This window comes from Xyrauchen texanus, chromosome 29, assembly GCF_025860055.1.
Source record: "Xyrauchen texanus isolate HMW12.3.18 chromosome 29, RBS_HiC_50CHRs, whole genome shotgun sequence".
Taxonomy (NCBI): domain Eukaryota; kingdom Metazoa; phylum Chordata; class Actinopteri; order Cypriniformes; family Catostomidae; genus Xyrauchen; species Xyrauchen texanus.
The window spans coordinates 4,733,790-4,800,704 of NC_068304.1; the positions used below are offsets into that span (position 1 = coordinate 4,733,790).

The 66,915-nt window shown below is 43.7% G+C and overlaps 42 non-coding genes across 42 annotated transcripts; 20 read left to right on the forward strand and 22 right to left on the reverse strand.

Annotated features, from left to right (window-relative positions):
* The first annotated feature begins 821 nt into the window (after nt 1-821).
* trnae-uuc (transfer RNA glutamic acid (anticodon UUC)) lies at nt 822-893 on the forward strand. Its single transcript has one exon. It is a non-coding gene; the product is annotated as a tRNA-Glu (tRNA).
* A 1,832-nt stretch (nt 894-2,725) lies between these two features.
* Nucleotides 2,726-2,797, forward strand: trnae-cuc (transfer RNA glutamic acid (anticodon CUC)). The gene has a single exon. It is a non-coding gene; the product is annotated as a tRNA-Glu (tRNA).
* Nucleotides 2,798-4,195: 1,398 nt separating this feature from the next.
* Nucleotides 4,196-4,267, forward strand: trnae-cuc (transfer RNA glutamic acid (anticodon CUC)). The gene has a single exon. It is a non-coding gene; the product is annotated as a tRNA-Glu (tRNA).
* A 1,766-nt stretch (nt 4,268-6,033) lies between these two features.
* On the forward strand, nt 6,034-6,105 carry trnae-cuc (transfer RNA glutamic acid (anticodon CUC)). Its single transcript has one exon. It is a non-coding gene; the product is annotated as a tRNA-Glu (tRNA).
* A 2,974-nt stretch (nt 6,106-9,079) lies between these two features.
* Nucleotides 9,080-9,151, forward strand: trnae-uuc (transfer RNA glutamic acid (anticodon UUC)). The gene has a single exon. It is a non-coding gene; the product is annotated as a tRNA-Glu (tRNA).
* Nucleotides 9,152-12,116: 2,965 nt separating this feature from the next.
* Nucleotides 12,117-12,188, forward strand: trnae-cuc (transfer RNA glutamic acid (anticodon CUC)). The gene has a single exon. It is a non-coding gene; the product is annotated as a tRNA-Glu (tRNA).
* A 1,748-nt stretch (nt 12,189-13,936) lies between these two features.
* On the forward strand, nt 13,937-14,008 carry trnae-cuc (transfer RNA glutamic acid (anticodon CUC)). Its single transcript has one exon. It is a non-coding gene; the product is annotated as a tRNA-Glu (tRNA).
* A 1,223-nt stretch (nt 14,009-15,231) lies between these two features.
* trnae-cuc (transfer RNA glutamic acid (anticodon CUC)) lies at nt 15,232-15,303 on the forward strand. The gene has a single exon. It is a non-coding gene; the product is annotated as a tRNA-Glu (tRNA).
* Nucleotides 15,304-17,048: 1,745 nt separating this feature from the next.
* On the forward strand, nt 17,049-17,120 carry trnae-cuc (transfer RNA glutamic acid (anticodon CUC)). The gene has a single exon. It is a non-coding gene; the product is annotated as a tRNA-Glu (tRNA).
* A 1,004-nt stretch (nt 17,121-18,124) lies between these two features.
* Nucleotides 18,125-18,211, reverse strand: trnay-gua (transfer RNA tyrosine (anticodon GUA)). Its single transcript is given in 2 exon segments — nt 18,125-18,160; nt 18,175-18,211. It is a non-coding gene; the product is annotated as a tRNA-Tyr (tRNA).
* Nucleotides 18,212-18,875: 664 nt separating this feature from the next.
* Nucleotides 18,876-18,947, forward strand: trnae-uuc (transfer RNA glutamic acid (anticodon UUC)). Its single transcript has one exon. It is a non-coding gene; the product is annotated as a tRNA-Glu (tRNA).
* A 1,919-nt stretch (nt 18,948-20,866) lies between these two features.
* trnay-gua (transfer RNA tyrosine (anticodon GUA)) lies at nt 20,867-20,953 on the reverse strand. Its single transcript is given in 2 exon segments — nt 20,867-20,902; nt 20,917-20,953. It is a non-coding gene; the product is annotated as a tRNA-Tyr (tRNA).
* A 1,741-nt stretch (nt 20,954-22,694) lies between these two features.
* Nucleotides 22,695-22,781, reverse strand: trnay-gua (transfer RNA tyrosine (anticodon GUA)). Its single transcript is given in 2 exon segments — nt 22,695-22,730; nt 22,745-22,781. It is a non-coding gene; the product is annotated as a tRNA-Tyr (tRNA).
* A 663-nt stretch (nt 22,782-23,444) lies between these two features.
* Nucleotides 23,445-23,516, forward strand: trnae-uuc (transfer RNA glutamic acid (anticodon UUC)). Its single transcript has one exon. It is a non-coding gene; the product is annotated as a tRNA-Glu (tRNA).
* A 1,007-nt stretch (nt 23,517-24,523) lies between these two features.
* On the reverse strand, nt 24,524-24,610 carry trnay-gua (transfer RNA tyrosine (anticodon GUA)). Its single transcript is given in 2 exon segments — nt 24,524-24,559; nt 24,574-24,610. It is a non-coding gene; the product is annotated as a tRNA-Tyr (tRNA).
* A 1,739-nt stretch (nt 24,611-26,349) lies between these two features.
* On the reverse strand, nt 26,350-26,436 carry trnay-gua (transfer RNA tyrosine (anticodon GUA)). Its single transcript is given in 2 exon segments — nt 26,350-26,385; nt 26,400-26,436. It is a non-coding gene; the product is annotated as a tRNA-Tyr (tRNA).
* A 1,739-nt stretch (nt 26,437-28,175) lies between these two features.
* Nucleotides 28,176-28,262, reverse strand: trnay-gua (transfer RNA tyrosine (anticodon GUA)). The gene is given in 2 exon segments: nt 28,176-28,211; nt 28,226-28,262. It is a non-coding gene; the product is annotated as a tRNA-Tyr (tRNA).
* Nucleotides 28,263-29,086: 824 nt separating this feature from the next.
* On the reverse strand, nt 29,087-29,173 carry trnay-gua (transfer RNA tyrosine (anticodon GUA)). The gene is given in 2 exon segments: nt 29,087-29,122; nt 29,137-29,173. It is a non-coding gene; the product is annotated as a tRNA-Tyr (tRNA).
* An 830-nt stretch (nt 29,174-30,003) lies between these two features.
* trnay-gua (transfer RNA tyrosine (anticodon GUA)) lies at nt 30,004-30,090 on the reverse strand. Its single transcript is given in 2 exon segments — nt 30,004-30,039; nt 30,054-30,090. It is a non-coding gene; the product is annotated as a tRNA-Tyr (tRNA).
* An 826-nt stretch (nt 30,091-30,916) lies between these two features.
* trnay-gua (transfer RNA tyrosine (anticodon GUA)) lies at nt 30,917-31,003 on the reverse strand. Its single transcript is given in 2 exon segments — nt 30,917-30,952; nt 30,967-31,003. It is a non-coding gene; the product is annotated as a tRNA-Tyr (tRNA).
* Nucleotides 31,004-31,667: 664 nt separating this feature from the next.
* trnae-uuc (transfer RNA glutamic acid (anticodon UUC)) lies at nt 31,668-31,739 on the forward strand. The gene has a single exon. It is a non-coding gene; the product is annotated as a tRNA-Glu (tRNA).
* A 95-nt stretch (nt 31,740-31,834) lies between these two features.
* On the reverse strand, nt 31,835-31,921 carry trnay-gua (transfer RNA tyrosine (anticodon GUA)). Its single transcript is given in 2 exon segments — nt 31,835-31,870; nt 31,885-31,921. It is a non-coding gene; the product is annotated as a tRNA-Tyr (tRNA).
* Nucleotides 31,922-32,584: 663 nt separating this feature from the next.
* trnae-uuc (transfer RNA glutamic acid (anticodon UUC)) lies at nt 32,585-32,656 on the forward strand. Its single transcript has one exon. It is a non-coding gene; the product is annotated as a tRNA-Glu (tRNA).
* A 1,006-nt stretch (nt 32,657-33,662) lies between these two features.
* On the reverse strand, nt 33,663-33,749 carry trnay-gua (transfer RNA tyrosine (anticodon GUA)). Its single transcript is given in 2 exon segments — nt 33,663-33,698; nt 33,713-33,749. It is a non-coding gene; the product is annotated as a tRNA-Tyr (tRNA).
* A 664-nt stretch (nt 33,750-34,413) lies between these two features.
* On the forward strand, nt 34,414-34,485 carry trnae-uuc (transfer RNA glutamic acid (anticodon UUC)). Its single transcript has one exon. It is a non-coding gene; the product is annotated as a tRNA-Glu (tRNA).
* An 846-nt stretch (nt 34,486-35,331) lies between these two features.
* trnae-uuc (transfer RNA glutamic acid (anticodon UUC)) lies at nt 35,332-35,402 on the forward strand. Its single transcript has one exon. It is a non-coding gene; the product is annotated as a tRNA-Glu (tRNA).
* Nucleotides 35,403-36,408: 1,006 nt separating this feature from the next.
* trnay-gua (transfer RNA tyrosine (anticodon GUA)) lies at nt 36,409-36,495 on the reverse strand. The gene is given in 2 exon segments: nt 36,409-36,444; nt 36,459-36,495. It is a non-coding gene; the product is annotated as a tRNA-Tyr (tRNA).
* Nucleotides 36,496-37,158: 663 nt separating this feature from the next.
* On the forward strand, nt 37,159-37,229 carry trnae-uuc (transfer RNA glutamic acid (anticodon UUC)). Its single transcript has one exon. It is a non-coding gene; the product is annotated as a tRNA-Glu (tRNA).
* A 1,006-nt stretch (nt 37,230-38,235) lies between these two features.
* On the reverse strand, nt 38,236-38,322 carry trnay-gua (transfer RNA tyrosine (anticodon GUA)). Its single transcript is given in 2 exon segments — nt 38,236-38,271; nt 38,286-38,322. It is a non-coding gene; the product is annotated as a tRNA-Tyr (tRNA).
* Nucleotides 38,323-38,986: 664 nt separating this feature from the next.
* On the forward strand, nt 38,987-39,057 carry trnae-uuc (transfer RNA glutamic acid (anticodon UUC)). Its single transcript has one exon. It is a non-coding gene; the product is annotated as a tRNA-Glu (tRNA).
* A 1,005-nt stretch (nt 39,058-40,062) lies between these two features.
* On the reverse strand, nt 40,063-40,149 carry trnay-gua (transfer RNA tyrosine (anticodon GUA)). The gene is given in 2 exon segments: nt 40,063-40,098; nt 40,113-40,149. It is a non-coding gene; the product is annotated as a tRNA-Tyr (tRNA).
* Nucleotides 40,150-41,888: 1,739 nt separating this feature from the next.
* trnay-gua (transfer RNA tyrosine (anticodon GUA)) lies at nt 41,889-41,975 on the reverse strand. The gene is given in 2 exon segments: nt 41,889-41,924; nt 41,939-41,975. It is a non-coding gene; the product is annotated as a tRNA-Tyr (tRNA).
* Nucleotides 41,976-42,800: 825 nt separating this feature from the next.
* trnay-gua (transfer RNA tyrosine (anticodon GUA)) lies at nt 42,801-42,887 on the reverse strand. The gene is given in 2 exon segments: nt 42,801-42,836; nt 42,851-42,887. It is a non-coding gene; the product is annotated as a tRNA-Tyr (tRNA).
* A 663-nt stretch (nt 42,888-43,550) lies between these two features.
* Nucleotides 43,551-43,621, forward strand: trnae-uuc (transfer RNA glutamic acid (anticodon UUC)). The gene has a single exon. It is a non-coding gene; the product is annotated as a tRNA-Glu (tRNA).
* Nucleotides 43,622-44,629: 1,008 nt separating this feature from the next.
* Nucleotides 44,630-44,717, reverse strand: trnay-gua (transfer RNA tyrosine (anticodon GUA)). The gene is given in 2 exon segments: nt 44,630-44,666; nt 44,681-44,717. It is a non-coding gene; the product is annotated as a tRNA-Tyr (tRNA).
* Nucleotides 44,718-45,541: 824 nt separating this feature from the next.
* On the reverse strand, nt 45,542-45,629 carry trnay-gua (transfer RNA tyrosine (anticodon GUA)). Its single transcript is given in 2 exon segments — nt 45,542-45,578; nt 45,593-45,629. It is a non-coding gene; the product is annotated as a tRNA-Tyr (tRNA).
* Nucleotides 45,630-46,292: 663 nt separating this feature from the next.
* Nucleotides 46,293-46,362, forward strand: trnae-uuc (transfer RNA glutamic acid (anticodon UUC)). Its single transcript has one exon. It is a non-coding gene; the product is annotated as a tRNA-Glu (tRNA).
* A 1,006-nt stretch (nt 46,363-47,368) lies between these two features.
* Nucleotides 47,369-47,455, reverse strand: trnay-gua (transfer RNA tyrosine (anticodon GUA)). Its single transcript is given in 2 exon segments — nt 47,369-47,404; nt 47,419-47,455. It is a non-coding gene; the product is annotated as a tRNA-Tyr (tRNA).
* Nucleotides 47,456-48,119: 664 nt separating this feature from the next.
* trnae-uuc (transfer RNA glutamic acid (anticodon UUC)) lies at nt 48,120-48,190 on the forward strand. The gene has a single exon. It is a non-coding gene; the product is annotated as a tRNA-Glu (tRNA).
* A 1,006-nt stretch (nt 48,191-49,196) lies between these two features.
* trnay-gua (transfer RNA tyrosine (anticodon GUA)) lies at nt 49,197-49,283 on the reverse strand. Its single transcript is given in 2 exon segments — nt 49,197-49,232; nt 49,247-49,283. It is a non-coding gene; the product is annotated as a tRNA-Tyr (tRNA).
* Nucleotides 49,284-50,111: 828 nt separating this feature from the next.
* Nucleotides 50,112-50,198, reverse strand: trnay-gua (transfer RNA tyrosine (anticodon GUA)). The gene is given in 2 exon segments: nt 50,112-50,147; nt 50,162-50,198. It is a non-coding gene; the product is annotated as a tRNA-Tyr (tRNA).
* Nucleotides 50,199-52,859: 2,661 nt separating this feature from the next.
* trnay-gua (transfer RNA tyrosine (anticodon GUA)) lies at nt 52,860-52,946 on the reverse strand. Its single transcript is given in 2 exon segments — nt 52,860-52,895; nt 52,910-52,946. It is a non-coding gene; the product is annotated as a tRNA-Tyr (tRNA).
* Nucleotides 52,947-66,915: the final 13,969 nt, after the last annotated feature.

Sequence of the window (66,915 nt, forward strand, 5' to 3'; positions counted from 1 at the left end):
TCCAGTATGATTGTAGTGGAAAAACTTGTCAGAAGTGCGATTCGAACGGACGCCTTAGACCGCTTGGCAGTCTTGAAATTTGACAAAATAAAACTGACCTTGTACGCACAGTTAGATAGAACATCAGTCTTTTAATCTGTAGGTTGTGAGTTTGACCCTTAAATGGGGCTGGGCACAGCATGTTTTTAGGACAAATGAAAAACAAACTTGCGCTTCAACATATTTTACATCAGTCACGGAGAACAAAAAAAGACAGTCTATTCGAGACAACCAGGAGCCAAACCTAGAATCTTATGATCCATAGTCAGAAGCGTTAACAATTGCGTCACAGTTCCACTGCCCATTTGGCCCAGTTGACTTCATTTTGCTGATTCAAGAGTGGCACTGAGCTCATTGATGTAGTGTGCTTGAAACGTGCTAGTTACCTAGTTATCCTTGAAAACAAACATACACACACACAAACCAAAGCTTGGAAACAACCATAAACACTTCCATTTTCAGAGCTCAGTGGCTCAAGCAAAGGTTCCAGTATGATTGTAGTGGAAAAACTTGTCAGAAGTGCGATTCGAACGGACGCCTTAGACCGCTTGGCAGTCTTGAAATTTGACAAAATAAAACTGACCTTGTACGCACAGTTAGATAGAACATCAGTCTTTTAATCTGTATGTTGTGAGTTTGACCCTTAAATGGGGCTGGGCACAGCATGTTTTTAGGACAAATGAAAGACCTTCTTTTCTGAAGGCAGAAAACACAATCTTGCGCTTCAACATATTTTACATGGCATCCACGGATGCTCTCATGGGCAGGTCAACACAAGCCCTTCCCTGGTGGTCTAGTGGCTAGGATTCGGCGCTTTCACCGCCACAGCCCGGGTTCGATTCCCGGTCAGGGAATGTGTTTTTGTCGATCCAAAGCAGGCATCCCTTACACAAGGTAAAGAATAAGCGAGATAGAGGGCAAGGCAAGTACTGCCTAAAAGAAAACACGCTCCTTCGAGCAGAAATTGAACCAGCGACCTAAGGATGGCCAAAGTATCATCTACAGTCCTTCGCTCTACCAGCTGAGCTATCGAAGGCACAGTACTTCCTTTGCATGATCCTAATACACAGAGCTGATGGATCCAAGGGAAAGAAGGTTTGTAACGCCGTGAGAGTCAGGGAGAACAAAAAAAGACAATCTAACCGAGACAACCAGGAGCCAAACCTAGAATCTTATGATCCATAGTCAGAAGCGTTAACAATTGTGTCACAGTTCCGCTGCCCATTTGGCCCAGTTGACTTCATTTTGCTGATTCAAGAGTGGCATTGAGCTCAATGATGTAGTGTGCTTGAAAAGTGCTAGTTACCTAGTTTTCCTTAAAAAAAAACATGAACACACACACACACAAACTTGGAAACAACCATAAACAGTTCCATTTTCAGAGCTCAGTGGCTCAAGCAAAGGTTCCAGTATGATTGTAGTGGAAAAACTTGTCAGAAGTGCGATTCGATAGGACGCCTTAGACCGCTTGGCAGTCTTGAAATTTGGATCCAAGGGAAAGAAGGTTTGTAACGCCGTGAGAGTCAGGGAGAACAAAAAAAGACAATCTAACCGAGACAACCAGGAGCCAAACCTAGAATCTTATGATCCATAGTCAGAAGCGTTAACAATTGCGTCACAGTTCCGCTGCCCATTTGGCCCAGTTGACTTCATTTTGCTGATTTAAGAGTGGCATTGAGCTCATTGATGTAGTGTGCTTGAAAAGTGCTAGATACCTTGATTTCCTTAAAAAAAACATACACACACAAACCAAAGCTTGGAAACAACCATAAACACTTCCATTTTCAGTGCTCAGTGGCTCAAGCAAAGGTTCCAGTATGATTGTAGTGGAAAACTTGTCAGAAATGCGATTCGATCAGACGCCTTAGACCGCTTGGCAGTCTTGAAATTTGACAAAATAAAACTGACCTTGTACACACAGTTAGATAGAACATCAGTCTTTTAATCTGTAGGTTGTGAGTTTGACCCTTAAATGGGGCTTGGCACAGCATGTTTTTAGGACAAATGAAAAACAAACTTGCGCTTCAACATATTTTACATCAGTCAGGGAGAACAAAAAAAGACAGTCTAACCGAGACAACCAGGAGCCAAACCTAGAATCTTATGATCCATAGTCAGAAGCGTTAACAATTGCGTCACAGTTCTGCTGCCCGTTTGGCCCAGTTGACTTCATTTTGCTGATTCAAGAGTGGCATTGAGCTCATTGATGTAGTGTGCTTGAAAAGTGCTAGTTAGCTAGTTATCCTTAAACACACACACACACACACACACACACACACACACACACACACACACACACACACACACACACACACACACACACAAACCAAAGCTTGGAAACAACCATAAACACTTCCATTTTCAGAGCTCAGTGGCTCAAGCAAAGGTTCCAGTATGATTGTAGTGGAAAAACTTGTCAGAAGTGCGATTCGATCGGACGCCTTAGACCGCTTAGCAGTCTTGAAATTTGACAAAATAAAACTGACCTTGTACACACAGTTATATAGAACATCAGTCTTTTAATCTGTAGGTTGTGAGTTTGACCCTTAAATGGGGCTGGGCACAGCATGTTTTTAGGACAAATGAAAGACCTTCTCTTTCTGAAGGCAGAAAACACAATCTTGCGCTTCAACATATTTTACATGGCATCCACGGATACTCTCATGGGCAGGTCAACACAAGCCCTTCCCTGGTGGTCTAGTGGCTAGGATTTGGCACTCTCACCGCCGCGGCCCGGGTTCGATTCCCGGTCAGGGAATGTGTTTTTGTCGATCCAAAGCAGGCATCTCTTACCCAAGGTAAAGAATAAGCGAGATAGAGGGCAAGGCAAGTAGTGCCTAAAACAAAACACACTCCTTCAAGCCGCAACTGAACCAGCAACCTCAGGATGGCAAATGTATCATCTACAGTCCTCCACTCTACCAGCTGAGCTATCGAAGGCACAGTACTTAGATTGCATGATCCTAATACACAGAGCTGATGGATCCAAGGGAAAGTAGGTTTGTAACGTGTGAGAGTCAGGGAGAACAAAAAAGACAGTCTAACCGAGACAACCAGGAGCCAAAACTAGAATCTTATGATCCATAGTCAGAAGCGTTAACAATTACATCACAGTTCCACTGCCCATTTGGCCCAGATGACATCATTTTGCTGATTCAAGAGTGGCATTGAGCTCATTGATGTAGTGTGCTTGAAAAGTGCTAGTTACCTAGTTATCCTTGAAAACAAACATACACACACACAAACCAAAGCTTGGAAACAACCATAAACACTTCCATTTTCAGAGCTCAGTGGTTCAAGCAAAGGTTCCAGTATGATTGTAGTGGAAAAACTTGTCAGAAGTGCGATTCGAACGGACGCCTTAGACTGCTTGGCAGTCTTGAAATTTGACAAAATAAAACTGAACTTGTACGCACAGTTAGATAGAACATCAGTCTTTTAATCTGTAGGTTGTGAGTTTGACCCTTAAATGGGGATTGGCACAGCATGTTTTTAGGACAAATGAAAAACAAACTTGCGCTTCAACATAATTTACATCAGTCAGGGAGAACAAAAAAAGACAGTCTAACCGAGACAACCAGGAGCCAAACCTAGAATCTTATGATCCATAGTCAGAAGCGTTAACAATTGCGTCACAGTTCTGCTGCCCGTTTGGCCCAGTTGACTTCATTTTGCTGATTCAAGAGTGGCATTGAGCTCATTGATGTAGTGTGCTTGAAAAGTGCTAGTTAGCTAGTTATCCTTAAACACACACACACACACACACACACACACACACACACACACACACACACAAACCAAAGCTTGGAAACAACCATAAACACTTCCATTTTCAGAGCTCAGTGGCTCAAGCAAAGGTTCCAGTATGATTGTAGTGGAAAAACTTGTCAGAAGTGCGATTCGATCGGACGCCTTAGACCGCTTGGCAGTCTTGAAATTTGACAAAATAAAACTGACCTTGTACACACAGTTATATAGAACATCAGTCTTTTAATCTGTAGGTTGTGAGTTTGACCCTTAAATGGGGCTGGGCACAGCATGTTTTTAGGACAAATGAAAGACCTTCTTTTCTGAAGGCAGAAAACACAATCTTGCGCTTCAACATATTTTACATGGCATCCACGGATACTCTCATGGGCAGGTCAACACAAGCCCTTCCCTGGTGGTCTAGTGGCTAGGATTTGGCGCTCTCACCGCCACGGCTCGGGTTCGAATCCCGGTCAGGGAATGTGTTTTTGTCGATCCAAAGCAGGCATCTCTTACACAAGGTAAAGAATAAGCGAGATAGAGGGCAAGGCAAGTAGTGCCTAAAACAAAACACACTCCTTCAAGCCGCAACTGAACCAGCAACCTCAGGATGGCAAATGTATCATCTACAGTCCTCCACTCTACCAGCTGAGCTATCGAAGGCACAGTACTTAGATTGCATGATCCTAATACACAGAGCTGATGGATCCAAGGGAAAGTAGGTTTGTAACGTGTGAGAGTCAGGGAGAACAAAAAAAGACAGTCTAACCGAGACAACCAGGAGCCAAAACTAGAATCTTATGATCCATAGTCAGAAGCGTTAACAATTACATCACAGTTCCACTGCCCATTTGGCCCAGATGACATCATTTTGCTGATTCAAGAGTGGCATTGAGCTCATTGATGTAGTGTGCTTGAAAAGTGCTAGTTACCTAGTTATCCTTGAAAACAAACATACACACACACAAACCAAAGCTTGGAAACAACCATAAACACTTCCATTTTCAGAGCTCAGTGGTTCAAGCAAAGGTTCCAGTATGATTGTAGTGGAAAAACTTGTCAGAAGTGCGATTCGAACGGACGCCTTAGACTGCTTGGCAGTCTTGAAATTTGACAAAATAAAACTGAACTTGTACGCACAGTTAGATAGAACATCAGTCTTTTAATCTGTAGGTTGTGAGTTTGACCCTTAAATGGGGCTTGGCACAGCATGTTTTTAGGACAAAGGAAAGACCTTCTCTTTCTGAAGGCAGAAAACACAATCTTGCGCTTCAACATATTTTACATGGCATCCACGGATACTCTCATGGGCAGGTCAACACAAGCCCTTCCCTGGTGGTCTAGTGGCTAGGATTTGGCGCTCTCACCGCCGCGGCCTGGGTTCAGTTCCCGGTCAGGGAATGTGTTTTTGTCGATCCAAAGCAGGCATCTCTTACACAAGGTAAAGAATAAGCGAGATAGAGGGCAAGGCAAGTAGTGCCTAAAACAAAACACACTCCTTCAAGCCGCAACTGAACCAGAAACCTCAGGATGGCAAATGTATCATCTACAGTCCTCCACTCTACCAGCTGAGCTATCGAAGGCACTGTACTTAGATTGCATGATCCTAATACACAGAGCTGATGGATCCAAGGGAAAGTAGGTTTGTAACGTGTGAGAGTCAGGGAGAACAAAAAAAGACAGTGTAACCGAGACAACCAGGAGCCAAACCTAGAATCTTATGATCCATAGTCAGAAGCGTTAACAATTGCGTCACAGTTCCGCTGCCCATTTGGCCCAGTTGACTTCATTTTGCTGATTCAAGAGTGGCATTGAGCTCATTGATGTAGTGTGCTTGAAAAGTGCTAGTTACCTAGTTTTCCTTAAAAAAACATACACACACACACACACACAAACTTGGAAACAACCATAAACACTTCCATTTTCAGAGCTCAGTGGCTCAAGCAAAGGTTCCAGTATGATTGTAGTGGAAAACTTGTCAGAAATGCGATTGATCGGACGCCTTAGACCGCTTGGCAGTCTTGAAATTTGACAAAATAAAACTGACCTTGTACACATAGTTATATAGAACATCAGTCTTTTAATCTGTAGGTTGTGAGTTTGACCCTTAAATGGGGCTGGGCACAGCATGTTTTTAGGACAAAGGAAAGACCTTCTCTTTCTGAAGGCAGAAAACACAATCTTGCGCTTCAACATATTTTACATGGCATCCACGGATGCTCTCATGGGCAGGTCAACACAAGCCCTTCCCTGGTGGTCTAGTGGCTAGGATTTGGCACTCTCACCGCCGCGGCCCGGGTTCGATTCCCGGTCAGGGAATGTGTTTTTGTCGATCCAAAGCAGGCATCTCTTACCCAAGGTAAAGAATAAGCGAGATAGAGGGCAAGGCAAGTAGTGCCTAAAACAAAACACACTCCTTCAAGCCGCAACTGAACCAGCAACCTCAGGATGGCAAATGTATCATCTACAGTCCTCCACTCTACCAGCTGAGCTATCGAAGGCACAGTACTTAGATTGCATGATCCTAATACACAGAGCTGATGGATCCAAGGGAAAGTAGGTTTGTAACGTGTGAGAGTCAGGGAGAACAAAAAAGACAGTCTAACCGAGACAACCAGGAGCCAAAACTAGAATCTTATGATCCATAGTCAGAAGCGTTAACAATTACATCACAGTTCCACTGCCCATTTGGCCCAGATGACATCATTTTGCTGATTCAAGAGTGGCATTGAGCTCATTGATGTAGTGTGCTTGAAAAGTGCTAGTTACCTAGTTATCCTTGAAAACAAACATACACACACACAAACCAAAGCTTGGAAACAACCATAAACACTTCCATTTTCAGAGCTCAGTGGCTCAAGCAAAGGTTCCAGTATGATTGTAGTGGAAAAACTTGTCAGAAGTACGATTCGAACGGACGCCTTAGACCGCATTGCAGTCTTGAAATTTGACAAAATAAAACTGACCTTGTACGCACAGTTAGATAGAACATCAGTCTTTTAATCTGTAGGTTGTGAGTTTGACCCTTAAATGGGGCTGGGCACAGCATGTTTTTAGGACAAATGAAAAACAAACTTGCGCTTCAACATATTTTACATCAGTCAGGGAGAACAAAAAAAGACAGTCTAACCGAGACAACCAGGAGCCAAACCTAGAATCTTATGATCCATAGTCAGAAGCGTTAACAATTGCGTCACAGTACCACTGCCCATTTGGCCCAGTTGACTTCATTTTGCTGATTCAAGAGTGGCATTGAGCTCATTGATGTAGTGTGCTTGAAAAGTGCTTGTTACCTAGTTATCCTTAAAAACAAACATACACACACACACACAAACCAAAGCTTGGAAACAACCATAAACACTTCCATTTTCAGAGCTCAGTGGCTCAAGCAAAGGTTCCAGTATGATTGTAGAGGAAAAACTTGTCAGACGTGCAATTCGATCGGACGCCTTAGACCGCTTGGCAGTCTTGAAATTTGACAAAATAAAACTGACCTTGTACGCACAGTTAGATAGAACATCAGTCTTTTAATCTGTAGGTTGTGAGTTTGACCCTTAAATGGGGCTTGGCACAGCATGTTTTTAGGACAAATGAAAAACAAACTTGCGCTTCAACATATTTTACATCAGTCAGGGAGAACAAAAAAAGACAGTCTAACCGAGACAACCAGGAGCCAAACCTAGAATCTTATGATCCATAGTCAGAAGCGTTAACAATTGCGTCACAGTACCACTGCCCATTTGGCCCAGTTGACTTCATTTTGCTGATTCAAGAGTGGCATTGAGCTCATTGATGTAGTGTGCTTGAAAAGTGCTTGTTACCTAGTTATCCTTAAAAACAAACATACACACACACACACAAACCAAAGCTTGGAAACAACCATAAACACTTCCATTTTCAGAGCTCAGTGGCTCAAGCAAAGGTTCCAGTATGATTGTAGAGGAAAAACTTGTCAGACGTGCAATTCGATCGGACGCCTTAGACCGCTTGGCAGTCTTGAAATTTGACAAAATAAAACTGACCTTGTACGCACAGTTAGATAGAACATCAGTCTTTTAATCTGTAGGTTGTGAGTTTGACCCTTAAATGGGGCTTGGCACAGCATGTTTTTAGGACAAATGAAAAACAAACTTGCGCTTCAACATATTTTACATCAGTCAGGGAGAACAAAAAAAGACAGTCTAACCGAGACAACCAGGAGCCAAACCTAGAATCTTATGATCCATAGTCAGAAGCGTTAACAATTGCATCACAGTTCCGCTGCCCATTTGGCCCAGTTGACTTCATTTTGCTGATTCAAGAGTGGCATTGAGCTCATTGATGTAGTGTGCTTGAAAAGTGCTAGTTACCTAGTTTTCCTTAAAAAAAACATACACACACACAAACCAAAGCTTGGAAACAACCATAAACACTTCCATTTTCAGAGCTCAGTGGCTCAAGCAAAGTTTCCAGTATGATTGTAGTGGAAAAACTTGTCAGAAGTGCGATTCGAATGGACGCCTTAGACCGCTTGGCAGTATTGAAATTTGACAAAAAAAAACTGACCTTGTACGCACAGTTAGATAGAACATCAGTCTTTTAATCTGTAGGTTGTGAGTTTGACCCTTAAATGGGGCTGGGCACAGCATGTTTTTAGGACAAATGAAAAACAAACTTGCGCTTCAACATATTTTACATCAGTCAGGAGAACAAAAAAAGACAGTCTAACCGAGACAACCAGGAGCCAAACCTAGAATCTTATGATCCATAGTCAGAAGCGTTAACAATTGCGTCACAGTTCCACTGCCCATTTGTCCCAGTTGACTTCATTTTGCTGATTCAAGAGTGGCATTGAGCTCATTGATGTAGTGTGCTTGAAAAATGCTAGTTAGCTAGTTATCCTTAAAAAAAAACACACACACACACACACACACACACACACACACACACACAAACCAAAGCTTGGAAACAACCATAAACACTTCCATTTTCAGAGCTCAGTGGCTCAAGCAAAGGTTCCAGTATGATTGTAGTGGAAAAACTTGTCAGAAGTGCGATTCGAACGGACGCCTTAGACCGCTTGGCAGTATTGAAATTTGACAAAAAAAAACTGACCTTGTACGCACAGTTAGATAGAACATCAGTCTTTTAATCTGTAGGTTGTGAGTTTGACCCTTAAATGGGGCTGGGCACAGCATGTTTTTAGGACAAATGAAAGACCTTCTTTTCTGAAGGCAGAAAACACAATCTTGCCCATCAACATATTTTACATGGCATCCATGGATGCTCTCATGGGCAGGTCAACTTAAGCCCTTCCCTGGTGGTCTAGTGGCTAGGATTCGGCGCTTTCACCGCCGCAGCCTGGGTTCGATTCCCGGTCAGGGAATGTGTTTTTGTCGATTCAAAGCAGGCATCTCTTACACAAGGTAAAGAATAAGCGAGGTAGAGGGCAAGGCAAGTAGTGCCTAAAAGAAAACACACTCCTTCGAGCCGGAAATGAACCAGCGACCTAAGGATGACCAACGTATCATCTACAGTATGGTCATCTGTGACCCTCTACCAGCTGAGCTATCGAAGGCACAGTACTTCATTTGCATGATCCTAATACACAGAGCTGATGGATCCAAGGGAAAGAAGGTTTGTAACGTCGTGAGAGTCAGGGAGAACAAAAAAAAACAATCTAACCGAGACAACCAGGAGCCAAACCTAGAATCTTATGATCCATAGTCAGAAGCGTTAACAATTGCATCACAGTTCCGCTGCCCATTTGGCCCAGTTGACTTCATTTTGCTGATTCATGAGTGGCATTGAGCTCATTGATGTAGTGTGCTTGAAAAGTGCTAGTTACCTAGTTTTCCTTAAAAAAAACATACACACACACAATCCAAAGCTTGGAAACAACCATAAACTCTTTCATTTTCAGAGCTCAGTGGCTCAAGCAAAGGTTCCAGTATGATTGTAGAGGAAAAACTTGTCAGACTTGCAATTCGATCGGACGCCTTAGACCGCTTGGCAGTCTTGAAATTTGACAAAATAAAACTGACCTTGTACGCACAGTTAGATAGAACATCAGTCTTTTAATCTGTAGGTTGTGAGTTTGAACCTTAAATGGGGCTGGGCACAGCATGTTTTTAGGACAAATGAAAGACCTTCTTTTCTGAAGGCAGAAAACACAATCTTGAGCATCAACATATTTTACATGGCATCCATGGATGCTCTCATGGGCAGGTCAACTTAAGCCCTTCCCTGGTGGTCTAGAGGCTAGGATTCGGCGCTTTCACCGCTGCAGCCCGGGTTCGATTCCCGGTCAGGGAATGTGTTTTTGTCGATTCAAAGCAGGCATCTCTTACACAAGGTAAAGAATAAGCGAGGTAGAGGGCAAGGCAAGTAGTGCCTAAAAGAAAACACACTCCTTCGAGCCGGAAGTGAACCAGCGACCTAAGGATGACCAACGTATCATCTACAGTATGGTCATCTGTGACCCTCTACCAGCTGAGCTATCGAAGGCACAGTACTTCATTTGCATGATCCTAATACACAGAGCTGATGGATCCAAGGGAAAGAAGGTTTGTAACGTCGTGAGAGTCAGGGAGAACAAAAAAAAACAATCTAACCGAGACAACCAGGAGCCAAACCTAGAATCTTATGATCCATAGTCAGAAGCGTTAACAATTGCATCACAGTTCCGCTGCCCATTTGGCCCAGTTGACTTCATTTTGCTGATTCATGAGTGGCATTGAGCTCATTGATGTAGTGTGCTTGAAAAGTGCTAGTTACCTAGTTTTCCTTAAAAAAAACATACACACACACAAACCAAAGCTTGGAAACAACCATAAACACTTCCATTTTCAGAGCTCAGTGGCTCAAGCAAAGTTTCCAGTATGATTGTAGTGGAAAAACTTGTCAGAAGTGCGATTCGAACGGATGCCTTAGACCGCTTGGCAGTCTTGAAATTTGACAAAAAAAACTGACCTTGTACGCACAGTTAGATAGAACATCAGTCTTTTAATCTGTAGGTTGTGAGTTTGACCCTTAAATGGGGCTGGGCACAGCATGTTTTTAGGACAAATGAAAAACAAACTTGCGCTTCAACATATTTTACATCAGTCAGGGAGAACAAAAAAAGACAGTCTAACCGAGACAACCAGGAGCCAAACCTAGAATCTTATGATCCATAGTCAGAAGCGTTAACAATTGCGTCACAGTTCCACTGCCCATTTGTCCCAGTTGACTTCATTTTGCTGATTCAAGAGTGGCATTGAGCTCATTGATGTAGTGTGCTTGAAAAATGCTAGTTAGCTAGTTATCCTTAAAAAAACACACACACACACACACACACACACACACGCACACACACACACACAAACCAAAGCTTGGAAACAACCATAAACACTTCCATTTTCAGAGCTCAGTGGCTCAAGCAAAGGTTCCAGTATGATTGTAGTGGAAAAACTTGTCAGAAGTGCGATTCGAACGGACGCCTTAGACCGCTTGGCAGTCTTGAAATTTGACAAAATAAAACTGACCTTGTACGCACAGTTAGATAGAACATCAGTCTTTTAATCTGTAGGTTGTGAGTTTGACCATTAAATGGGGCTGGGCACAGCATGTTTTTAGGACAAATGACCTAAGGATGGCCAATGTGTCATCTACAGTCCTCCGCTCTACCAGCTGAGCTATCGAAGGCACAGTACTTCATTTGCATGATCCTAATACACAGAGCTGATGGATCCAAGGGAAATAAGGTTTGTAACGCCGTGAGAATCATGGAGAACATAAAAAGACAATCTAACCGAGACAACCAGGAGCCAAACCTAGAATCTTATGATCCATAGTCAGAAGCGTTAACAATTGCATCACAGTTCCGCTGCCCATTTGGCCCAGTTGACTTCATTTTGCTGATTCAAGAATGGCATTGAGCTCATTGATGTAGTGTGCTTGAAAAGTGCTAGTTACCTAGTTTTCCTTAAAAAAAACATACACACACACAATCCAAAGCTTGGAAACAACCATAAACTCTTTCATTTTCAGAGCTCAGTGGCTCAAGCAAAGGTTCCAGTATGATTGTAGTGGAAAAACTTGTCAGAAGTGCGATTCGATCGGACGCCTTAGACCGCTTGGCAGTCTTGAAATTTGACAAAATAAAACTGACCTTGTACACACAGTTATATAGAACATCAGTCTTTTAATCTGTAGGTTGTGAGTTTGACCCTTAAATGGGGCTGGGCACAGCATGTTTTTAGGACAAATGAAAGACCTTCTTTTCTGAAGGCAGAAAACACAATCTTGCGCTTCAACATATTTTACATGGCATCCACGGATGTTCTCATGGGCAGGTCAACACAAGCCCTTCCCTGGTGGTCTAGTGGCTAGGATTCGGCGCTCTCACCGCCGCGGCCCGGGTTCGATTCCCGGTCAGGGAATGTGTTTTTTTCGATCCAAAGCAGGCATCTCTTACACAAGGTAAATAATAAGCGAGATAGAGGGCAGGGCAAGTAGTGCCTAAAACAAAACACACTCCTTCAAGCCGCAATTGAACCAGCGACCTCAGGATGGCAAATGTATCATCTACAGTCCTCCGCTCTACCAGCTGAGCTATCAAAGGCACAGTACTTAGATTGCATGATCCTAATACACAGAGCTGATGGATCCAAGGGAAAGTAGGTTTGTAACGTGTGAGAGTCAGGGAGAACAAAAAAAGACAGTCTAACCGAGACAACCAGGAGCCAAACCTAGAATCTTATGATCCATAGTCAGAAGCGTTAACAATTGCGTCACAGTTCCACTGCCCATTTGGCCCAGATGACATCATTTTGCTGATTCAAGAGTGGCATTGAGCTCATTGATGTAGTGTGCTTGAAAAGTGCTAGTTACCTAGTTATCCTTAAAAACAAACATACACACACACAAACCAAAGCTTGGAAACAACCATAAACACTTCCAATTTCAGAGCTCAGTGGCTCAAGCAAAGGTTCCAGTATGATTGTAGTGGAAAAACTTGTCAGAAGTGCGATTCGAACGGATGCCTTAGACCGCTTGGCAGTCTTGAAATTTGACAAAATAAAACTGACCTTGTACGCACAGTTAGATAGAACATCAGTCTTTTAATCTGTAGGTTGTGAGTTTGACCCTTAAATGGGGCTGGGCACAGCATGTTTTTATGACAAATGAAAAACAAACTTGCGCTTCAACATATTTTACATCAGTCAGGGAGAACAAAAAAAGACAGTCTAACCAAGACAACCAGGAGCCAAACCTAGAATCTTATGATCCACATTCAGAAGCGTTAACAATTGCGTCAAAGTTCCGCTGCCCATTTGGCCCAGTTGACTTAATTTTGCTGATTCAAGAATGGCATTGAGCTCATTGATGTAGTGTGCTTGAAAAGTGCTAGTTACCTAGTTTTCCTTAAAAAAACATACACACACAAACTTGGAAACAACCATAAACACTTCCATTTTCAGAGTTCAGTGGCTCAAGCAAAGGTTCCAGTATGATTGTAGTGGAAAAACCAGCTGAGCTATCGAAGGCACAGTAATTCCTTTGCATGATCCTAATACACAGAGCTGATGGATCCAAGGGAAAGAAGGTTTGTAACGCCGTGAGAGTCAGGGAGAACAAAAAAAGACAATCTAACCGAGACAACCAGGAGCCAAACCTAGAATCTTATGATCCATAGTCAGAAGCGTTAACAATTGTGTCACAGCTCTGCTGCCCAGTTGACTTCATTTTGCTGATTCAAGAGTGGCATTGATGTAGTGTGCTTGAAAAGTGCTAGTTACCTAGTTTTCCTTAAAAAAAACATACACACACACAAACTTGGAAACAACCATAAACGCTTCCATTTTCAGAGCTCAGTAGCTCAAGCAAAGGTTCCAGAATGATTGTAGTGGAAAAACTTGTCAGAAGTGCGATTCGATCGGACGCCTTAGACCGCTTGGCAGTCTTGAAATTTGACAAAATAAAACTGACCTTGTACACACAGTTATATAGAACATCAGTCTTTTAATCTGTAGGTTGTGAGTTTGACCCTTAAATGGGGCTGGGCACAGCATGTTTTTAGGACAAATGAAAGACCTTCTTTTCTGAAGGCAGAAAACACAATCTTGCGCTTCAACATATTTTACATGGCATCCACGGATGCTCTCATGGGCAGGTCAACACAAGCCCTTCCCTGGTGGTCTAGTGACTAGGATTCGGCGCTCTCACCGCCGCGGCCCGGGTTCGATTCCCGGTCAGGGAATGTGTTTTTGTCGATCCAAAGCAGGCATCTCTTACACAAGGTAAATAATAAGCGAGATAGAGGGCAGGGCAAGTAGTGCCTAAAACAAAACACACTCCTTCAAGCCGCAATTGAACCAGCGACCTCAGGATGGCAAATGTATCATCTACAGTCCTCCGCTCTACCAGCTGAGCTATCGAAGGCACAGTACTTAGATTGCATGATCCTAATACACAGAGCTGATGGATCCAAGGGAAAGTAGGTTTGTAACGTGTGAGAGTCAGGGAGAACAAAAAAAGACAGTCTAACCGAGACAACCAGGAGCCAAACCTAGAATCTTATGATCCATAGTCAGAAGCGTTAACAATTGCGTCAAAGTTCCGCTGCCCATTTGGCCCAGTTGACTTAATTTTGCTGATTCAAGAATGGCATTGAGCTCATTGATGTAGTGTGCTTGAAAAGTGCTAGTTACCTAGTTTTCCTTAAAAAAAACATACACACACAAACTTGGAAACAACCATAAACACTTCCATTTTCAGAGTTCAGTGGCTCAAGCAAAGGTTCCAGTATGATTGTAGTGGAAAAACCAGCTGAGCTATCGAAGGCACAGTAATTCCTTTGCATGATCCTAATACACAGAGCTGATGGATCCAAGGGAAAGAAGGTTTGTAACGCCGTGAGAGTCAGGGAGAACAAAAAAGACAATCTAACCGAGACAACCAGGAGCCAAACCTAGAATCTTATGATCCATAGTCAGAAGCGTTAACAATTGTGTCACAGCTCTGCTGCCCAGTTGACTTCATTTTGCTGATTCAAGAGTGGCATTGATGTAGTGTGCTTGAAAAGTGCTAGTTACCTAGTTTTCCTTAAAAAAACATACACACACACAAACTTGGAAACAACCATAAACGCTTCCATTTTCAGAGCTCAGTAGCTCAAGCAAAGGTTCCAGTATGATTGTAGTGGAAAAACTTGTCAGAAGTGCGATTCGATCGGACGCCTTAGACCGCTTGGCAGTCTTGAAATTTGACAAAATAAAACTGACCTTGTACACACAGTTATATAGAACATCAGTCTTTTAATCTGTAGGTTGTGAGTTTGACCCTTAAATGGGGCTGGGCACAGCATGTTTTTAGGACAAATGAAAGACCTTCTTTTCTGAAGGCAGAAAACACAATCTTGCGCTTCAACATATTTTACATGGCATCCACGGATGCTCTCATGGGCAGGTCAACACAAGCCCTTCCCTGGTGGTCTAGTGGCTAGGATTCGGCGCTCTCACCGCCGCGGCCCGGGTTCGATTCCCGGTCAGGGAATGTGTTTTTGTCGATCCAAAGCAGGCATCTCTTACACAAGGTAAATAATAAGCGAGATAGAGGGCAGGGCAAGTAGTGCCTAAAACAAAACACACTCCTTCAAGCCGCAATTGAACCAGCGACCTCAGGATGGCAAATGTATCATCTACAGTCCTCCGCTCTACCAGCTGAGCTATCGAAGGCACAGTACTTAGATTGCATGATCCTAATACACAGAGCTGATGGATCCAAGGGAAAGTAGGTTTGTAACGTGTGAGAGTCAGGGAGAACAAAAAAAGACAGTCTAACCGAGACAACCAGGAGCCAAACCTAGAATCTTATGATCCATAGTCAGAAGCGTTAACAATTGCGTCACAGTTCCACTGCCCATTTGGCCCAGATGACATCATTTTGCTGATTCAAGAGTGGCATTGAGCTCATTGATGTAGTGTGCTTGAAAAGTGCTAGTTACCTAGTTATCCTTAAAAACAAGCATACACACACACAAACCAAAGCTTGGAAACAACCATAAACACTTCCATTTTCAGAGCTCAGTGGCTCAAGCAAAGGTTCCAGTATGATTGTAGTGGAAAAACTTGTCAGAAGTGCGATTCGAACGGATGCCTTAGACCGCTTGGCAGTCTTGAAATTTGACAAAATAAAACTGACCTTGTACGCACAGTTAGATAGAACATCAGTCTTTTAATCTGTAGGTTGTGAGTTTGACCCTTAAATGGGGCTGGGCACAGCATGTTTTTAGGACAAATGAAAAACAAACTTGCGCTTCAACATATTTTACATCAGTCAGGGAGAACAAAAAAGACAGTCTAACCAAGACAACCAGGAGCCAAACCTAGAATCTTATGATACACATTCAGAAGCGTTAACAATTGCGTCAAAGTTCCGCTGCCCATTTGGCCCAGTTGACTTAATTTTGCTGATTCAAGAATGGCATTGAGCTCATTGATGTAGTGTGCTTGAAAAGTGCTAGTTACCTAGTTTTCCTTAAAAAAACATACACACACAAACTTGGAAACAACCATAAACACTTCCATTTTCAGAGTTCAGTGGCTCAAGCAAAGGTTCCAGTATGATTGTAGTGGAAAAACCAGCTGAGCTATCGAAGGCACAGTAATTCCTTTGCATGATCCTAATACACAGAGCTGATGGATCCAAGGGAAAGAAGGTTTGTAACGCCGTGAGAGTCAGGGAGAACAAAAAAGACAATCTAACCGAGACAACCAGGAGCCAAACCTAGAATCTTATGATCCATAGTCAGAAGCGTTAACAATTGTGTCACAGCTCTGCTGCCCAGTTGACTTCATTTTGCTGATTCAAGAGTGGCATTGATGTAGTGTGCTTGAAAAGTGCTAGTTACCTAGTTTTCCTTAAAAAAACATACACACACACAAACTTGGAAACAACCATAAACGCTTCCATTTTCAGAGCTCAGTAGCTCAAGCAAAGGTTCCAGTATGATTGTAGTGGAAAAACTTGTCAGAAGTGCGATTCGATCGGACGCCTTAGACCGCTTGGCAGTCTTGAAATTTGACAAAATAAAACTGACCTTGTACACACAGTTATATAGAACATCAGTCTTTTAATCTGTAGGTTGTGAGTTTGACCCTTAAATGGGGCTGGGCACAGCATGTTTTTAGGACAAATGAAAGACCTTCTTTTCTGAAGGCAGAAAACACAATCTTGCGCTTCAACATATTTTACATGGCATCCACGGATGCTCTCATGGGCAGGTCAACACAAGCCCTTCCCTGGTGGTCTAGTGGCTAGGATTCGGCGCTCTCACCGCCGCGGCCTGGGTTCGATTCCCGGTCAGGGAATGTGTTTTTGTCGATCCAAAGCAGGCATCTCTTACACAAGGTAAATAATAAGCGAGATAGAGGGCAGGGCAAGTAGTGCCTAAAACAAAACACACTCCTTCAAGCCGCAATTGAACCAGCGACCTCAGGATGGCCAATGTATCATCTACAGTCCTCCGCTCTACCAGCTGAGCTATCGAAGGCACAGTACTCCATTTGCATGATCCTAATACACAGAGCTGATGGATCCAAGGGAAAGAAGGTTTGTAACGCCGTGAGAGTCAGGGAGAACAAAAAAAGACAATCTAACCGAGACAACCAGGAGCCAAACCTAGAATCTTATGATCCATAGTCAGAAGCGTTAACAATTGTGTCACAGTTCCTGCCCATTGGCCCAGTTGACTTCATTTTGCTGATTCAAGAGTGGCATTGAGCTCATTGATGTAGTGTGCTTGAAAAGTGCTAGTTACCTAGTTTTCCTTAAAAAAACATACACACACACAAACCAAAGCTTGGAAACAACCATAAACTCTTTCATTTTCAGAGCTCAGTGGCTCAAGCAAAGGTTCCAGTATGATTGTAGTGGAAAAACTTGTCAGAAGTGCGATTCGATCGGACGCTTTAGACCGCTTGGCAGTCTTGAAATTTGACAAAATAAAACTGACCTTGTACACACAGTTATATAGAACATCAGTCTTTTAATCTGTAGGTTGTGAGTTTGACCCTTAAATGGGGCTGGGCACAGCATGTTTTTAGGACAAATGAAAGACCTTCTTTTCTGAAGGCAGAAAACACAATCTTGCGCTTCAACATATTTTACATGGCATCCACGGATGCTCTCATGGGCAGGTCAACACCAGCCCTTCCCTGGTGGTCTAGTGGCTAGGATTCGGCACTTTCACCGCCCGGGTTCGATTCCCGGTCAAGGAATGTGTTTTTGTCGATCCAAAGCAGGCATCTCTTGCACAAGTTAAAGAATAAGCGAGATAGAGAGCATGGCAAGTAGTGCCTAAAAGAAAACACACTCCTTCGAGCCAGAATTGAACCAGCGACCTAAGGATTGCCAACGCATCATCTACAGTCCTCCGCTCTACCAGCTGAGCTATCGAAGGCACAGTTCTTCAGTTGCATGATCCTAATACACAGAGCTGATGGATCCAAGGGAAAGAAGGTTTGCAACGCCGTGAGAGTAAGGGAGAACAAAAAAAGACAATCTAACCGAGACAACCAGGAGCCAAACCTAGAATCTTATGATCCATAGTCAGAAGCGTTAACAATTGCGTCACAGTTCCGCTGCCCATTTGGCCCAGTTGACTTCATTTTGCTGATTCAAGAGTGGCATTGAGCTCATTGATGTAGTGTGCTTGAAAAGTGCTAGTTACCTAGTTTTCCTTAAAAAAACATACACACACACAAACCAAAGCTTGGAAACAACCATAAACACTTCCATTTTCAGAGCTCAGTGGCTCAAGCAAAGGTTCCAGTATGATTGTAGTGGAAAAACTTGTCAGAAGTGCGATTCGATCGGACGCCTTAGACCGCTTGGCAGTCTTGAAATTTGACAAAATAAAACTGACCTTGTACACACAGTTATATAGAACATCAGTCTTTTAATCTGTAGGTTGTGAGTTTGACCCTTAAATGGGGCTGGGCACAGCATGTTTTTAGGACAAATGAAAGACCTTCTTTTCTGAAGGCAGAAAACACAATCTTGCGCTTCAACATATTTTACATGGCATCCACGGATGCTCTCATGGGCAGGTCACCACAAGCCCTTCCCTGGTGGTCTAGTGGCTAGGATTCGGTGCTTTCACCGCCGCGGCCCGGGTTCGATTCCCGGTCAGGGAATGTGTTTTAGTCGATCCAAAGCAGGCATCCCTTACACAAGGTAAAGAATAAGCGAGATAGAGGGCAAGGCAAGTAGTGCCTAAAAGAAAACACACTCCTTCGAGCAGGAATTGAACCAGTGACCTAAGGATGGCCAATGTATCATCTACAGTCCTCCGCTCTACCAGCTGAGCTATCGAAGGCACAGTTCTTCAGTTGCATGATCCTAATACACAGAGCTGATGGATCCAAGGGAAAGAAGGTTTGTAACGCCGTGAGAGTCAGGGAGAACAAAAAAAGACAATCTAACCGAGACAACCAGGAGCCAAACCTAGAATCTTATGATCCATAGTCAGAAGCGTTAACAATTGCGTCACAGTTCCGCTGCCCATTTGGCCCAGTTGACTTCATTTTGCTGATTCAAGAGTGGCATTGAGCTCATTGATGTAGTGTGCTTGAAAAGTGCTAGTTACCTAGTTTTCCTTAAAAAAAACATACACACACACAAACCAAAGCTTGGAAACAACCATAAACACTTCCATTTTCAGAGCTCAGTGGCTCAAGCAAAGGTTCCAGTATGATTGTAGTGGAAAAACTTGTCAGAAGTGCGATTCGATCGGACGCCTTAGACCGCTTGGCAGTCTTGAAATTTGACAAAATAAAACTGACCTTGTACACACAGTTATATAGAACATCAGTCTTTTAATCTGTAGGTTGTGAGTTTGACCCTTAAATGGGGCTGGGCACAGCATGTTTTTAGGACAAATGAAAGACCTTCTTTTCTGAAGGCAGAAAACACAATCTTGCGCTTCAACATATTTTACATGGCATCCACGGATGCTCTCATGGGCAGGTCACCACAAGCCCTTCCCTGGTGGTCTAGTGGCTAGGATTCGGCACTTTCACCGCCCGGGTTCGATTCCCGGTCAGGGAATGTGTTTTTGTCGATCCAAAGCAGGCATCCCTTACACAAGGTAAAGAATAAGCGAGATAGAGGGCAAGGCAAGTAGTGCCTAAAAGAAAACACACTCCTTCGAGCAGGAATTGAACCAGTGACCTAAGGATGGCCAATGTATCATCTACAGTCCTCCGCTCTACCAGCTGAGCTATCGAAGGCACAGTACTCCATTTGCATGATCCTAATACACAGAGCTGATGGATCCAAGGGAAAGAAGGTTTGTAACGCCGTGAGAGTCAGGGAGAACAAAAAAGACAATCTAACCGAGACAACCAGGAGCCAAACCTAGAATCTTATGATCCATAGTCAGAAGCGTTAACAATTGCGTCACAGTTCCGCTACCCATTTGGCCCAGTTGACTTCATTTTGCTGATTCAAGAATGGCATTGAGCTCATTGATGTAGTGTGCTTGAAAAGTGCTAGTTACCTAGTTTTCCTTAAAAAAACATACACACACACAAACCAAAGCTTGGAAACAACCATAAACTCTTTCATTTTCAGAGCTCAGTGGCTCAAGCAAAGGTTCCAGTATGATTGTAGTGGAAAAACTTGTCAGAAGTGCGATTCGATCGGACGCCTTAGACCGCTTGGCAGTCTTGAAATTTGACAAAATAAAACTGACCTTGTACACACAGTTATATAGAACATCAGTCTTTTAATCTGTAGGTTGTGAGTTTGACCCTTAAATGGGGCTGGGCACAGCATGTTTTTAGGACAAATGAAAGACCTTCTTTTCTGAAGGCAGAAAACACAATCTTGCGCTTCAACATATTTTACATGGCATCCACGGATGCTCTCATGGGCAGGTCAACACCAGCCCTTCCCTGGTGGTCTAGTGGCTAGGATTCGGCACTTTCACCGCCCGGGTTCGATTCCCGGTCAAGGAATGTGTTTTTGTCGATCCAAAGCAGGCATCTCTTGCACAAGTTAAAGAATAAGCGAGATAGAGAGCATGGCAAGTAGTGCCTAAAAGAAAACACACTCCTTCGAGCCAGAATTGAACCAGCGACCTAAGGATTGCCAACGCATCATCTACAGTCCTCCGCTCTACCAGCTGAGCTATCGAAGGCACAGTTCTTCAGTTGCATGATCCTAATACACAGAGCTGATGGATCCAAGGGAAAGAAGGTTTGTAACGCCGTGAGAGTCAGGGAGAACAAAAAAGACAATCTAACCGAGACAACCAGGAGCCAAACCTAGAATCTTATGATCAATAGTCAGAAGCGTTAACAATTGCGTCACAGTTCCGCTGCCCATTTGGCCCAGTTGACTTCATTTTGCTGATTCAAGAGTGGCATTGAGCTCATTGATGTAGTGTGCTTGAAAAGTGCTAGTTACCTAGTTTTCCTTAAAAAAAACATACACACACACAAACCAAAGCTTGGAAACAACCATAAACACTTCCATTTTCAGAGCTCAGTGGCTCAAGCAAAGGTTCCAGTATGATTGTAGTGGAAAAACTTGTCAGAAGTGCGATTCGATCGGACGCCTTAGACCGCTTGGCAGTCTTGAAATTTGACAAAATAAAACTGACCTTGTACACACAGTTATATAGAACATCAGTCTTTTAATCTGTAGGTTGTGAGTTTGACCCTTAAATGGGGCTGGGCACAGCATGTTTTTAGGACAAATGAAAGACCTTCTTTTCTGAAGGCAGAAAACACAATCTTGCGCTTCAACATATTTTACATGGCATCCACGGATGCTCTCATGGGCAGGTCACCACAAGCCCTTCCCTGGTGGTCTAGTGGCTAGGATTCGGCACTTTCACCGCCACGGCCGGGTTCGATTCCCGGTCAGGGAATGTGTTTTAGTCGATCCAAAGCAGGCATCCCTTACACAAGGTAAAGAATAAGCGAGATAGAGGGCAAGGCAAGTAGTGCCTAAAAGAAAACACACTCCTTCGAGCAGGAATTGAACCAGTGACCTAAGGATGGCCAATGTATCATCTACAGTCCTCCGCTCTACCAGCTGAGCTATCGAAGGCACAGTACTCCATTTGCATGATCCTAATACACAGAGCTGATGGATCCAAGGGAAAGAAGGTTTGTAACGCCGTGAGAGTCAGGGAGAACAAAAAAGACAATCTAACCGAGACAACCAGGAGCCAAACCTAGAATCTTATGATCCATAGTCAGAAGCGTTAACAATTGCGTCACAGTTCCGCTACCCATTTGGCCCAGTTGACTTCATTTTGCTGATTCAAGAATGGCATTGAGCTCATTGATGTAGTGTGCTTGAAAAGTGCTAGTTACCTAGTTTTCCTTAAAAAAACATACACACACACAAACCAAAGCTTGGAAACAACCATAAACTCTTTCATTTTCAGAGCTCAGTGGCTCAAGCAAAGGTTCCAGTATGATTGTAGTGGAAAAACTTGTCAGAAGTGCGATTCGATCGGACGCCTTAGACCGCTTGGCAGTCTTGAAATTTGACAAAATAAAACTGACCTTGTACACACAGTTATATAGAACATCAGTCTTTTAATCTGTAGGTTGTGAGTTTGACCCTTAAATGGGGCTGGGCACAGCATGTTTTTAGGACAAATGAAAGACCTTCTTTTCTGAAGGCAGAAAACACAATCTTGCGCTTCAACATATTTTACATGGCATCCACGGATGCTCTCATGGGCAGGTCAACACCAGCCCTTCCCTGGTGGTCTAGTGGCTAGGATTCGGCACTTTCACCGCCCGGGTTCGATTCCCGGTCAAGGAATGTGTTTTTGTCGATCCAAAGCAGGCATCTCTTGCACAAGTTAAAGAATAAGCGAGATAGAGAGCATGGCAAGTAGTGCCTAAAAGAAAACACACTCCTTCGAGCCAGAATTGAACCAGCGACCTAAGGATTGCCAACGCATCATCTACAGTCCTCCGCTCTACCAGCTGAGCTATCGAAGGCACAGTTCTTCAGTTGCATGATCCTAATACACAGAGCTGATGGATCCAAGGGAAAGAAGGTTTGTAACGCCGTGAGAGTCAGGGAGAACAAAAAAGACAATCTAACCGAGACAACCAGGAGCCAAACCTAGAATCTTATGATCAATAGTCAGAAGCGTTAACAATTGCGTCACAGTTCCGCTGCCCATTTGGCCCAGTTGACTTCATTTTGCTGATTCAAGAGTGGCATTGAGCTCATTGATGTAGTGTGCTTGAAAAGTGCTAGTTACCTAGTTTTCCTTAAAAAAACATACACACACACAAACCAAAGCTTGGAAACAACCATAAACACTTCCATTTTCAGAGCTCAGTGGCTCAAGCAAAGGTTCCAGTATGATTGTAGTGGAAAAACTTGTCAGAAGTGCGATTCGATCGGACGCCTTAGACCGCTTGGCAGTCTTGAAATTTGACAAAATAAAACTGACCTTGTACACACAGTTATATAGAACATCAGTCTTTTAATCTGTAGGTTGTGAGTTTGACCCTTAAATGGGGCTGGGCACAGCATGTTTTTAGGACAAATGAAAGACCTTCTTTTCTGAAGGCAGAAAACACAATCTTGCGCTTCAACATATTTTACATGGCATCCACGGATGCTCTCATGGGCAGGTCACCACAAGCCCTTCCCTGGTGGTCTAGTGGCTAGGATTCGGCGCTTTCACCGCCGCGGCCCGGGTTCGATTCCCGGTCAGGGAATGTGTTTTAGTCGATCCAAAGCAGGCATCCCTTACACAAGGTAAAGAATAAGCGAGATAGAGGGCAAGGCAAGTAGTGCCTAAAAGAAAACACACTCCTTCGAGCAGGAATTGAACCAGTGACCTCAGGATGGCCAATGTATCATCTACAGTCCTCCGCTCTACCAGCTGAGCTATCGAAGGCACAGTACTCCATTTGCATGATCCTAATACACAGAGCTGATGGATCCAAGGGAAAGAAGGTTTGTAACGCCGTGAGAGTCAGGGAGAACAAAAAAGACAATCTAACCGAGACAACCAGGAGCCAAACCTAGAATCTTATGATCCATAGTCAGAAGCGTTAACAATTAGCGTCACAGTTCCGCTACCCATTTGGCCCAGTTGACTTCATTTTGCTGATTCAAGAATGGCATTGAGCTCATTGATGTAGTGTGCTTGAAAAGTGCTAGTTACCTAGTTTTCCTTAAAAAAACATACACACACACAAACCAAAGCTTGGAAACAACCATAAACTCTTTCATTTTCAGAGCTCAGTGGCTCAAGCAAAGGTTCCAGTATGATTGTAGTGGAAAAACTTGTCAGAAGTGCGATTCGATCGGACGCCTTAGACCGCTTGGCAGTCTTGAAATTTGACAAAATAAAACTGACCTTGTACACACAGTTATATAGAACATCAGTCTTTTAATCTGTAGGTTGTGAGTTTGACCCTTAAATGGGGCTGGGCACAGCATGTTTTTAGGACAAATGAAAGACCTTCTTTTCTGAAGGCAGAAAACACAATCTTGCGCTTCAACATATTTTACATGGCATCCACGGATGCTCTCATGGGCAGGTCAACACCAGCCCTTCCCTGGTGGTCTAGTGGCTAGGATTCGGCACTTTCACCGCCCGGGTTCGATTCCCGGTCAAGGAATGTGTTTTTGTCGATCCAAAGCAGGCATCTCTTGCACAAGTTAAAGAATAAGCGAGATAGAGAGCATGGCAAGTAGTGCCTAAAAGAAAACACACTCCTTCGAGCCAGAATTGAACCAGCGACCTAAGGATTGCCAACGCATCATCTACAGTCCTCCGCTCTACCAGCTGAGCTATCGAAGGCACAGTTCTTCAGTTGCATGATCCTAATACACAGAGCTGATGGATCCAAGGGAAAGAAGGTTTGTAACGCCGTGAGAGTCAGGGAGAACAAAAAAGACAATCTAACCGAGACAACCAGGAGCCAAACCTAGAATCTTATGATCAATAGTCAGAAGCGTTAACAATTGCGTCACAGTTCCGCTGCCCATTTGGCCCAGTTGACTTCATTTTGCTGATTCAAGAGTGGCATTGAGCTCATTGATGTAGTGTGCTTGAAAAGTGCTAGTTACCTAGTTTTCCTTAAAAAAACATACACACACACAAACCAAAGCTTGGAAACAACCATAAACACTTCCATTTTCAGAGCTCAGTGGCTCAAGCAAAGGTTCCAGTATGATTGTAGTGGAAAAACTTGTCAGAAGTGCGATTCGATCGGACGCTTTAGACCGCTTGGCAGTCTTGAAATTTGACAAAATAAAACTGACCTTGTACACACAGTTATATAGAACATCAGTCTTTTAATCTGTAGGTTGTGAGTTTGACCCTTAAATGGGGCTGGGCACAGCATGTTTTTAGGACAAATGAAAGACCTTCTTTTCTGAAGGCAGAAAACACAATCTTGCGCTTCAACATATTTTACATGGCATCCACGGATGCTCTCATGGGCAGGTCACCACAAGCCCTTCCCTGGTGGTCTAGTGGCTAGGATTCGGCGCTTTCACCGCCTGGCCGGGTTCGATTCCCGGTCAGGGAATGTGTTTTAGTCGATCCAAAGCAGGCATCCCTTACACAAGGTAAAGAATAAGCGAGATAGAGGGCAAGGCAAGTAGTGCCTAAAAGAAAACACACTCCTTCGAGCAGGAATTGAACCAGTGACCTAAGGATGGCCAATGTATCATCTACAGTCCTCCGCTCTACCAGCTGAGCTATCGAAGGCACAGTACTCCATTTGCATGATCCTAATACACAGAGCTGATGGATCCAAGGGAAAGAAGGTTTGTAACGCCGTGAGAGTCAGGGAGAACAAAAAAGACAATCTAACCGAGACAACCAGGAGCCAAACCTAGAATCTTATGATCCATAGTCAGAAGCGTTAACAATTGCGTCACAGTTCCGCTACCCATTTGGCCCAGTTGACTTCATTTTGCTGATTCAAGAATGGCATTGAGCTCATTGATGTAGTGTGCTTGAAAAGTGCTAGTTACCTAGTTTTCCTTAAAAAAACATACACACACACAAACCAAAGCTTGGAAACAACCATAAACTCTTTCATTTTCAGAGCTCAGTGGCTCAAGCAAAGGTTCCAGTATGATTGTAGTGGAAAAACTTGTCAGAAGTGCGATTCGATCGGACGCCTTAGACCGCTTGGCAGTCTTGAAATTTGACAAAATAAAACTGACCTTGTACACACAGTTATATAGAACATCAGTCTTTTAATCTGTAGGTTGTGAGTTTGACCCTTAAATGGGGCTGGGCACAGCATGTTTTTAGGACAAATGAAAGACCTTCTTTTCTGAAGGCAGAAAACACAATCTTGCGCTTCAACATATTTTACATGGCATCCACGGATGCTCTCATGGGCAGGTCAACACCAGCCCTTCCCTGGTGGTCTAGTGGCTAGGATTCGGCACTTTCACCGCCCGGGTTCGATTCCCGGTCAAGGAATGTGTTTTTGTCGATCCAAAGCAGGCATCTCTTGCACAAGTTAAAGAATAAGCGAGATAGAGAGCATGGCAAGTAGTGCCTAAAAGAAAACACACTCCTTCGAGCCAGAATTGAACCAGCGACCTAAGGATTGCCAACGCATCATCTACAGTCCTCCGCTCTACCAGCTGAGCTATCGAAGGCACAGTTCTTCAGTTGCATGATCCTAATACACAGAGCTGATGGATCCAAGGGAAAGAAGGTTTGTAACGCCGTGAGAGTCAGGGAGAACAAAAAAGACAATCTAACCGAGACAACCAGGAGCCAAACCTAGAATCTTATGATCAATAGTCAGAAGCGTTAACAATTGCGTCACAGTTCCGCTGCCCATTTGGCCCAGTTGACTTCATTTTGCTGATTCAAGAGTGGCATTGAGCTCATTGATGTAGTGTGCTTGAAAAGTGCTAGTTACCTAGTTTTCCTTAAAAAAACATACACACACACAAACCAAAGCTTGGAAACAACCATAAACACTTCTATTTTCAGAGCTCAGTGGCTCAAGCAAAGGTTCCAGTATGATTGTAGTGGAAAAACTTGTCAGAAGTGCGATTCGATCGGACGCCTTAGACCGCTTGGCAGTCTTGAAATTTGACAAAATAAAACTGACCTTGTACACACAGTTATATAGAACATCAGTCTTTTAATCTGTAGGTTGTGAGTTTGACCCTTAAATGGGGCTGGGCACAGCATGTTTTTAGGACAAATGAAAGACCTTCTTTTCTGAAGGCAGAAAACACAATCTTGCGCTTCAACATATTTTACATGGCATCCACGGATGCTCTCATGGGCAGGTCACCACAAGCCCTTCCCTGGTGGTCTAGTGGCTAGGATTCGGCGCTTTCACCGCCTGGCCGGGTTCGATTCCCGGTCAGGGAATGTGTTTTAGTCGATCCAAAGCAGGCATCCCTTACACAAGGTAAAGAATAAGCGAGATAGAGGGCAAGGCAAGTAGTGCCTAAAAGAAAACACACTCCTTCGAGCAGGAATTGAACCAGTGACCTAAGGATGGCCAATGTATCATCTACAGTCCTCCGCTCTACCAGCTGAGCTATCGAAGGCACAGTACTCCATTTGCATGATCCTAATACACAGAGCTGATGGATCCAAGGGAAAGAAGGTTTGTAACGCCGTGAGAGTCAGGGAGAACAAAAAAGACAATCTAACCGAGACAACCAGGAGCCAAACCTAGAATCTTATGATCCATAGTCAGAAGCGTTAACAATTGCGTCACAGTTCCGCTACCCATTTGGCCCAGTTGACTTCATTTTGCTGATTCAAGAATGGCATTGAGCTCATTGATGTAGTGTGCTTGAAAAGTGCTAGTTACCTAGTTTTCCTTAAAAAAACATACACACACACAAACCAAAGCTTGGAAACAACCATAAACTCTTTCATTTTCAGAGCTCAGTGGCTCAAGCAAAGGTTCCAGTATGATTGTAGTGGAAAAACTTGTCAGAAGTGCGATTCGATCGGACGCCTTAGACCGCTTGGCAGTCTTGAAATTTGACAAAATAAAACTGACCTTGTACACACAGTTATATAGAACATCAGTCTTTTAATCTGTAGGTTGTGAGTTTGACCCTTAAATGGGGCTGGGCACAGCATGTTTTTAGGACAAATGAAAGACCTTCTTTTCTGAAGGCAGAAAACACAATCTTGCGCTTCAACATATTTTACATGGCATCCACGGATGCTCTCATGGGCAGGTCAACACCAGCCCTTCCCTGGTGGTCTAGTGGCTAGGATTCGGCACTTTCACCGCCCGGGTTCGATTCCCGGTCAAGGAATGTGTTTTTGTCGATCCAAAGCAGGCATCTCTTGCACAAGTTAAAGAATAAGCGAGATAGAGAGCATGGCAAGTAGTGCCTAAAAGAAAACACACTCCTTCGAGCCAGAATTGAACCAGCGACCTAAGGATTGCCAACGCATCATCTACAGTCCTCCGCTCTACCAGCTGAGCTATCGAAGGCACAGTTCTTCAGTTGCATGATCCTAATACACAGAGCTGATGGATCCAAGGGAAAGAAGGTTTGTAACGCCGTGAGAGTCAGGGAGAACAAAAAAGACAATCTAACCGAGACAACCAGGAGCCAAACCTAGAATCTTATGATCAATAGTCAGAAGCGTTAACAATTGCGTCACAGTTCCGCTGCCCATTTGGCCCAGTTGACTTCATTTTGCTGATTCAAGAGTGGCATTGAGCTCATTGATGTAGTGTGCTTGAAAAGTGCTAGTTACCTAGTTTTCCTTAAAAAAACATACACACACACAAACCAAAGCTTGGAAACAACCATAAACACTTCCATTTTCAGAGCTCAGTGGCTCAAGCAAATGTTCCAGTATGATTGTAGTGGAAAAACTTGTCAGAAGTGCGATTCGATCGGACGCCTTAGACCGCTTGGCAGTCTTGAAATTTGACAAAATAAAACTGACCTTGTACACACAGTTATATAGAACATCAGTCTTTTAATCTGTAGGTTGTGAGTTTGACCCTTAAATGGGGCTGGGCACAGCATGTTTTTAGGACAAATGAAAGACCTTCTTTTCTGAAGGCAGAAAACACAATCTTGCGCTTCAACATATTTTACATGGCATCCACGGATGCTCTCATGGGCAGGTCAACACCAGCCCTTCCCTGGTGGTCTAGTGGCTAGGATTCGGCACTTTCACCGCCCGGGTTCGATTCCCGGTCAAGGAATGTGTTTTTGTCGATCCAAAGCAGGCATCTCTTGCACAAGTTAAAGAATAAGCGAGATAGAGAGCATGGCAAGTAGTGCCTAAAAGAAAACACACTCCTTCGAGCCAGAATTGAACCAGCGACCTAAGGATTGCCAACGCATCATCTACAGTCCTCCGCTCTACCAGCTGAGCTATCGAAGGCACAGTTCTTCAGTTGCATGATCCTAATACACAGAGCTGATGGATCCAAGGGAAAGAAGGTTTGTAACGCCGTGAGAGTCAGGGAGAACAAAAAAGACAATCTAACCGAGACAACCAGGAGCCAAACCTAGAATCTTATGATCAATAGTCAGAAGCGTTAACAATTGCGTCACAGTTCCGCTGCCCATTTGGCCCAGTTGACTTCATTTTGCTGATTCAAGAGTGGCATTGAGCTCATTGATGTAGTGTGCTTGAAAAGTGCTAGTTACCTAGTTTTCCTTAAAAAAACATACACACACACAAACCAAAGCTTGGAAACAACCATAAACACTTCCATTTTCAGAGCTCAGTGGCTCAAGCAAAGGTTCCAGTATGATTGTAGTGGAAAAACTTGTCAGAAGTGCGATTCGATCGGACGCCTTAGACCGCTTGGCAGTCTTGAAATTTGACAAAATAAAACTGACCTTGTACACACAGTTATATAGAACATCAGTCTTTTAATCTGTAGGTTGTGAGTTTGACCTTTAAATGGGGCTGGGCACAGCATGTTTTTAGGACAAATGAAAGACCTTCTTTTCTGAAGGCAGAAAACACAATCTTGCGCTTCAACATATTTTACGTGGCATCCACGGATGCTCTCATGGGCAGATCAACAGAAGCCCTTCCCTGGTGGTCTAGTGGCTAGGATTCGGCGCTTTCACCGCTGCAGCCCGGGTTCGATTCCTGGTCAGGGAATGTGTTTTTGTCGATCCAAAGCAGGCATCTCTTGCACAAGGTAAAGAATAAGCGAGATAGAGGGCAAGGCAAGTAGTGCCTAAAAGAAAACACACTCCTTCGAGCAGGAATTGAACCAGCGACCTAAGGATGGCCAATGTATCATCTACAGTCCTCCGCTCTACCAGCTGAGCTATCGAAGGCACAGTACTCCATTTGCATGATCCTAATACACAGAGCTGATGGATCCAAGGGAAAGAAGGTTTGTAACGCCGTGAGAGTCAGGGAGAACAAAAAAAGACAATCTAACCGAGACAACCAGGAGCCAAACCTAGAATCTTATGATCCATAGTCAGAAGCGTTAACAATTGCATCACAGTTCCGCTACCCATTTGGCCCAGTTGACTTCATTTTGCTGATTCAAGAATGGCATTGAGCTCATTGATGTAGTGTGCTTGAAAAGTGCTAGTTACCTAGTTTTCCTTAAAAAAAACATACACACACACAAACCAAAGCTTGGAAACAACCATAAACTCTTTCATTTTCAGAGCTCAGTGGCTCAAGCAAATGTTCCAGTATGATTGTAGTGGAAAAACTTGTCAGAAGTGCGATTCGATCGGACGCCTTAGACCGCTTGGCAGTCTTGAAATTTGACAAAATAAAACTGACCTTGTACACACAGTTATATAGAACATCAGTCTTTTAATCTGTAGGTTGTGAGTTTGACCCTTAAATGGGGCTGGGCACAGCATGTTTTTAGGACAAATGAAAGACCTTCTTTTCTGAAGGCAGAAAACACAATCTTGCGCTTCAACATATTTTACATGGCATCCACGGATGCTCTCATGGGCAGGTCAACACCAGCCCTTCCCTGGTGGTCTAGTGGCTAGGATTCGGCACTTTCACCGCCCGGGTTCGATTCCCGGTCAAGGAATGTGTTTTTGTCGATCCAAAGCAGGCATCTCTTGCACAAGTTAAAGAATAAGCGAGATAGAGAGCATGGCAAGTAGTGCCTAAAAGAAAACACACTCCTTCGAGCCAGAATTGAACCAGCGACCTAAGGATTGCCAACGCATCATCTACAGTCCTCCGCTCTACCAGCTGAGCTATCGAAGGCACAGTTCTTCAGTTGCATGATCCTAATACACAGAGCTGATGGATCCAAGGGAAAGAAGGTTTGTAACGCCGTGAGAGTCAGGGAGAACAAAAAAGACAATCTAACCGAGACAACCAGGAGCCAAACCTAGAATCTTATGATCAATAGTCAGAAGCGTTAACAATTGCGTCACAGTTCCGCTGCCCATTTGGCCCAGTTGACTTCATTTTGCTGATTCAAGAGTGGCATTGAGCTCATTGATGTAGTGTGCTTGAAAAGTGCTAGTTACCTAGTTTTCCTTAAAAAAAACATACACACACACAAACCAAAGCTTGGAAACAACCATAAACACTTCCATTTTCAGAGCTCAGTGGCTCAAGCAAAGGTTCCAGTATGATTGTAGTGGAAAAACTTGTCAGAAGTGCGATTCGATCGGACGCCTTAGACCGCTTGGCAGTCTTGAAATTTGACAAAATAAAACTGACCTTGTACACACAGTTATATAGAACATCAGTCTTTTAATCTGTAGGTTGTGAGTTTGACCCTTAAATGGGGCTGGGCACAGCATGTTTTTAGGACAAATGAAAGACCTTCTTTTCTGAAGGCAGAAAACACAATCTTGCGCTTCAACATATTTTACATGGCATCCACGGATGCTCTCATGGGCAGGTCACCACAAGCCCTTCCCTGGTGGTCTAGTGGCTAGGATTCGGCGCTTTCACCGCCGCGGCCCGGGTTCGATTCCCGGTCAGGGAATGTGTTTTAGTCGATCCAAAGCAGGCATCCCTTACACAAGGTAAAGAATAAGCGAGATAGAGGGCAAGGCAAGTAGTGCCTAAAAGAAAACACACTCCTTCGAGCCAGAATTGAACCAGCGACCTAAGGATTGCCAACGCATCATCTACAGTCCTCCGCTCTACCAGCTGAGCTATCGAAGGCACAGTTCTTCAGTTGCATGATCCTAATACACAGAGCTGATGGATCCAAGGGAAAGAAGGTTTGTAACGCCGTGAGAGTCAGGGAGAACAAAAAAAGACAATCTAACCGAGACAACCAGGAGCCAAACCTAGAATCTTATGATCAATAGTCAGAAGCGTTAACAATTGCGTCACAGTTCCGCTGCCCATTTGGCCCAGTTGACTTCATTTTGCTGATTCAAGAGTGGCATTGAGCTCATTGATGTAGTGTGCTTGAAAAGTGCTAGTTACCTAGTTTTCCTTAAAAAAACATACACACACACAAACCAAAGCTTGGAAACAACCATAAACACTTCCATTTTCAGAGCTCAGTGGCTCAAGCAAAGGTTCCAGTATGATTGTAGTGGAAAAACTTGTCAGAAGTGCGATTCGATCGGACGCCTTAGACCGCTTGGCAGTCTTGAAATTTGACAAAATAAAACTGACCTTGTACACACAGTTATATAGAACATCAGTCTTTTAATCTGTAGGTTGTGAGTTTGACCCTTAAATGGGGCTGGGCACAGCATGTTTTTAGGACAAATGAAAGACCTTCTTTTCTGAAGGCAGAAAACACAATCTTGCGCTTCAACATATTTTACATGGCATCCACGGATGCTCTCATGGGCAGGTCACCACAAGCCCTTCCTGGTGGTCTAGTGGCTAGGATTCGGCGCTTTCACCGCCGCGGCTCGGGTTCGATTCCCGGTCAGGGAATGTGTTTTAGTCGATCCAAAGCAGGCATCCCTTACACAAGGTAAAGAATAAGCGAGATAGAGGGCAAGGCAAGTAGTGCCTAAAAGAAAACACACTCCTTCGAGCAGGAATTGAACCAGTGACCTAAGGATGGCCAATGTATCATCTACAGTCCTCCGCTCTACCAGCTGAGCTATCGAAGGCACAGTACTCCATTTGCATGATCCTAATACACAGAGCTGATGGATCCAAGGGAAAGAAGGTTTGTAACGCCGTGAGAGTCAGGGAGAACAAAAAAGACAATCTAACCGAGACAACCAGGAGCCAAACCTAGAATCTTATGATCCATAGTCAGAAGCGTTAACAATTGCGTCACAGTTCCGCTACCCATTTGGCCCAGTTGACTTCATTTTGCTGATTCAAGAATGGCATTGAGCTCATTGATGTAGTGTGCTTGAAAAGTGCTAGTTACCTAGTTTTCCTTAAAAAAACATACACACACACAAACCAAAGCTTGGAAACAACCATAAACTCTTTCATTTTCAGAGCTCAGTGGCTCAAGCAAATGTTCCAGTATGATTGTAGTGGAAAAACTTGTCAGAAGTGCGATTCGATCGGACGCCTTAGACCGCTTGGCAGTCTTGAAATTTGACAAAATAAAACTGACCTTGTACACACAGTTATATAGAACATCAGTCTTTTAATCTGTAGGTTGTGAGTTTGACCCTTAAATGGGGCTGGGCACAGCATGTTTTTAGGACAAATGAAAGACCTTCTTTTCTGAAGGCAGAAAACACAATCTTGCGCTTCAACATATTTTACATGGCATCCACGGATGCTCTCATGGGCAGGTCAACACCAGCCCTTCCCTGGTGGTCTAGTGGCTAGGATTCGGCACTTTCACCGCCCGGGTTCGATTCCCGGTCAAGGAATGTGTTTTTGTCGATCCAAAGCAGGCATCTCTTGCACAAGTTAAAGAATAAGCGAGATAGAGAGCATGGCAAGTAGTGCCTAAAAGAAAACACACTCCTTCGAGCCAGAATTGAACCAGCGACCTAAGGATTGCCAACGCATCATCTACAGTCCTCCACTCTACCAGCTGAGCTATCGAAGGCACAGTTCTTCAGTTGCATGATCCTAATACACAGAGCTGATGGATCCAAGGGAAAGAAGGTTTGTAACGCCGTGAGAGTCAGGGAGAACAAAAAAAGACAATCTAACCGAGACAACCAGGAGCCAAACCTAGAATCTTATGATCCATAGTCAGAAGCGTTAACAATTGCGTCACAGTTCCGCTGCCCATTTGGCCCAGTTGACTTCATTTTGCTGATTCAAGAATGGCATTGAGCTCATTGATGTAGTGTGCTTGAAAAGTGCTAGTTACCTAGTTTTCCTTAAAAAAACATACACACACACAAACCAAAGCTTGGAAACAACCATAAACTCTTTCATTTTCAGAGCTCAGTGGCTCAAGCAAATGTTCCAGTATGATTGTAGTGGAAAAACTTGTCAGAAGTGCGATTCGATCGGACGCCTTAGACCGCTTGGCAGTCTTGAAATTTGACAAAATAAAACTGACCTTGTACACACAGTTATATAGAACATCAGTCTTTTAATCTGTAGGTTGTGAGTTTGACCCTTAAATGGGGCTGGGCACAGCATGTTTTTAGGACAAATGAAAGACCTTCTTTTCTGAAGGCAGAAAACACAATCTTGCGCTTCAACATATTTTACATGGCATCCACGGATGCTCTCATGGGCAGGTCAACACCAGCCCTTCCCTGGTGGTCTAGTGGCTAGGATTCGGCGCTTTCACCGCCGCGGCCCGTGTTCGATTCCCGGTCAGGGAATGTGTTTTAGTCGATCCAAAGCAGGCATCCCTTACACAAGGTAAAGAATAAGCGAGATAGAGGGCAAGGCAAGTAGTGCCTAAAAGAAAACACACTCCTTCGAGCCAGAATTGAACCAGTGACCTAAGGATTGCCAACGCATCATCTACAGTCCTCCGCTCTACCAGCTGAGCTATCGAAGGCACAGTTCTTCAGTTGCATGATCCTAATACACAGAGCTGATGGATCCAAGGGAAAGAAGGTTTGTAACGCCGTGAGAGTCAGGGAGAACAAAAAAAGACAATCTAACCGAGACAACCAGGAGCCAAACCTAGAATCTTATGATCAATAGTCAGAAGCGTTAACAATTGCGTCACAGTTCCGCTGCCCATTTGGCCCAGTTGACTTCATTTTGCTGATTCAAGAGTGGCATTGAGCTCATTGATGTAGTGTGCTTGAAAAGTGCTAGTTACCTAGTTTTCCTTAAAAAAACATACACACACACAAACCAAAGCTTGGAAACAACCATAAACACTTCCATTTTCAGAGCTCAGTGGCTCAAGCAAAGGTTCCAGTATGATTGTAGTGGAAAAACTTGTCAGAAGTGCGATTCGATCGGACGCCTTAGACCGCTTGGCAGTCTTGAAATTTGACAAAATAAAACTGACCTTGTACACACAGTTATATAGAACATCAGTCTTTTAATCTGTAGGTTGTGAGTTTGACCCTTAAATGGGGCTGGGCACAGCATGTTTTTAGGACAAATGAAAGACCTTCTTTTCTGAAGGCAGAAAACACAATCTTGCGCTTCAACATATTTTACATGGCATCCACGGATGCTCTCATGGGCAGGTCACCACAAGCCCTTCCCTGGTGGTCTAGTGGCTAGGATTCGGCGCTTTCACCGCCGCGGCCGGGTTCGATTCCCGGTCAGGGAATGTGTTTTAGTCGATCCAAAGCAGGCATCCCTTACACAAGGTAAAGAATAAGCGAGATAGAGGGCAAGGCAAGTAGTGCCTAAAAGAAAACACACTCCTTCGAGCAGGAATTGAACCAGTGACCTAAGGATGGCCAATGTATCATCTACAGTCCTCCGCTCTACCAGCTGAGCTATCGAAGGCACAGTACTCCATTTGCATGATCCTAATACACAGAGCTGATGGATCCAAGGGAAAGAAGGTTTGTAACGCCGTGAGAGTCAGGGAGAACAAAAAAGACAATCTAACCGAGACAACCAGGAGCCAAACCTAGAATCTTATGATCCATAGTCAGAAGCGTTAACAATTGCGTCACAGTTCCGCTACCCATTTGGCCCAGTTGACTTCATTTTGCTGATTCAAGAATGGCATTGAGCTCATTGATGTAGTGTGCTTGAAAAGTGCTAGTTACCTAGTTTTCCTTAAAAAAACATACACACACACAAACCAAAGCTTGGAAACAACCATAAACTCTTTCATTTTCAGAGCTCAGTGGCTCAAGCAAATGTTCCAGTATGATTGTAGTGGAAAAACTTGTCAGAAGTGCGATTCGATCGGACGCTTTAGACCGCTTGGCAGTCTTGAAATTTGACAAAATAAAACTGACCTTGTACACACAGTTATATAGAACATCAGTCTTTTAATCTGTAGGTTGTGAGTTTGACCCTTAAATGGGGCTGGGCACAGCATGTTTTTAGGACAAATGAAAGACCTTCTTTTCTGAAGGCAGAAAACACAATCTTGCGCTTCAACATATTTTACATGGCATCCACGGATGCTCTCATGGGCAGGTCAACACCAGCCCTTCCCTGGTGGTCTAGTGGCTAGGATTCGGCACTTTCACCGCCCGGGTTCGATTCCCGGTCAAGGAATGTGTTTTTGTCGATCCAAAGCAGGCATCTCTTGCACAAGTTAAAGAATAAGCGAGATAGAGAGCATGGCAAGTAGTGCCTAAAAGAAAACACACTCCTTCGAGCCAGAATTGAACCAGCGACCTAAGGATTGCCAACGCATCATCTACAGTCCTCCGCTCTACCAGCTGAGCTATCGAAGGCACAGTTCTTCAGTTGCATGATCCTAATACACAGAGCTGATGGATCCAAGGGAAAGAAGGTTTGTAACGCCGTGAGAGTCAGGGAGAACAAAAAAGACAATCTAACCGAGACAACCAGGAGCCAAACCTAGAATCTTATGATCAATAGTCAGAAGCGTTAACAATTGCGTCACAGTTCCGCTGCCCATTTGGCCCAGTTGACTTCATTTTGCTGATTCAAGAGTGGCATTGAGCTCATTGATGTAGTGTGCTTGAAAAGTGCTAGTTACCTAGTTTTCCTTAAAAAAACATACACACACACAAACCAAAGCTTGGAAACAACCATAAACACTTCCATTTTCAGAGCTCAGTGGCTCAAGCAAAGGTTCCAGTATGATTGTAGTGGAAAAACTTGTCAGAAGTGCGATTCGATCGGACGCCTTAGACCGCTTGGCAGTCTTGAAATTTGACAAAATAAAACTGACCTTGTACACACAGTTATATAGAACATCAGTCTTTTAATCTGTAGGTTGTGAGTTTGACCCTTAAATGGGGCTGGGCACAGCATGTTTTTAGGACAAATGAAAGACCTTCTTTTCTGAAGGCAGAAAACACAATCTTGCGCTTCAACATATTTTACATGGCATCCACGGATGCTCTCATGGGCAGGTCACCACAAGCCCTTCCCTGGTGGTCTAGTGGCTAGGATTCGGCGCTTTCACCGCCGCGGCCGGGTTCGATTCCCGGTCAGGGAATGTGTTTTAGTCGATCCAAAGCAGGCATCCCTTACACAAGGTAAAGAATAAGCGAGATAGAGGGCAAGGCAAGTAGTGCCTAAAAGAAAACACACTCCTTCGAGCAGGAATTGAACCAGTGACCTAAGGATGGCCAATGTATCATCTACAGTCCTCCGCTCTACCAGCTGAGCTATCGAAGGCACAGTACTCCATTTGCATGATCCTAATACACAGAGCTGATGGATCCAAGGGAAAGAAGGTTTGTAACGCCGTGAGAGTCAGGGAGAACAAAAAAGACAATCTAACCGAGACAACCAGGAGCCAAACCTAGAATCTTATGATCCATAGTCAGAAGCGTTAACAATTGCGTCACAGTTCCGCTACCCATTTGGCCCAGTTGACTTCATTTTGCTGATTCAAGAATGGCATTGAGCTCATTGATGTAGTGTGCTTGAAAAGTGCTAGTTACCTAGTTTTCCTTAAAAAAACATACACACACACAAACCAAAGCTTGGAAACAACCATAAACTCTTTCATTTTCAGAGCTCAGTGGCTCAAGCAAAGGTTCCAGTATGATTGTAGTGGAAAAACTTGTCAGAAGTGCGATTCGATCGGACGCCTTAGACCGCTTGGCAGTCTTGAAATTTGACAAAATAAAACTGACCTTGTACACACAGTTATATAGAACATCAGTCTTTTAATCTGTAGGTTGTGAGTTTGACCCTTAAATGGGGCTGGGCACAGCATGTTTTTAGGACAAATGAAAGACCTTCTTTTCTGAAGGCAGAAAACACAATCTTGCGCTTCAACATATTTTACATGGCATCCACGGATGCTCTCATGGGCAGGTCAACACCAGCCCTTCCCTGGTGGTCTAGTGGCTAGGATTCGGCACTTTCACCGCCCGGGTTCGATTCCCGGTCAAGGAATGTGTTTTTGTCGATCCAAAGCAGGCATCTCTTGCACAAGTTAAAGAATAAGCGAGATAGAGAGCATGGCAAGTAGTGCCTAAAAGAAAACACACTCCTTCGAGCCAGAATTGAACCAGCGACCTAAGGATTGCCAACGCATCATCTACAGTCCTCCGCTCTACCAGCTGAGCTATCGAAGGCACAGTTCTTCAGTTGCATGATCCTAATACACAGAGCTGATGGATCCAAGGGAAAGAAGGTTTGTAACGCCGTGAGAGTCAGGGAGAACAAAAAAGACAATCTAACCGAGACAACCAGGAGCCAAACCTAGAATCTTATGATCAATAGTCAGAAGCGTTAACAATTGCGTCACAGTTCCGCTGCCCATTTGGCCCAGTTGACTTCATTTTGCTGATTCAAGAGTGGCATTGAGCTCATTGATGTAGTGTGCTTGAAAAGTGCTAGTTACCTAGTTTTCCTTAAAAAAAACATACACACACACAAACCAAAGCTTGGAAACAACCATAAACACTTCCATTTTCAGAGCTCAGTGGCTCAAGCAAAGGTTCCAGTATGATTGTAGTGGAAAAACTTGTCAGAAGTGCGATTCGATCGGACGCTTTAGACCGCTTGGCAGTCTTGAAATTTGACAAAATAAAACTGACCTTGTACACACAGTTATATAGAACATCAGTCTTTTAATCTGTAGGTTGTGAGTTTGACCCTTAAATGGGGCTGGGCACAGCATGTTTTTAGGACAAATGAAAGACCTTCTTTTCTGAAGGCAGAAAACACAATCTTGCGCTTCAACATATTTTACATGGCATCCACGGATGCTCTCATGGGCAGGTCACCACAAGCCCTTCCCTGGTGGTCTAGTGGCTAGGATTCGGCGCTTTCACCGCCAGGCCCGGGTTCGATTCCCGGTCAGGGAATGTGTTTTAGTCGATCCAAAGCAGGCATCCCTTACACAAGGTAAAGAATAAGCGAGATAGAGGGCAAGGCAAGTAGTGCCTAAAAGAAAACACACTCCTTCGAGCAGGAATTGAACCAGTGACCTAAGGATGGCCAATGTATCATCTACAGTCCTCCGCTCTACCAGCTGAGCTATCGAAGGCACAGTACTCCATTTGCATGATCCTAATACACAGAGCTGATGGATCCAAGGGAAAGAAGGTTTGTAACGCCGTGAGAGTCAGGGAGAACAAAAAAGACAATCTAACCGAGACAACCAGGAGCCAAACCTAGAATCTTATGATCCATAGTCAGAAGCGTTAACAATTGCGTCACAGTTCCGCTACCCATTTGGCCCAGTTGACTTCATTTTGCTGATTCAAGAATGGCATTGAGCTCATTGATGTAGTGTGCTTGAAAAGTGCTAGTTACCTAGTTTTCCTTAAAAAAACATACACACACACAAACCAAAGCTTGGAAACAACCATAAACTCTTTCATTTTCAGAGCTCAGTGGCTCAAGCAAAGGTTCCAGTATGATTGTAGTGGAAAAACTTGTCAGAAGTGCGATTCGATCGGACGCCTTAGACCGCTTGGCAGTCTTGAAATTTGACAAAATAAAACTGACCTTGTACACACAGTTATATAGAACATCAGTCTTTTAATCTGTAGGTTGTGAGTTTGACCCTTAAATGGGGCTGGGCACAGCATGTTTTTAGGACAAATGAAAGACCTTCTTTTCTGAAGGCAGAAAACACAATCTTGCGCTTCAACATATTTTACATGGCATCCACGGATGCTCTCATGGGCAGGTCAACACCAGCCCTTCCCTGGTGGTCTAGTGGCTAGGATTCGGCACTTTCACCGCCCGGGTTCGATTCCCGGTCAAGGAATGTGTTTTGTCGATCCAAAGCAGGCATCTCTTGCACAAGTTAAAGAATAAGCGAGATAGAGAGCATGGCAAGTAGTGCCTAAAAGAAAACACACTCCTTCGAGCCAGAATTGAACCAGCGACCTAAGGATTGCCAACGCATCATCTACAGTCCTCCGCTCTACCAGCTGAGCTATCGAAGGCACAGTTCTTCAGTTGCATGATCCTAATACACAGAGCTGATGGATCCAAGGGAAAGAAGGTTTGTAACGCCGTGAGAGTCAGGGAGAACAAAAAAGACAATCTAACCGAGACAACCAGGAGCCAAACCTAGAATCTTATGATCAATAGTCAGAAGCGTTAACAATTGCGTCACAGTTCCGCTGCCCATTTGGCCCAGTTGACTTCATTTTGCTGATTCAAGAGTGGCATTGAGCTCATTGATGTAGTGTGCTTGAAAAGTGCTAGTTACCTAGTTTTCCTTAAAAAAAACATACACACACACAAACCAAAGCTTGGAAACAACCATAAACACTTCCATTTTCAGAGCTCAGTGGCTCAAGCAAAGGTTCCAGTATGATTGTAGTGGAAAAACTTGTCAGAAGTGCGATTCGATCGGACGCTTTAGACCGCTTGGCAGTCTTGAAATTTGACAAAATAAAACTGACCTTGTACACACAGTTATATAGAACATCAGTCTTTTAATCTGTAGGTTGTGAGTTTGACCCTTAAATGGGGCTGGGCACAGCATGTTTTTAGGACAAATGAAAGACCTTCTTTTCTGAAGGCAGAAAACACAATCTTGCGCTTCAACATATTTTACATGGCATCCACGGATGCTCTCATGGGCAGGTCACCACAAGCCCTTCCCTGGTGGTCTAGTGGCTAGGATTCGGCGCTTTCACCGCCGGCCGGGTTCGATTCCCGGTCAGGGAATGTGTTTTAGTCGATCCAAAGCAGGCATCCCTTACACAAGGTAAAGAATAAGCGAGATAGAGGGCAAGGCAAGTAGTGCCTAAAAGAAAACACACTCCTTCGAGCAGGAATTGAACCAGTGACCTAAGGATGGCCAATGTATCATCTACAGTCCTCCGCTCTACCAGCTGAGCTATCGAAGGCACAGTACTCCATTTGCATGATCCTAATACACAGAGCTGATGGATCCAAGGGAAAGAAGGTTTGTAACGCCGTGAGAGTCAGGGAGAACAAAAAAGACAATCTAACCGAGACAACCAGGAGCCAAACCTAGAATCTTATGATCCATAGTCAGAAGCGTTAACAATTGCGTCACAGTTCCGCTACCCATTTGGCCCAGTTGACTTCATTTTGCTGATTCAAGAATGGCATTGAGCTCATTGATGTAGTGTGCTTGAAAAGTGCTAGTTACCTAGTTTTCCTTAAAAAAACATACACACACACAAACCAAAGCTTGGAAACAACCATAAACTCTTTCATTTTCAGAGCTCAGTGGCTCAAGCAAATGTTCCAGTATGATTGTAGTGGAAAAACTTGTCAGAAGTGCGATTCGATCGGACGCTTTAGACCGCTTGGCAGTCTTGAAATTTGACAAAATAAAACTGACCTTGTACACACAGTTATATAGAACATCAGTCTTTTAATCTGTAGGTTGTGAGTTTGACCCTTAAATGGGGCTGGGCACAGCATGTTTTTAGGACAAATGAAAGACCTTCTTTTCTGAAGGCAGAAAACACAATCTTGCGCTTCAACATATTTTACATGGCATCCACGGATGCTCTCATGGGCAGGTCAACACCAGCCCTTCCCTGGTGGTCTAGTGGCTAGGATTCGGCACTTTCACCGCCCGGGTTCGATTCCCGGTCAAGGAATGTGTTTTTGTCGATCCAAAGCAGGCATCTCTTGCACAAGTTAAAGAATAAGCGAGATAGAGAGCATGGCAAGTAGTGCCTAAAAGAAAACACACTCCTTCGAGCCAGAATTGAACCAGCGACCTAAGGATTGCCAACGCATCATCTACAGTCCTCCGCTCTACCAGCTGAGCTATCGAAGGCACAGTTCTTCAGTTGCATGATCCTAATACACAGAGCTGATGGATCCAAGGGAAAGAAGGTTTGTAACGCCGTGAGAGTCAGGGAGAACAAAAAAGACAATCTAACCGAGACAACCAGGAGCCAAACCTAGAATCTTATGATCAATAGTCAGAAGCGTTAACAATTAGCGTCACAGTTCCGCTGCCCATTTGGCCCAGTTGACTTCATTTTGCTGATTCAAGAATGGCATTGAGCTCATTGATGTAGTGTGCTTGAAAAGTGCTAGTTACCTAGTTTTCCTTAAAAAAACATACACACACACAAACCAAAGCTTGGAAACAACCATAAACTCTTTCATTTTCAGAGCTCAGTGGCTCAAGCAAATGTTCCAGTATGATTGTAGTGGAAAAACTTGTCAGAAGTGCGATTCGATCGGACGCCTTAGACCGCTTGGCAGTCTTGAAATTTGACAAAATAAAACTGACCTTGTACACACAGTTATATAGAACATCAGTCTTTTAATCTGTAGGTTGTGAGTTTGACCCTTAAATGGGGCTGGGCACAGCATGTTTTTAGGACAAATGAAAGACCTTCTTTTCTGAAGGCAGAAAACACAATCTTGCGCTTCAACATATTTTACATGGCATCCACGGATGCTCTCATGGGCAGGTCAACACCAGCCCTTCCCTGGTGGTCTAGTGGCTAGGATTCGGCACTTTCACCGCCCGGGTTCGATTCCCGGTCAAGGAATGTGTTTTTGTCGATCCAAAGCAGGCATCTCTTGCACAAGTTAAAGAATAAGCGAGATAGAGAGCATGGCAAGTAGTGCCTAAAAGAAAACACACTCCTTCGAGCCAGAATTGAACCAGCGACCTAAGGATTGCCAACGCATCATCTACAGTCCTCCGCTCTACCAGCTGAGCTATCGAAGGCACAGTTCTTCAGTTGCATGATCCTAATACACAGAGCTGATGGATCCAAGGGAAAGAAGGTTTGTAACGCCGTGAGAGTCAGGGAGAACAAAAAAGACAATCTAACCGAGACAACCAGGAGCCAAACCTAGAATCTTATGATCAATAGTCAGAAGCGTTAACAATTGCGTCACAGTTCCGCTGCCCATTTGGCCCAGTTGACTTCATTTTGCTGATTCAAGAGTGGCATTGAGCTCATTGATGTAGTGTGCTTGAAAAGTGCTAGTTACCTAGTTTTCCTTAAAAAAACATACACACACACAAACCAAAGCTTGGAAACAACCATAAACACTTCCATTTTCAGAGCTCAGTGGCTCAAGCAAAGGTTCCAGTATGATTGTAGTGGAAAAACTTGTCAGAAGTGCGATTCGATCGGACGCCTTAGACCGCTTGGCAGTCTTGAAATTTGACAAAATAAAACTGACCTTGTACACACAGTTATATAGAACATCAGTCTTTTAATCTGTAGGTTGTGAGTTTGACCCTTAAATGGGGCTGGGCACAGCATGTTTTTAGGACAAATGAAAGACCTTCTTTTCTGAAGGCAGAAAACACAATCTTGCGCTTCAACATATTTTACATGGCATCCACGGATGCTCTCATGGGCAGGTCACCACAAGCCCTTCCCTGGTGGTCTAGTGGCTAGGATTCGGCGCTTTCACCGCCGTGCCCGGGTTCGATTCCCGGTCAGGGAATGTGTTTTAGTCGATCCAAAGCAGGCATCCCTTACACAAGGTAAAGAATAAGCGAGATAGAGGGCAAGGCAAGTAGTGCCTAAAAGAAAACACACTCCTTCGAGCAGGAATTGAACCAGTGACCTAAGGATGGCCAATGTATCATCTACAGTCCTCCGCTCTACCAGCTGAGCTATCGAAGGCACAGTACTCCATTTGCATGATCCTAATACACAGAGCTGATGGATCCAAGGGAAAGAAGGTTTGTAACGCCGTGAGAGTCAGGGAGAACAAAAAAAGACAATCTAACCGAGACAACCAGGAGCCAAACCTAGAATCTTATGATCCATAGTCAGAAGCGTTAACAATTGCGTCACAGTTCCGCTACCCATTTGGCCCAGTTGACTTCATTTTGCTGATTCAAGAATGGCATTGAGCTCATTGATGTAGTGTGCTTGAAAAGTGCTAGTTACCTAGTTTTCCTTAAAAAAAACATACACACACACAAACCAAAGCTTGGAAACAACCATAAACTCTTTCATTTTCAGAGCTCAGTGGCTCAAGCAAATGTTCCAGTATGATTGTAGTGGAAAAACTTGTCAGAAGTGCGATTCGATCGGACGCCTTAGACCGCTTGGCAGTCTTGAAATTTGACAAAATAAAACTGACCTTGTACACACAGTTATATAGAACATCAGTCTTTTAATCTGTAGGTTGTGAGTTTGACCCTTAAATGGGGCTGGGCACAGCATGTTTTTAGGACAAATGAAAGACCTTCTTTTCTGAAGGCAGAAAACACAATCTTGCGCTTCAACATATTTTACATGGCATCCACGGATGCTCTCATGGGCAGGTCAACACCAGCCCTTCCCTGGTGGTCTAGTGGCTAGGATTCGGCACTTTCACCGCCCGGGTTCGATTCCCGGTCAAGGAATGTGTTTTTGTCGATCCAAAGCAGGCATCTCTTGCACAAGTTAAAGAATAAGCGAGATAGAGAGCATGGCAAGTAGTGCCTAAAAGAAAACACACTCCTTCGAGCCAGGAATTGAACCAGCGACCTAAGGATTGCCAACGCATCATCTACAGTCCTCCGCTCTACCAGCTGAGCTATCGAAGGCACAGTTCTTCAGTTGCATGATCCTAATACACAGAGCTGATGGATCCAAGGGAAAGAAGGTTTGTAACGCCGTGAGAGTCAGGGAGAACAAAAAAGACAATCTAACCGAGACAACCAGGAGCCAAACCTAGAATCTTATGATCCATAGTCAGAAGCGTTAACAATTGCGTCACAGTTCCGCTGCCCATTTGGCCCAGTTGACTTCATTTTGCTGATTCAAGAATGGCATTGAGCTCATTGATGTAGTGTGCTTGAAAAGTGCTAGTTACCTAGTTTTCCTTAAAAAAACATACACACACACAAACCAAAGCTTGGAAACAACCATAAACTCTTTCATTTTCAGAGCTCAGTGGCTCAAGCAAATGTTCCAGTATGATTGTAGTGGAAAAACTTGTCAGAAGTGCGATTCGATCGGACGCCTTAGACCGCTTGGCAGTCTTGAAATTTGACAAAATAAAACTGACCTTGTACACACAGTTATATAGAACATCAGTCTTTTAATCTGTAGGTTGTGAGTTTGACCCTTAAATGGGGCTGGGCACAGCATGTTTTTAGGACAAATGAAAGACCTTCTTTTCTGAAGGCAGAAAACACAATCTTGCGCTTCAACATATTTTACATGGCATCCACGGATGCTCTCATGGGCAGGTCAACACCAGCCCTTCCCTGGTGGTCTAGTGGCTAGGATTCGGCACTTTCACCGCCCGGGTTCGATTCCCGGTCAAGGAATGTGTTTTAGTCGATCCAAAGCAGGCATCTCTTGCACAAGTTAAAGAATAAGCGAGATAGAGAGCATGGCAAGTAGTGCCTAAAAGAAAACACACTCCTTCGAGCCAGGAATTGAACCAGCGACCTAAGGATTGCCAACGCATCATCTACAGTCCTCCGCTCTACCAGCTGAGCTATCGAAGGCACAGTTCTTCAGTTGCATGATCCTAATACACAGAGCTGATGGATCCAAGGGAAAGAAGGTTTGTAACGCCGTGAGAGTCAGGGAGAACAAAAAAGACAATCTAACCGAGACAACCAGGAGCCAAACCTAGAATCTTATGATCAATAGTCAGAAGCGTTAACAATTGCGTCACAGTTCCGCTGCCCATTTGGCCCAGTTGACTTCATTTTGCTGATTCAAGAGTGGCATTGAGCTCATTGATGTAGTGTGCTTGAAAAGTGCTAGTTACCTAGTTTTCCTTAAAAAAACATACACACACACAAACCAAAGCTTGGAAACAACCATAAACACTTCCATTTTCAGAGCTCAGTGGCTCAAGCAAAGGTTCCAGTATGATTGTAGTGGAAAAACTTGTCAGAAGTGCGATTCGATCGGACGTCTTAGACCGCTTGGCAGTCTTGAAATTTGACAAAATAAAACTGACCTTGTACACACAGTTATATAGAACATCAGTCTTTTAATCTGTAGGTTGTGAGTTTGACCCTTAAATGGGGCTGGGCACAGCATGTTTTTAGGACAAATGAAAGACCTTCTTTTCTGAAGGCAGAAAACACAATCTTGCGCTTCAACATATTTTACATGGCATCCACGGATGCTCTCATGGGCAGGTCACCACAAGCCCTTCCCTGGTGGTCTAGTGGCTAGGATTCGGCGCTTTCACCGCCGTGCCGGGTTCGATTCCCGGTCAGGGAATGTGTTTTAGTCGATCCAAAGCAGGCATCCCTTACACAAGGTAAAGAATAAGCGAGATAGAGGGCAAGGCAAGTAGTGCCTAAAAGAAAACACACTCCTTCGAGCAGGAATTGAACCAGTGACCTAAGGATGGCCAATGTATCATCTACAGTCCTCCGCTCTACCAGCTGAGCTATCGAAGGCACAGTACTCCATTTGCATGATCCTAATACACAGAGCTGATGGATCCAAGGGAAAGAAGGTTTGTAACGCCGTGAGAGTCAGGGAGAACAAAAAAGACAATCTAACCGAGACAACCAGGAGCCAAACCTAGAATCTTATGATCCATAGTCAGAAGCGTTAACAATTGCGTCACAGTTCCGCTACCCATTTGGCCCAGTTGACTTCATTTTGCTGATTCAAGAATGGCATTGAGCTCATTGATGTAGTGTGCTTGAAAAGTGCTAGTTACCTAGTTTTCCTTAAAAAAACATACACACACACAAACCAAAGCTTGGAAACAACCATAAACTCTTTCATTTTCAGAGCTCAGTGGCTCAAGCAAATGTTCCAGTATGATTGTAGTGGAAAAACTTGTCAGAAGTGCGATTCGATCGGACGCTTTAGACCGCTTGGCAGTCTTGAAATTTGACAAAATAAAACTGACCTTGTACACACAGTTATATAGAACATCAGTCTTTTAATCTGTAGGTTGTGAGTTTGACCCTTAAATGGGGCTGGGCACAGCATGTTTTTAGGACAAATGAAAGACCTTCTTTTCTGAAGGCAGAAAACACAATCTTGCGCTTCAACATATTTTACATGGCATCCACGGATGCTCTCATGGGCAGGTCAACACCAGCCCTTCCCTGGTGGTCTAGTGGCTAGGATTCGGCACTTTCACCGCCCGGGTTCGATTCCCGGTCAAGGAATGTGTTTTTGTCGATCCAAAGCAGGCATCTCTTGCACAAGTTAAAGAATAAGCGAGATAGAGAGCATGGCAAGTAGTGCCTAAAAGAAAACACACTCCTTCGAGCCAGAATTGAACCAGCGACCTAAGGATTGCCAACGCATCATCTACAGTCCTCCGCTCTACCAGCTGAGCTATCGAAGGCACAGTTCTTCAGTTGCATGATCCTAATACACAGAGCTGATGGATCCAAGGGAAAGAAGGTTTGTAACGCCGTGAGAGTCAGGGAGAACAAAAAAGACAATCTAACCGAGACAACCAGGAGCCAAACCTAGAATCTTATGATCAATAGTCAGAAGCGTTAACAATTAGCGTCACAGTTCCGCTGCCCATTTGGCCCAGTTGACTTCATTTTGCTGATTCAAGAGTGGCATTGAGCTCATTGATGTAGTGTGCTTGAAAAGTGCTAGTTACCTAGTTTTCCTTAAAAAAACATACACACACACAAACCAAAGCTTGGAAACAACCATAAACACTTCCATTTTCAGAGCTCAGTGGCTCAAGCAAAGGTTCCAGTATGATTGTAGTGGAAAAACTTGTCAGAAGTGCGATTCGATCGGACGCTTTAGACCGCTTGGCAGTCTTGAAATTTGACAAAATAAAACTGACCTTGTACACACAGTTATATAGAACATCAGTCTTTTAATCTGTAGGTTGTGAGTTTGACCCTTAAATGGGGCTGGGCACAGCATGTTTTTAGGACAAATGAAAGACCTTCTTTTCTGAAGGCAGAAAACACAATCTTGCGCTTCAACATATTTTACATGGCATCCACGGATGCTCTCATGGGCAGGTCACCACAAGCCCTTCCCTGGTGGTCTAGTGGCTAGGATTCGGCGCTTTCACCGCCATGCCCGGGTTCGATTCCCGGTCAGGGAATGTGTTTTAGTCGATCCAAAGCAGGCATCCCTTACACAAGGTAAAGAATAAGCGAGATAGAGGGCAAGGCAAGTAGTGCCTAAAAGAAAACACACTCCTTCGAGCAGGAATTGAACCAGTGACCTAAGGATGGCCAATGTATCATCTACAGTCCTCCGCTCTACCAGCTGAGCTATCGAAGGCACAGTACTCCATTTGCATGATCCTAATACACAGAGCTGATGGATCCAAGGGAAAGAAGGTTTGTAACGCCGTGAGAGTCAGGGAGAACAAAAAAGACAATCTAACCGAGACAACCAGGAGCCAAACCTAGAATCTTATGATCCATAGTCAGAAGCGTTAACAATTGCGTCACAGTTCCGCTACCCATTTGGCCCAGTTGACTTCATTTTGCTGATTCAAGAATGGCATTGAGCTCATTGATGTAGTGTGCTTGAAAAGTGCTAGTTACCTAGTTTTCCTTAAAAAAACATACACACACACAAACCAAAGCTTGGAAACAACCATAAACTCTTTCATTTTCAGAGCTCAGTGGCTCAAGCAAAGGTTCCAGTATGATTGTAGTGGAAAAACTTGTCAGAAGTGCGATTCGATCGGACGCCTTAGACCGCTTGGCAGTCTTGAAATTTGACAAAATAAAACTGACCTTGTACACACAGTTATATAGAACATCAGTCTTTTAATCTGTAGGTTGTGAGTTTGACCCTTAAATGGGGCTGGGCACAGCATGTTTTTAGGACAAATGAAAGACCTTCTTTTCTGAAGGCAGAAAACACAATCTTGCGCTTCAACATATTTTACATGGCATCCACGGATGCTCTCATGGGCAGGTCAACACCAGCCCTTCCCTGGTGGTCTAGTGGCTAGGATTCGGCACTTTCACCGCCCGGGTTCGATTCCCGGTCAAGGAATGTGTTTTTGTCGATCCAAAGCAGGCATCTCTTGCACAAGTTAAAGAATAAGCGAGATAGAGAGCATGGCAAGTAGTGCCTAAAAGAAAACACACTCCTTCGAGCCAGAATTGAACCAGCGACCTAAGGATTGCCAACGCATCATCTACAGTCCTCCGCTCTACCAGCTGAGCTATCGAAGGCACAGTTCTTCAGTTGCATGATCCTAATACACAGAGCTGATGGATCCAAGGGAAAGAAGGTTTGTAACGCCGTGAGAGTCAGGGAGAACAAAAAAAGACAATCTAACCGAGACAACCAGGAGCCAAACCTAGAATCTTATGATCAATAGTCAGAAGCGTTAACAATTGCGTCACAGTTCCGCTGCCCATTTGGCCCAGTTGACTTCATTTTGCTGATTCAAGAATGGCATTGAGCTCATTGATGTAGTGTGCTTGAAAAGTGCTAGTTACCTAGTTTTCCTTAAAAAAAAACATACACACACACAAACCAAAGCTTGGAAACAACCATAAACTCTTTCATTTTCAGAGCTCAGTGGCTCAAGCAAATGTTCCAGTATGATTGTAGTGGAAAAACTTGTCAGAAGTGCGATTCGATCGGATGCCTTAGACCGCTTGGCAGTCTTGAAATTTGACAAAATAAAACTGACCTTGTACACACAGTTATATAGAACATCAGTCTTTTAATCTGTAGGTTGTGAGTTTGACCCTTAAATGGGGCTGGGCACAGCATGTTTTTAGGACAAATGAAAGACCTTCTTTTCTGAAGGCAGAAAACACAATCTTAGCGCTTCAACATATTTTACATGGCATCCACGGATGCTCTCATGGGCAGGTCAACACCAGCCCTTCCCTGGTGGTCTAGTGGCTAGGATTCGGCACTTTCACCGCCCGGGTTCGATTCCCGGTCAAGGAATGTGTTTTTGTCGATCCAAAGCAGGCATCTCTTGCACAAGTTAAAGAATAAGCGAGATAGAGAGCATGGCAAGTAGTGCCTAAAAGAAAACACACTCCTTCGAGCCAGAATTGAACCAGCGACCTAAGGATTGCCAACGCATCATCTACAGTCCTCCGCTCTACCAGCTGAGCTATCGAAGGCACAGTTCTTCAGTTGCATGATCCTAATACACAGAGCTGATGGATCCAAGGGAAAGAAGGTTTGTAACGCCGTGAGAGTCAGGGAGAACAAAAAAGACAATCTAACCGAGACAACCAGGAGCCAAACCTAGAATCTTATGATCAATAGTCAGAAGCGTTAACAATTGCGTCACAGTTCCGCTGCCCATTTGGCCCAGTTGACTTCATTTTGCTGATTCAAGAGTGGCATTGAGCTCATTGATGTAGTGTGCTTGAAAAGTGCTAGTTACCTAGTTTTCCTTAAAAAAAACATACACACACACAAACCAAAGCTTGGAAACAACCATAAACACTTCCATTTTCAGAGCTCAGTGGCTCAAGCAAAGGTTCCAGTATGATTGTAGTGGAAAAACTTGTCAGAAGTGCGATTCGATCGGACGCTTTAGACCGCTTGGCAGTCTTGAAATTTGACAAAATAAAACTGACCTTGTACACACAGTTATATAGAACATCAGTCTTTTAATCTGTAGGTTGTGAGTTTGACCCTTAAATGGGGCTGGGCACAGCATGTTTTTAGGACAAATGAAAGACCTTCTTTTCTGAAGGCAGAAAACACAATCTTAGCGCTTCAACATATTTTACATGGCATCCACGGATGCTCTCATGGGCAGGTCACCACAAGCCCTTCCCTGGTGGTCTAGTGGCTAGGATTCGACGCTTTCACCGCCGTGGCCGGGTTCGATTCCCGGTCAGGGAATGTGTTTTAGTCGATCCAAAGCAGGCATCCCTTACACAAGGTAAAGAATAAGCGAGATAGAGGGCAAGGCAAGTAGTGCCTAAAAGAAAACACACTCCTTCGAGCAGGAATTGAACCAGTGACCTAAGGATGGCCAATGTATCATCTACAGTCCTCCGCTCTACCAGCTGAGCTATCGAAGGCACAGTACTCCATTTGCATGATCCTAATACACAGAGCTGATGGATCCAAGGGAAAGAAGGTTTGTAACGCCGTGAGAGTCAGGGAGAACAAAAAAGACAATCTAACCGAGACAACCAGGAGCCAAACCTAGAATCTTATGATCCATAGTCAGAAGCGTTAACAATTGCGTCACAGTTCCGCTACCCATTTGGCCCAGTTGACTTCATTTTGCTGATTCAAGAATGGCATTGAGCTCATTGATGTAGTGTGCTTGAAAAGTGCTAGTTACCTAGTTTTCCTTAAAAAAACATACACACACACAAACCAAAGCTTGGAAACAACCATAAACTCTTTCATTTTCAGAGCTCAGTGGCTCAAGCAAATGTTCCAGTATGATTGTAGTGGAAAAACTTGTCAGAAGTGCGATTCGATCGGACGCTTTAGACCGCTTGGCAGTCTTGAAATTTGACAAAATAAAACTGACCTTGTACACACAGTTATATAGAACATCAGTCTTTTAATCTGTAGGTTGTGAGTTTGACCCTTAAATGGGGCTGGGCACAGCATGTTTTTAGGACAAATGAAAGACCTTCTTTTCTGAAGGCAGAAAACACAATCTTGCGCTTCAACATATTTTACATGGCATCCACGGATGCTCTCATGGGCAGGTCAACACCAGCCCTTCCCTGGTGGTCTAGTGGCTAGGATTCGGCACTTTCACCGCCCGGGTTCGATTCCCGGTCAAGGAATGTGTTTTAGTCGATCCAAAGCAGGCATCTCTTGCACAAGTTAAAGAATAAGCGAGATAGAGAGCATGGCAAGTAGTGCCTAAAAGAAAACACACTCCTTCGAGCCAGGAATTGAACCAGTGACCTAAGGATTGCCAACGTATCATCTACAGTCCTCCGCTCTACCAGCTGAGCTATCGAAGGCACAGTTCTTCATTTGCATGATCCTAATACACAGAGCTGATGGATCCAAGGGAAAGAAGGTTTGTAACGCCGTGAGAGTCAGGGAGAACAAAAAAGACAATCTAACCGAGACAACCAGGAGCCAAACCTAGAATCTTATGATCCATAGTCAGAAGCGTTAACAATTAGCGTCACAGTTCCGCTACCCATTTGGCCCAGTTGACTTCATTTTGCTGATTCAAGAATGGCATTGAGCTCATTGATGTAGTGTGCTTGAAAAGTGCTAGTTACCTAGTTTTCCTTAAAAAAACATACACACACACAAACCAAAGCTTGGAAACAACCATAAACACTTCCATTTTCAGAGCTAAGTGGTTCAAGCAAAGGTTCCAGTATGATTGTAGTGGAAAAACTTGTCAGAAGTGCGATTCGATCGGATGCCTTAGACCGCTTGGCAGTCTTGAAATTTGACAAAATAAAACTGACCTTGTACACATAGTTATATAGAACATCAGTCTTTTAATCTGTAGGTTGTGAGTTTGACCCTTAAATGGGGCTGGGCACAGCATGTTTTTAGGACAAATGAAAGACCTTCTTTTCTGAAGGCAGAAAACACAATCTTGCGCTTCAACATATTTTACATGGCATCCACGGATGCTCTCATGAGCAGGTCAACACAAGCCCTTCCCTGGTGGTCTAGTGGCTAGGATTTGGTGCTTTCACTGCCGCGGCTCGGGTTCGATTCCCGGTCAGGGAATGTGTTTTTGTCGATCCAAAGCAGGCATCTCTTGCACAAGTTAAAAAATAAGCGAGATAGCGGGCAAGGCAAGTAGTGCCTAAAAGAAAACACACTCCTTCGAGCCAGAATTGAACCAGCGACCTAAGGATGGCCAATGTATCATCTACAGTCCTCTGCTCTACCAGCTGAGCTATCGAAGGCACAGTACTCCATTTGCATGATCCTAATACACAGAGCTGATGGATCCAAGGGAAAGAAGGTTTGTAACGCCATGAGAGTCAGGGAGAACAAAAAAAGACAATCTAACCGAGACAACCAGGAGCCAAACCTAGAATCTTATGATCCATAGTCAGAAGCGTTAACAATTGCATCACAGTTCCGCTGCCCATTTGGCCCAGTTGACTTCATTTTGCTGATTCAAGAATGGCATTGATGTAGTGTGCTTGAAAAGTGCTAGTTACCTAGTTTTCCTTAAAAAAAAAACATACAAACACAAACTTGGAAACAACCATAAACACTTCCATTTTCAGAGCTCAGTGGCTCAAGCAAATGTTCCAGTATGATTGTAGTAGAAAAACTTGTCAGAAGTGCGATTCGATCGGACGCCTTAGACCACTTGGCAGTCTTGAAATTTGACAAAATAAAACTGACCTTGTACACACAGTTAGATAGAACATCAGTCTTGAGTTTGACCCTTAAATGGGGCTGGGCACAGCATGTTTTTAGGACAAATGAAAGACCTTCTTTTCTGAAGGCAGAAAGCACAATCTTGCGCTTCAACATTTTACATGGCATCCACGGATGCTCTCATGGGCAGGTTCTGCTGCCCATTTGGCCCAGTTGACTACATTTTGCTGATTCAAGAGTGGCATTGAGCTCATTGATGTAGTGTGCTTGAAAAGTGCTAGTTACCTAGTTTTCCTTAAAAAAAACATACACACACACAAACCCAAGCTTGGAAACAACCATAAACACTTCCATTTTCAGAGCTCAGAGGCTCAAGCAAAGGTTCCAGTATGATTGTAGTGGAAAAACTTGTCAGAAGTGCGATTCGAACGGACGCCTTAGACCACTTGGCATTCCTGAAATTTTACAAAATAAAACTGACCTTATATGCACAGTTAGATAGAACATCAGTCTTTTAATCTGTAGGTTGTGAGTTTGACCCTTAAATGGGGCTGGGCACAGCATGTTTTTAGGACAAATGAAAGACCTTCTTTTCTGAAGGCAGAAAACACAATCTTGAAAGATTGAAAACATACACACACACAAACCAAAGCTTGGAAACAACCATAAACACTTCCATTTTCAGAGCTCAGTGGCTCAAGCAAAGGTTCAAGTATGACTGTATTGGAAATACTTGTCAGAAGTGCAATTCGAACGCCTTGGCAGTTCTGAACTTTGACAAAATAAAACTGAACTTGTACACACAGTTAGATAGAACATCTCTTACACAAGGTAAAAAATAAGCGAGATAGAGGGCAAGGTAAGAAGTGCCTAAAAGAAAAAACAAATTTCAAAGTCTTTAAATTTGACAAAATAAAACTGACCTTGTACGCACAGTTAGATAGACTTTTAATCTGTAGGTTGTGAGTTTGACCCTTAAATGGGGCTGGGCACAGCATGTTTTTAGGACAAATGAAAGACCTTCTTTTCTGAAGGCAGAAAACACAATGTTGCGGCCGAATGGATTTAATGTACTCAAGTGTCATTTATGTTATTCGTCTAATGCACAAGACCAACAAAAAATAAACTATTTACAAGTGCAGGGTTGGTTGCTAATTAATACAAATTATTCCTTGTGCTCCATGCGGTGGAAAATGCTATGGACTTTAATGCTTTATTAAAGAAATGTACAAACAAAACTTTGAAACTAACCGAAGGTAAATAAAAAAGATACCAGAGCAGGACAGAATCTTAGGGGACTGGGACTGAAAAATTTGCACAGATCACTACCTGCAGGATTGCGGGTGGGAGTGGGACAAAATGTGAAAGTTGCAGGGGGGAGCGGGAGCAGGACAAAATTTTACATATTTTTTGTGGGAGTGGGACAGAATCTCACGGGAGTGGGTCTGAAAATCCATCCCGCGCAGACCTCAGCTTTACAATTCAGGTCCAGTATTACACAAACATCCACAGCATGATTTTGGGGAGATAAGAGGGAGCCTGTGGTACATTAACAGCAGCTACATGGTCATTGCAAACTGACACAGAACCAGGCTTCTTTATGGGCATTAAAAACCTATGTATTGCACAAAAATATCTCTTATTACCGTTCTCGCTCGCGTGATGTCTCGGAATCTCTGGTTTGCAGCAGCTGCTTCTTGAGTGTGTCGTTGCTTTCGGCCAATGACAAAAATAGAAAAAACAACACATTACCTGTGCTGTTTTGTGATTGGTTGGGCAGTCTCCAGCCCACCCTTAATGTTTGCAACACACAGCCCACCTCCATATTGCTTTTAACCAATGAAAACTTTTTTTGTAATATTTAAAACCATGTTTCCAAAATGTTTGATTGGGTGAGCAAGACTCACGTTTGGGTGGGCTCAGCCCACCCCTGCCTACATTCGGCCCAGTTACCAACACCTCCACATTGTTTGATAGATTATTCACAGTGCAGAGTCCAATGACTTAACAATATGTTGCTGTATCCTGCATAAATAATATTGAAAAATGTGTAACATCAACTAAAACTAGTATATACACTTTTTTCCCCTGATCATCATGGTTCAAAACAATAATAGTTAAACAATAAAACAAGGCTTGTTTTAGCGACAAACATGCACATCCAACATATCCAACTAAACATTTATCCATTCTCAGTCCATTCTTTAACCACCGTCTTTCACCTTCTTCCCTACTTGTTCTTCTCTGAGCAATATGAATCTTTGTATTGAAGCTCATGTTTTGACTTAGGATGAACTGTTGTTACTGTATTCCTCATTTGTAAGTCGCTTTGGATTAAAACGTCTGCTGAATGAATGAATGCAAATAAGGGCTGCTACAACTAATCGATAAAATCAATAATTATCAATAATTAAAATCATTGACAATACATTTCATTATCGATAAGTTGGATATGCAGCCAGCACAGAGAAGCTCAGTCAATGATGTCACATTACAGCCCAGTGAAACTCGGAAAAAACACAACTCAAGATGCCCAGCTTACGAGAGCACTTTATGAACACTTCAAAGATCATAGTAGCCAACAGTTTTATTTGGAGCGGTTGCTGCATCAGGTGCATTGACAGAGTGCTTGTGCTGTTAGATGTGCTTAAAGGGCCCTTCACAAGATGTAATTTAAGTCTTTGGTGTCCCCAAAATGTGTCTGTGAAGTTTCAGTTCAAAATACACTACAGATCATTTATTATACCATGTTGAAAATGCCAATTTTTGGGTGGGAATAAAAACTAGCTGTTTTTGTGTGTCTTTAAATGGAAACGAGCTGGTGATCCCCGCCCCGCATTCAGAATAGGGCGGAGTTTTGACATCTCTGCTTTGGATAACTAGACATCATAAGCAATATGACTGACAGTGGAAATAGTGGTGTTCAGCTCTATATGTTTGAACCGGAGTCAGACACTGATGAGGGAGAGACTACGTCAGAAGTAACAACTTTGAGAATGAACCAGGAATGGTTATTTGATAAATGTATGTCTTAGTTGTAGGTTTTTTTCAGCAGTTTTGCAATGATGGATGTGCAACACACACACACACACACACACAAATACTGTTACAACATTCGCTATGCGCTATACGGAAACAACACAACTTCGACCGTCAACAGTCGTGGGCAGGGCCTGTACAAAGTGACATCACTTTGTTCAGAATCTGCGAATGGCTTGTTCTGAGACTGTGCTTATGATTAATGGGGATTAAATAAAAAGGACTGGGTGGATTTGTATTATTATAGGGTGGTTGTGTACATTCACTGCCAACACTGATTTATGTTCAAACACCATGTAAAAGTGAATTTTGCATAATAGGTCCCCTTTAAGAGTTGTTTCTCTCCAGCGCATCACTTACATTTTACTGCTATTTTCTATGTTTTATAATGTATACATGTTATGAACAGGCGTGTATTTCTGGGTACACAAAACTGTTTTGTTTTTACCACATTCGAGTCTCCGTTAAAGGAGCAATATGTAATATGGCCTATTTACTCTACTAAAGCATACAATTATCATAATATGTTATCAGATATTTAGGAAATATGCTTAGTTGAAATACTGGGTTCTCCAAAAACAATGCAACAGCCAGTATATTCTGCATTGAAATGTCTGTTCGGGGCGGAATTTCTGTTTGTGTTTTGGCCTGGTGTGGTCCTGCCCACTGCCCATTTCCCAATAGTATTTCAACACTCTGGTTGCCAGATTTGAAACAAGTTAGTGTGCAAACACAGCAGGCTGCAGCCATGGAAGCCAGCAATATATGAGTATTGTGTCATAAGTAATCTGTCATAACATTGACAGAGTCAAGTCAAGTCAAGTCAAGTCAAGTGGTTTTTATTGTCGTTTCAACCATATACAGTTAGTACAGTATACAGCAAAACGAGACAACGTTCCTCCAGGACCATGGTGCTACATAAAAACAACAAAGGACCAACATAGGACCACATGAGACTACACAACGAAATAAAATACGTATATAAACTACCTATATATACCTATATAAAGTGCACGTGCAAACATGTGCAAAAAGTACAGGACAGTACAACAAATTACTGACAATGAACAGGACAATAGACAGTGCAGCGCCGACCAGTACTCAGTAGTGCAAAAAGATGAGTTTCTAAAAATGTAAACATAACATACTATGAGATAGTGTTCTATGCACATAGCAGTTATTGAGGTAGCAGACAGTTATAAAGCGACAGTAATTAAAGTGCAACTCAGGACACGTGTGTGTCAAACCAGTCTCTGAGTATTGAGGAGTCTGATGGCTTGGGGGAAGAAGCTGTTACACAGTCTGGCCGTGAGGGCCCGAATGCTTCGGTACCTCTTGCCAGACGGGAGGAGGGTAAAGAGTTTGTGTGAGGGGTGTGTGGGGTCGTCCACAATGCTGGTTGCTTTATGGATACAGTGTTTTTTGTAAATGTCTTTGATGGAGGGAAGAGAGACCCCAATGATCTTCTCAGCTGTCCTCACTATCCTCTGCAGGGCTTTGCGGTCCGGAACGGTGCAAGTCCCTAACCAGGCAGTGATGCAGCTGCTCAGGATGCTCTCAATAGTCCCTCTATAGAATGTAGTGAGGATGGGGGTTGGGAGATGTGCTTTCCTCAGCCTTTGAAGAAAGTAGAGACGCTGCTGGGCTTTCTTGGTGATAGAGCTGGTGTTGAGGGACCAGGTGAGGTTCTCCGCCAAGTGAACACCAAGAAATTTGGTGCTTTTGACGATCTCCACAGAGGAGCCGTCGATGTTCAGCGGAGTGTGTTCACCTTGTGCTCTCCTAAAGTCAACAACCATCTCTTTTGTTTTGTCGACATTCAGGGACAGGTTGTTGGCTGTACACCAGTTTGTCAGCCGCTGCACCTCCTCTCTGTATGCTGACTCGTTGTTCTTGCTGATGAGACCCACCACGGTCGTGTCATCGGCGAACTTGATGATGTGATTCGAGCTGTGCATTGCTGCACAGTCGTGAGTCAGCAGAGTGAACAGCAGTGGACTGAGCACACAGCCCTGGGGGGCCCCAGTGCTCAGTGTGGTAGTGGTGGAGATGCTGTTCCTGATCCGGACTGACTGAGGTCTCCCAGTCAGGAAGTCCAGGATCCAGTTGCAGAGGGAGGTGTCCAGGCCCAGCAGGTTCAGCTTTCCAATCAGGTGCTGGGGAATGATTGTGTTGAATGCTGAGCTGAAATCTATGAACAGCATTCAAACGTATGAGTCCTTATTGTCTAGGTGGGTGAGGGCCAGATGGAGGGTTGTGGCGATGGCATCGTCCGTTGAACGGTTTTAACGATACGCAAACTGCAGTGGGTCTAGTGAGGGGGGCAGCTGGGTCTTAATCTTCCTCATGACGAGCCTCTCGAAGCACTTCATGATGATGGGTGTAAGTGCGACGGGACTGTAGTCGTTGAGGCAGGACACTGAAGACTTCTTTGGCATGGGGATGATGGTGGTGGCCTTGAAGCACGTTGGAACAACGGCGCTGCTCAGAGAGATGTTGAAGATGTCGGTAAGAACATCTGCTAGCTGGTCTGCACATCCTCTGAGCACTCTGCCAGGAATGTTGTCTGGTCCAGCAGCCTTCCGTGGGTTGACTCTACGTAGAGTTTTCCTCACATCTGCCGTGGTAAGACAGAGCACCTGGTCGTTGGGAGGAGGGGTGGACTTCCTCGCCATCACGCCGTTCTACACTTCAAACCGAGCGTAGAAGTCGTTCAGCGCATCTGGAAGGGAGGCATCTTTGTCACAGGCAACTGATGTTGTCCTGTAGTTGGTGATGGCCTGGATGCCCTGCCACATGCGCCGCGTGTCACCGCTGTCCTGGAAGTGACTGTGGATTCTCTGGGCGCAGCGCGCTTTGCTCTCTGATTGCCCGTGACAGTTTGGCCCTAGCTGTTCTTAGGGCTGCCTTATCGCCTGCTCTGAAGGCGGAGTCTCGGACCTCAGCAGCGTGCGCACCTCCGCAGTCATCCATGGCTTCTGGTTGGAGCGTGTGGTGATGGTCTTGGAGAAAGTGACATCATCAATGCACTTGCTGATGTAGCTGGTCACTGATGCTGTGTATTCCTCCAAGTTGGTAGATTCGCCATATGTTGCAGCCTCCCTGAACATGTGCCAGTCAGTACACTCAAAACAGTCCTGAAGAGCAGAGATGGCACCTGCTGGCCAGGTTTTCACCTGCTTCTGAAGCGGTTTTGTGCGCCTGACGAGCGGTCTGTATGCTGGAATTAACATAACAGAGATGTGGTCTGAGTAGCCGAGGTGGGGGCGGGCTCTGCCCGGCACGCACCTGGGATGTTTGTGTAAACAAGATCAAGCCGCTTGCCCCTCTCGTTGCAAAGTCCACATACTGATGGAATTTAGGGAGCACTGTCTTGAGATTTGCATGGTTGAAATCTCCGGCGACAATAAACAGTCCGTCGGGGTGAGCGCTCTGCAGTTCGCTCATAGCCCCATACATTTCACAGAGCGCTTCCTTAGCGTTAGCGCTGGGGGAATGTAAACCCGGTTATGCAAACAGTGGTGAATTCCCGTGGTAGATAAAAAGGTCTGCATCTAACAGTCACAAGCTCCAACAGCGATGAACAGTAACTAGAGACTAGCATAGAGTTCTTGCACCATTCCGTGTTGATGTAAACACACAAGCCACCACCGTGAGTCTTACCGCGAGAGAGCTGTATTTCTGTCGGCACGAAATGAGGCGCAGCCCGCCTAGCTGAATGGCGGCATCCGGAACTCTGTCGCTGAGCCACGCCTCCGTGAAAACAAAGACGCAGCAGTCTCTAAACTCACGCCGCGTAGCCTGCTGGAGTCGGATATAGTCCAGTTTATTGTCCAGGGAGCAAACATTTGAGAGCAGGATAGACGGGAGAGCCGGCCGGCTAGGGTTTGTTTTTAGCCTAGCATGGACCCCGCCCTCTTTCCGCGCTCGCTTTCGCGACACCGCTTACGACGCCCTCTCCCCGCCACCGGCATCAGGCGACGCCGAGGGCTGGAGGCCTGGTCTCCGCAGCAAGCCGAGTACGCGTAGCGCCTCCTGCAGGTCATCATGCAGCTTGGTTTTTGCATGAGTCTTATATTTCAGTAGTGTCTGGCGATGGTAGACACGAACACCGGTTGCTCCGATGTCCATGTGTTGCAAAAGTCGGGCTTTTTTAACAAAAATAGCACCATTGTGGATCCGGAGTGGCCGCTGCGTGCTACCGTGCCGCCATCTTGGATAAAACCACCTCATGTGGATTTTTTTTATAAAAAATCCACATGAGGTGGTTTATAATTTGCAATCAATAAAAACATTGCAAACGTATACATTAGCTGATCAACTTAATGTGTAAGGCTCATCACTTACCATTGTCTGTTTACTCATTCCTGTTGTGTGTCCTCAACCTGGCAACCCGTGTGAGCTTCCAATTTGGGGAGGAGGGAGTGGGGTAGACAACTCTTTCCAATATTTAGAATTTGGACTGCAGTACCCATTTTAAACATTACATTTGACATTTTATGCATTTGGCAGACACTTTTATCCAAAGCGACTTATAGAGCCCTTATTACAGGGACAATCCCTCTGGAGCAACCTGGAGTTAAGTGCCTTGCACAAGGACACAATGGTGGTGGCTGTGGGGATCGAACCAGCAACCTACTAATTACCAGTTATGTGCTTTAACCCACTACACCACCACCATCTTGATGTCTAAGTTACATATTGCTCTTTTAAACTTCTCTGGGCAAATGAGCGCATGCATCCACGTCAATCAAACCAATCGCAATGGAGAAAGGGAATGCCATAATTTTGATTAAACTCGTGGAACATCATACCACTCTTTCAGTTTCAGTGTAATCAGTCCAGGACTGGTCAGATGGCAGACCTTGTCCAGCTGTTTACACTTTCAGTTCTGTAGCCCTGTTTCTACATAAAGACAGCGGAACCAAATGTGCAACAGTTACGTTTTGGTGGTCCAGGAAAACTAATCGGACAATCTCATGAAGAGCATGTCCAGGTTCTGATACTCACAGTGATCGGTCAGTGCTACATGTTATTTCCCAGCACCTCGAGCTGATCAGCGCAGTCCTGCAGCACAGTACCCACTTTGAGCATTTCCAAATTTTAATAGAATAACATATTTCCTGAGCCTATTGACCAATACATTTATTATAGGCTGTTTTGTTTGTATTGTTTCCTTATAATGTGTATAAGCTATATTATTTTTATGTCCTCTTATTCTATTTTTGCTTCTTGTACAATTTCATGAAACCTACAACATTATTTGTTTGTTCTGATTAATGTTTAATAAACATTATAGGTTAAATAAAATCCATTACTGGATAAAATGTTGTGCTATATGGTACTATTAAAAAAGATGACCGCATGGAAGACTTTGACCAATAGTATATGCTACTCACTTTGACATGACACTGAACAATATTTTGCATGTCAGTTTTGCTTTCAAACAGCAGAGGGCAGCAAAATAAAGGCGCAGGATCCACCTGGAAGGATTGTGCATGTAAGCCCATCTTAAATGAACCCAGAGTCCCTTTGAAGAGCACTTGTGACTGGGCTGAACTGTACCTGCTTGCAGACCATATGAAACACTATACATGTATAACTGATGATAACAAGTGTTCTGTGCAAGTGGTCTAGAACATTTTTTTAACTGTTTTATTTTTTCCATTTCTTACAGATGGTTTGTTGGTCTTAGATGCTGTAGACCAGAAATCCACCTTATACTGGTTTAAGCCTGTAAGAAAAAATAAAATAAAAAACTATAAAGCTAAATGTGCTCCTGTAACCAGCCCTGGTCAGCCCGCTCCGAACGGGGCTTGAACCGGCATAGGTGGGTGCTCTAACAAAGAGGCTAAAGCCCCTAGCATCAGTCGCTAGTGCACATCTTGAGGTCAGGAGAGTGAGGTATTACACACTTCACTATCTACCAGCTGGCTCCCATTACACTCACCCTAAACCTCACTCCCATCCAGGTCACAGCACCATTGTAACCAGCCCTGGTCATCCCACTCTGAACAGGACTCAAACCTGCATCTCCAGCGTTGGAGGCAGGTGCACTAACAAGGAGGTTACAGCCCCTAGCGACAGTCGCTTGTGCACCTCTTGAGGTCAGGAGAGTGAGGTTTACACACTGCACAGCTATCTACAGTTAGTCTACAGCTGGCTCCCGTTACACTGTCATCTGCAAAATATTTTTAAATACTTTTTTAAATGCTACTAAAACATTTTTAAGTCTGATTTATACTAATATGAAGAAGCCAAACTTTTTTCTCCTGGATGAACTAAAGCATCCTCGGCGAACGAAGCCGCCGTTTCTTCACCTTTTTCCTACGTTAATGTGATGCTTAGCGAGAAATATGGGTGTTACTTCCATTATGGGTGTTACGCATTCATTCTTTCATTGTGGTGTTGGGAATTTGAGGAGAGCATCTATGATTTTGTATGGATATACATAGATATTACTGAACGATAATATATGGCAAAAAAGTCATAAAGACAAAGAAAGCGCAAACAAATCCGGTGCGCTGTTTCTCCCAGATGCAGTTGAGATTTAATCTAAGCACAAATGCAACCTTTCGAATAAAATGATTGGTTGTTTTAGTGGAGTACATGTATTAGTTCAGATTCAGATGTGTGTGTGCTTGTCATCTTGTCACTCTGCATGTTCATATCAGACACACTGAGGAAGAGCAGTGAAGTTCTCATACTTGGGGTTGTAATCGCTTTTTCAAGTTTCCGATCAGACGTTTATTTCCTTTTAAATCTGCACGTAAATTTAAAAATGTGTTAGCCGGGTGATTGACAGGTGAGGGGTGATGCTTTGCTCCTGTCTGGGATGCATCAGGATGCCACTGTTTTTTGTGATGTAATCACAAAACATTTTGCACCCTGTTTACAACTATATTTAACACTGACCTTTGCGATCGAATCATACGAAACGTGTCTTAAAATGACTGCAGCCAGAGAGGGGATGCAGTAGAATGATTTACTGCAGAAGACCCACCCACATTTGTTTCCCCAGTAAGAACCCCAGCAAAAAGGTGTTTAATACGGGCAGCGTCGTTTTAAAATGGGTTCTTTAAGGGTGATGTCATGGTGTTTAACGTACCGTTCTAGCCACAAGTAAAGCCAATAATGCAGGTATTTTTCTCTCAGTAAAAAAACTGAACACAGCATCCTAAAATGTGACTTTTATGATGCTGAATACCACCGAGACAATCCACTCCATCTGAGGCACGCACATGTACATAGAGCAACAATTAAAAATAGGCCAATTGCAAGAACACGTATTGTGAGAACTGGATACATTGACGAACTTGTTCAATGGGCTAATAAACTCACTTCCCAAATAAAATGATTGCCTCTTCAGTTGTCCATTTGCAAGTCTGCCAGATGGGATGATGAGACAGTAGGATATTTTTATGGTGGAGACTCCCAAAGCAGCTGAATGTAGGCCTCTGCTTTGCCACATTGAGGACAAACAGATGCCCATTATCAACTAAGAAACATGATCAAGGTTAAGTTTTGAGAGTCATGTGTCTAAGCAAATGGAGCAGAGCTAAATGGGTATCTAAAAGAATCATATTTATGACAAACCTGCAACCCTTACAATACTTGCTTAAGATTTGTGTTGAAAGATAAAAAATGACACAGCTCTGAATTGTGACATTACATAGTAGCTCAGAAAACCATTGTGGAGTGGAGGGGGGTGGGGCCGGGCTGGAATGTCGCACGCCCGGTCCCCAATCGGCCTGATGGGGTGCACGAGGGATAAACGCGGCTGGTGACGATGGTTCAGGAGAGAAAGAATTCTGGGCATGTCCGTCATGTGTGTTGATGTTTGTTTGTTTTGGTTTAAGTTTTCAGCAAATTATTATTTATATTGACAAACCCCCTTACATTGGTGCTGAAACCCGGGAAGGAGGAGGGATGCCCATCGCAGGGTCCTCAACACTGCTGTCCACCCAGGGGAGCGCCGCTGCCATCTGCCGGGTGACAGAGTAGCCCGACCGACACCCGGACGTGGGGAACGGCCGCCGCTGCCGGGGCGGAGGAGTGCCCTGCTGTCCCCAGAGACATGGAGGGGTCGAGGGAAGACCGCCATCCACGAGGGGAGGAGGGAAGCGGTAGGGCCGCTGCCAGGGGGCGGATGAGTGTCCCCATGTGCCGCCAGAAAAGCGGAGGGGCATTCTGTCCGCTGGGTGTCGGAGATTTGACTCCGGTTCGCCCGGAGAGGAGCGGATGTCGTCCGCCGGAGAGTGTGGAGGAGTGTTCGTGGACCACGCGACGGTACATCAGAGAACCGGTGAGTTCTCTCTCTCCTCTCTCTCTCTCTTTCGCACCATGTTGGCCTTTTCACTCACCTTTTTTGTTTTTTTTGTTGTTGTTTTCCCCTCCTGTCTCCTCCCAGGTCGAGGAAGCCGGGGATGACCTGACGAGGCGCAAAGCACGCCCCTCCCCAGGGAAAGGGGGGGGGTGTATGTCATGCCGGTGGCACCCCGGCCTGAGGCAACGCCGGGAGTGTTGTACTGTAATCCACTTTATTTCAATGTCTGTAACTCAGTGGTTTTCTATTCAATGCATCTCAAACTTTGATATAATATTCCCATATTTATTGGCTACAAACTAAAGTAGTTTAGAAATCTACTACTTGTCCCTAAACTGTGTAATTTAGGGTTAAGTATCGCACAGAGAGTGCTAACCCCACTATCTGGTGGGGTTTTAACACTAATAGAAAACAATGACATTTTAAATGGCGTGCATGAATTTATTGTTGAAATCAAACTTACTTGTTCAAAAAACTGTAGTTGTCTTGACATGCCCAGCCCATGTCCATATCATTTAAAAAATGTTAATTGAAATTAGAATATAAAATAATCATCTTAAGACAAATGTTTTTGTGAAAAATATACTTTTGCACAATACTGTACAGTATATATATTTTTGGTTTAAGTGTAAAGCTTCTGTACATTAGATGATTCCAGTTCTGTCATTTAACATTCATTGACATGATCACAAATCAATTATACACTCTTACCACAAAATATTATAATTTTTTTGGTCCTGTAAATCCATTATCCAGTTAATGGAGGGTATGATAGCAATTTTACCCCTGTACCTAATTGGTTAAATTGATTGTATTTGACCCCTCCTGTTTTACTAAACTCACTGATCTTCCTAAATGATATTTCAATAAAGATGATTAATGTAAACCTGTTTCTAACATATTTAAAGCAGGTTTAAAGTTTACAGCAGCTATAGGGACAACAGCTGCAGCCTTTTCAGCAGGGATGGGAGATAGCTCTTATTTTCTTTTAGATCCGATACCAATAATTTCAAGTCTAATATCGTCAATATCAATACCAGTACTTTTATTAAATTGATTTTCTTGCAATTTTTGGGGGGAATAAATTGGGTAATTTAAAATATTATTCATTATTATTATTATTATTATCATCATTATTTTACATTTTTAAGCCTAAACAGAAAATTATTAGACTTCTGTTTTGTTTACCCCTACAAAATTAACCATAGTTTCACTACAGTAACTATAGTTTAACCACGGAATTTCATTAAACCATAGTTACCACACAATTCACCATGGATACTACTACAATATTACTTTAGTAAAACCATGGTTAACTATTTTTTTAATTACTTTTTAACAACAATTATAATAATTTCAAATAATTTAGAATCACTATTCATGTGTGAGGATCAATATTTTTGATACAGCATCAGTATTGGAAGTATCGATACTTTAAGATCGAGCCGCCAAACCCTGTTTTTCAGTATGTCCCAGTGACGTTTTTCAGTTCGCTTTAAGGATCAGCCAGGTGACATAAGCACCTTCTTGTTTATCCATGTAAGAACACCTCAAGCCATGTGGTCATGTTTGACCAGCTGGCTGAAGGGTAGGTTAATCTTTGCCTGATAGTGATGGCTTGTTTCTGGAAACAGGAAGCAACAACTGACTGGGGGATGGAGGTGTGGAGCGATGGGTTCCTCTGGATTTTCCTATGGGTTTTTTAATATCAATTGGAGATTTTAGAGTAAAAAAAGGTCACACATTGACTTTACACACAGTCATACCCTAAATGTTCATTTTGAAGCCACAATATGTTTTTGTTTTTAAAGTATGTTGCAAACAAGTTGCTACTGTAGATAAGGACTACAATGGTTTTCTGTTTAATCAAGTATGTTCACTCACATGCTTGTGGTAGTTGTAGTCCTAATTTAGCAACTTGTTAGCAACAAACATTGTTTGAGGTATGACTGTGTAATTTCTGTTGTACAACAAAACATCAAAGTATCTTTAAGCAGTGCTTACCACAGACCTTTTTTGACTCATGAATTGAAAACCCCCATTTAAAAAACCCCAGAGGAAATTCCAGATGGAAGCCTTTGAGAATTAGCCTTCTGAAAGCTCTATAGTGTGCCGCAGAAATAATGAAGTTAAGTTGCCACAGTAATAATTACTTTTTTGAGAAACTGTTTGATTTG